This window comes from Cupressus sempervirens, chromosome 7, assembly GCF_028749045.1.
Source record: "Cupressus sempervirens isolate cs-2001-9-10 chromosome 7, ASM2874904v1, whole genome shotgun sequence".
NCBI lineage: Eukaryota > Viridiplantae > Streptophyta > Pinopsida > Cupressales > Cupressaceae > Cupressus > Cupressus sempervirens.
Genome location: NC_143124.1, coordinates 896,188,808 through 896,260,896, shown reverse-complemented (window position 1 = coordinate 896,260,896; position 72,089 = coordinate 896,188,808).

The following is a 72,089-nucleotide window of genomic DNA, read 5'->3' as shown; positions in this document are numbered from 1 at the left end:
CAGTCCACCCCACAATCTCCTCACTATCCATCTTACTATGCTAGATAGGTAAGTTATGTATATGAGCAATGTTAGTATGCTAATAGAAACCAAATTTAAATAAAGCTTCTACAAACTAAACAAAATTCATAAACTTCAAGATAGACTAAGATGAACTCTCAATTGAGAATATGAGCCATTAATGGGCTCTCTCAATAAGAAGCTCTCTTGTTGAGTGGTTTTGTCTAAATAGATAGGATGTATGCTCAAGCTTATGCTTCAAAAAGGGCTTCAAATGGAGTTGGAATTTGGGTGTGAGTGTATGGTTTTGATGTAAAATGGCTTCTTAAAATGGCATTATGACTTTACTTCATGGATTGTGTTGTTTTGCAAAGGGGAAGGATCCAATTTATAGGCAAGAGGCTTGAGGGATTGAGGGCTAAGATGCAAGGATGGGGAAAAGCTCATGGAGGGCTCAGATTGCATGAGAGGAGAGCACATGGATTGTGCTTCCTTACAACCAATCAGGGAGTGACACATGTCACAGGGTGAGAGGATGGAGGAAAGGGGAAAGATGAGTCAACAAAGGAGGCTCAAGGGATAAAATCTTCATAAAGACCCTCATAATGGCTTGTAAGAGCAATGAAAGGGCTTGGAAGAGTCCTTTATGGCCTAGTGGACTTCATAAAGTTTTATGGTTGGGATATTTTGAGGGAGATGAGAGGAATTTTGACTTGGGCTTGATTAGGATTGTGCAAATGATTAGAGGATGGATTATGATGGTTTACGATTAGCTTAGGGATAGGCAAGTGGATGGCATTTAATGAGGGTGGGTGAAGGAGGAGATATTTTTTAACTTTGGCTTGGGTTAGTAAGTCTTAACCCATGTTTAGGGAATGTGACAAGGTTAGGAGGGGATTAGGATTAGGTTTAAAGACATCTTCTAGAAGATTCTAGACTTTGGAAGAGGATAAAGACTTTCTAGAATAGTCTAGAACTTCCTAGGATGAGGATGAAGACTTTCCAGAAGAGTACAACTTCTTAAGATGAGGATAAATTAGATTTTTAGGAAATAAATAAAGTTTTATTTATTTCAAGGGTTTGGGTTCAGGAGATATTTATTAAAACTTTTTTAATAAACATGAGGATTAATATTTAATCTTAATTAAATATTTTGAGTTGGGATTAGGGGTAGGAAATGATGGGATTAGCCTTTAATCAAAATTAAAGAAGGATTAGAAGATTTTGGAAGAGGTTAGTGGTCTTAAGAAAATTGGCCAAGTTTTGGGCAAAAAATAAATTTTTTATTTATTTTGGATTTTTTGGTCAATTTATTAATTAAATAATTAATAAATAAGGAAATAATGTTTAAATAAGATTTAAACATTTTTGGGAGGAATTCCTTAATTAAATATTTTTAATTAAGATAAAGGGATTTAATGGCATAAAAATAAATAAATAAATTAAATAATTAATTAATTAATAAATGATGATGTCATCAGAAATTTTTTCAGAAAATAAAAATACTTTATTTTCTCAAGGATTTAGGTGTCTACAAGTTAAAGGTTGTTTTTTTGCCACCATATTGAACTTATTTAGACAACCTTACCATTATTATCTCATTAGGATAAACTCATCTTCATCCTTTCTATGATTATTCTCCTGTGCTTCAATGTCACCTTTTTATTCTTCACACCCATTCCACTTGGCATTTATTTCCAAGGCTTCCGAAATTGCCAAATGGATTCATTTTCTCTTCTTACTTATCTAAGTTCTCTTTCACTTGAAACTATTGACATTGTATACACTAAAAATTGTCCTGAATGACTATATTAATCTAATTAATACTAGTCACATTCCTCTACTTATTTAATTAAATTATTTTAATTAAATAGGTTCATTTTTATCTAAGTATTTAAATTTAATTTAAATACTCCTAGCTCTAATGTGTTAATTTAAATTAACACATGATCCTCCACATATTCCCTTTTTAAAATAAATTTTATTTATTTAAAATCCTCCATATCCTATTAATTTCTTCTAGACCTAAATTAAATTAAATTTTATTTAATTTAATCTATAAGCCTAAGAGTACGTGTACTCTTATGAGTTGTCATCATAAGAGTTTGCATTTTTTTTTAAGCACATGGTGTCTACAACTTGAGAACTTTCTACACACATGTGCCACCTCATCATTTTATCCTCCCAACCAAAGATATGAGATAAGGAGATAAGGTGCTTAACTGTTAATCCTTATCCTTATCTTTATCTTCTAGACACCCTCTAGATGTTTTCTAAGAGTCTTTAAATAGAAGCCTTGTCTCAAGCATTACATATGGAGGATTATTGGATTGCATTGATACACCGTCGCTTTGAATCTAGAATCACCACATTGAAAGCTTGCATTATAGGTACATTTTCATATGAAGTTCATAGGCTACATCTTAGTGATTTGATAGTTGGTAAGATTTATATTTTGTATTGCATCTTAGTTTTTGTTGTGTATGCATATTTAGTTTACATTCTAGTTTAGCTTTCATTCTAGTTATAGCTTGCATCTTGCATATTTAGTTTACATTCTAGTTTTAGTTTTTATTTAGTTATAGCTTGCATCTCTAGATAGTTATCATAATTTCATGTTCATTCCGTCATAGAATACCTTTGAGTGTGACTTCCTCCATAGTCATATCTTGAAAGTATTCTTCTTTTCATATAGTCTAGGATCATATTGCACATTCATTTTGCACTCACATTCACATTTGCACTTCCACACAAGGGATTTACTTATTGTTGTGTTTGTGAGAGCATACCAAACATACCCTCCAGCAGAGATACACCAACAATGGCTACACATAGCTGCCCTTGTTGAGTATTAGAGGTGGTTGCAATTTTGGTTTGTTGGTCGCTTTTGTAAATTTCTTTTAAATTAGCTTGATTCCTTTGGCTTCCAGCAATTTGCACATTTTTTCAGCACACATTTTGGCACGCCCGGTGGGACCCACATCCTTGATCTCACTTCAGAAGTCTGCTAATACAATTTTTTGCAAATTAGATTAGTGTTTTGTCATCTTTGATAGTCATAGTGTCATCTACGTTGCATGTCTACGTATATCAGCGTCTCCGCATATCAGCATCTTCGAGAACAAGTGTCTGCATCGCTGCCGAAAAAATTAGGTTCTTTTCTTTTTGCATCTGCGTATTACTTATTCTATCGTCTGCATTAGGGTTTTTTCGTCTCTGCTTATTTCTCTGTCATTTTCATTCTGTGATTTGTCGTTTGTAATCTGAAATTGGCGTCTCCAATTTTCATTTTAGCATCTTCGCTTTTCATTTTAGCATCTGCAATTTTCATTTTAGCATCCGCGCTCTGCATTTTGGCATCTACGCTCTGTATTTTGGCATCTACGCTCTGCACTTTGTCGTCTACGCTCTGTGTTTTTTCGTCTTCATGTTTTAGCGTCTCTGATTATTGACGTCTGTGACTGTTAAGATTTAAACAAATGGTTAACGGTTTTCTTGAGCATTTTGTGAGTTTGCAGGTCGAGGATTTGTGTTAGAGGATGAACTAAAGTGCAAAAGAAACTAGGTCACATTTGAAATTGGAACGTTATAAACGGGTACATTTAGTATAGAGAACATTTGGATTTGGGCCTTAAAATGAACTCACATTCAAAGCCTTAGGGAAAATTAACTTCCTTTCAGCATTTTCATTTCAGCATTTTTGTTTCAGCATTTTCATTTTCAGCATTTTCTTTTAGTAATTTATTTTATGCTATTTAAAGTTGGAAAGAACCTTGTATGCTCTAAACATGTGTGTCTTCAATTAGAGTAGCAAACTTAAATTTTTGTGGATAAAGAACAAGTGTCTTTTAAACCCCAAGTCCACTTACGTATTCTCTCCCCTCGCGCCTTTGGGCGACCTTGGGTGCACAAGAAATAAGTGGATTTGTTTTTCATTTTATTAGGAGGCTTGCTTGGGGATTTAATCACCCCTTGGGATGACCTCAACTCCAGCGTTCTGGCAGAGTATAAAAATCAGGAGGTGAATCGAAAGACACCTCTCTTGGAAGTGTAAATATTGTCACTCTTGGCTAAGCCCCAAAGAAATTTATACCTTTGGGAAGTGAAGGAGGAGATTGGGTTACCATTTCCCCCCAGCTGTGTGGTAGTATTTCCTTTCATCTACAAAATTGGGCCTCACGTACCTAGTGTATATCGAGGACGCCCTTTAGCTAAGCCTTGTACAACCTAGTATTAGCCTTATTAGGATTGTGGTTGTGTTTGGTGTGTTTGTTCAAATAATCAAAAAAATAAAAAATAAAACAAAACAAAAACTTCAAACAAGCCAAAAAAAAAAAAACGAGTGAAATTGTGAGGGAACCTTTGCACCAAGATAGGTTAGGTGAGATCTCTTTGACTCACATTCATTTCTTGGAATTTTTTGCATTAGAGTCACGTTTGGCATTTTGGTTGAGTCTATTTTTGATGTCAAAAGGTTTGAGTCTTGTTTTGTTCTTGCCATGACCAAAAAAGTCAACCAAACCAAGCATAAGAAAGTGAAACTGTCCAAACCCCCTATCTACAAAGAAAGGAAGAGACTAAACCACGGTGACAAATAAATCAGCTACGCAATCAGGGACATTCAAAAAGAAGAAGCTAGGAAAGACCGCTATGATAGGATCACCTATAACAAAAACTTTGGAACTGGTCTGCTTTCCTAGGTGTAAACCCAAGGTTCTTATTTCTCGTAAACGAAAATTGAATCAATCGTACAAGTGGCCATCATACATTCATCTTTCTTATTCATTTCCATTTCTTCCACCTTCAAAATTTCTTCCAAGAGAGCTAAAAACCTAAAAACATCTTTTTATAGTGACATTAGACCTTACATCCATAAGCAAACACTTTATCCTAATCACATTCTCTTATTTGGGACCACAAGTTAGTCTCCAAATAGCAAGCAATCTATTTAGTGTCCTATCTTGCCTATAAGACCATATTTGACTATCTTTGGTAAGAGAAAGATACTCAAGTCTTACTTATTTGGGATCACAAGTCAATCTCCAAATAGTAAGCAGTTCACTCAATACCTTACCTTGCTTATTTGGGACCACAAGTCAGTCTCCAAATAGTAAGTGATCCATTTGGTGTCTTATCTTGCCTACAAGATCATATTTGACTATCTTTGGTAAGAAAAGGATACTATTATCTTTCAATATCATTTTGTTTGCTAAACTAAGGTCTATTGTTCAAATTTGGGTAGTTGACCCACTAATCATCTAAGGTTAAGAGCTCTCATTTTTCATTTTCTATTTCTCTCATAAGCCTTCATTCATCATTTGGCCATTCTTGTATGGTAAACACATGATTAGGAAGGTTTACATTCAACCCCAAAACACATTTGTGGGAATCAATAAAGCAATTAGAAATGGAGAATCTTCCTCCCTTAGCTGCAACTTCATTAGGGGATGTGATTCCATCTAATCCGAACCTTGGTATGCCTAATATCCAAGAGCCACAACAACCTTTTCATAATGGCAATCTAGGTGATAATGATGAAGAAGTAGACCAAGATGAAGACCCTATTGATTTTGGTGATATTTCTAGTGAGGTTAAGACCTTCCTTGCAGACCCTTACAATGTAGAGATGATGGAGAAATCCATTAAGGCAAACAAGACCGACATATTCTTAAATCTGATCAAGGATGGTGTTAACATTCCTACAAGTTTTGATGAGAACATCCTATTTACTCAAGTCAAGAAAGGTGGTGCTCCCTTAGCACCTAGTTCAAGTGCAATGCCAACATCAAGCAAAGGAAAAGGACCTACGGTGATAACTAGTGCAATGCCCACATCTAGCACTTTACCACAACCAACGCTTCAAACCAACCCTGATATCTTTCAACAATTCATAAATGCTCTATCAAATTTTTCCACATATGCTAATGCTCCACAAAACATCTCAACAACTTCAAATGTAGGAGGCCTTGGTATTAGTCATGCACCAACTCAACCAATGGTCATTTCTACACAGCCTACACCTTCACCTCAGTTGCATGTGCCTACGACCATGGTAACAACATCGGTGCCAAATGCAACGAGTGCATATCGATAGGGTGGTTCAAATGGAGCAACTCCACCACCCCAGCAGTCACCAGCCCAAACGAACTCTAAAGTAACACATCTCACTCAAATGATTCATGAACTACAAAATGAGGTGTGTAGCACAAACAATAAAGGGGTAAAACACTTGTCTCTTGATGAGATTTGTCCTTTTGATAAATTTGTTCCTGTTACTCCTTTCTCGATTGGTTTTGAGATTCCAAAGTTTGACAAATATATGGGAAAAACATGCCCTGTTGCACATGTAAGGGAGTTCTATATTTTGTGTCAAGAGGTGGCATACAATGATGATTACCTTAAGAGACTATTTCCACGAAGTCTTGGAGGCCCTGCATTTGAGTGGTTCATAAATCTACCTAAGGATTCTCATTCTACCTTCGATGAGTTGGCAAATAAGTTCATAGCACAATACTCTGACAACACAGACAATCAGGTTTCATTAAGTGACTTGTGTAATACTAAGCAAGGAAATGGAGAAACTTTTGCCAATTTCTTGCAGAGATGGAGACATCTTGCTAGTCGTATGTCACACAAAATTGAAGACTCTCATCTTGTAGATATGTTCATCAAAAATTTGATACCTAAAATGTCCTTTCACTTGAAAATGGCGAGTCTTGAGGACTTTCCTAATCTAATCAAAAAGGGTAAAAACATTGAAAGTGGACTTTTAGAAAAAGGCACCATCAAACATTATAGTTCTTCATCTTCCCATAATGAATCGAACAATGATAACAAGCCTAGATCATGGTCTAAGAATAGGGGTGTTACACACGATGGTGTTACAGATGTCAAAAACCTTTGAGGAGGTAGCAACAATATTTACCGCAACCGTAACAACAATAACTCAAATCAAGACAACCAAGGTAATCAACAAACTCGATTCTTTCCGCGTAACAATTACAATCATGATTATGATCGAAATAGGACATTCACCAACTTTTGTGAACCATTGGAAGCCATCTTTCAAAAGGTGGTAGATCATAACTTGATGGTGTTTCCTAATACACATCCTTTTGATGAAAATCAACCAAAACCTGGGTGGTATCAAGAAAATGAATATTGCAAGTACCATCGCATCAAAGGACATGATACCAATAAGTGTTTCAAACTCAAGGTGTTTATCCAAAATCTTGTTGATAATGGAGAAATTGAAGTGGAAGGAGGTCCTTCCTCTAAAAATGCTAAGTTGAAAATATTTCAAAAGCCATTTCCTGATCACAACGATGGTAACAATAATACGAATCAAGCCTCCACATCAAATGTTGTACCTTATGATTACTCTACTAACCACATATCAGGATTTGATTCCTTGTGCGGTAAAATAGATACCAACGATATATGTGGTTTTGACTCCTTGTGTGGTCACATCGAAAGGGTAGACACTCATGTGAATACCCTTGTCTTACAAGCAGCTGATTGTGATGCAACCACTCGACGTGGAAGACTCACTTTGCAAGCAGCTACTCCTAATAACAGTAATTCACCAGCTCTGCATGCACCTTCTGTGCTATCCACTCCACAAAGGCCCGCTTCACGCTATGATGTATTATCCCAACTAGGTAAGACTCCTGCACAAATATCCATCCTTGAGCTTCTTACCACCTCACCTGTACATAAGGAAATCTTGGAAAAGGCCCTTTCAGAGTCCCATGTCCCTGATGATATTAATGGCGCCCAATTCACTGCCATAATTGGAAACCTTGCCGCTCAACAACATTTGGTCTTCACAGATAAAGATTTCCAAGCTCCCAATCCCAACCATAATATGTCGCTCCATATTGAAGTCCTCATACAACGACATAAAATAAAAAGAGTCCTCATAGACAATGGATCCAGTTTAAATCTTTGTACATTAAAGATGATTTGTTTCCTAGGACTTCCAGAGGATCTCCTTGATTCTAGCAAAAGAATTACTATAAAGGCATATGATGAAAGAGAAAGGGAATCAAAAGGAGTTATTATGTTGCCTCTCAAAGTTGGACCAGCCATTATCAATACTGAATGTCATGTCTTAGATTTGGATTTTCCATATAACATCTTGCTTGGTAGACCATGGATACACACTCTCAAAGCCGTGCCTTCCACATACCACCAATGTTTGAAATTCATGCACCAAGGATGAGAAGTTACAATTCCAGGGGATCCCAAACCTTTTGAATTTTGTAGAAGATTGGAAGGTACTCCAGCAAATCTTTGTCCCGTAAGTGAGTTTTCTATAGTCATACCTAAGTCTCTTGTCATTAAAGAAACTACTTCCCATACAGTACCAGAAGTAGCCCATGAGAGTTCAAATTCCCGTAAAGGAAAAGAGAAAGTTGAGGATGCTAAAGTTAGCACTACAGGGAAAAATACTACCTTTACTGACTAGGGAATGGGAGAGTATAAGTTCGAAAATGCCTTGTGTGTGGGACAATTACCACTCTCCCCTCGTTCCCTTGGAAAGCCTTCACAATTTCCATCCTCTACTAATAAGGAAACCATGAAAGTTAACAAAACAACATTTGAACATTGGGGTTCCCTTAGTGATGAAGACATGGAAGATAATATTTTGGATTGGCTATATTATGATGGCAAAGACGAACCTGTGGAGTTTCCTAAGGACAAATATGTCAAAGCACTTCCCATTGTTGAAAACATGGGATATCATGGTACTGGTCTTGGCCCAAATGAAAATGGAATTAGACAACCCTTAGAAGCTAATAGCTATCCTAAAAGATGCGGTTTGGGTTCCCTCAAACCTAAGGTTACCTTTGCTGACAACTATTTGGCCAAACCTGAATCTGAGATTGAAGAGGAGGAATTCTTCGAAGTACCTTTCCAATACACCGAAGATGACCTAAATAATCATGTCCATACCATTACCGTAAATGACCTTTCATCCGTTGATCTACCTCTCACAAACCCTGACATGATAGACTGGGACCTTCAAGATACGCCACCAAGTTTGGACATTTGTAAGTCTGATGAGGCAGTGATGGCACTTTTTGGCCTTAAAGACCTTCGAGATTATCAGCATGAGATCCAATATGATGAAAAAGCCTACTTTGGTACCCAAATCAACTCTCTTAGTCGCAAAAGTGAAAAAAAAAACAAAAATAAAAAAAATCAAAGAAACATCTTCTAGTGAAAACCCTTTTAGGGTGCTTTTGGATGAGGAAAAGGATAAAATAAAGGATGCATCTTCTGGTGAAAACCTCCTAGAGGCACCAAAAGAGGGAGAGTTGAATTTTCCATTCAGATCCTTACCACCAGAAAAGTCATCCATTTTGAATGAAGACACCATTGCAATAAAATTGGGAACATAAGATAATCCACAGATTACCTACATTGCTGCCACCTTGAGTCCTGAAGAACAAAAAGCTATGACAATATTCTTGAAAAAAGGAAAGATAAACTTTGCTTGGACCTATAAAGATATGCCTGGATTGGATATAGATTTAGTGGTACATCATTTGACAGTTGATCCCAAAATTAAGCCAGTAAAACAAAAGTTGCATAAAATGCATCCTAAGGTAGCACTTCTAGTCAAGGCAGAATTACAAAAGATGCTAGAAGCAAAGTTCATTTGACCCATTGACTATCCTAAGTGGGTCTCCAATATTGTTCTAGTAGGAAAAGCGTCTGGGGGCATTCGTGTTTGTTCTAATTTTTGTGATTTGAACCTCGCATGTCCTAAGGATGATTTTCCACTACCCAACATAGACATCATAGTGGATCTGACGGCTGGACATGAGATGTTGTCTTTGATGGATGGATTTTCCGGTTATAACCAAATCAAGATTGTAGAAGAAGATCAACATAAGATGGCATTTATCATGCCTTTGGGAACCTTTTGTTATCAAGTCATTCCCTTTGGTTTGAAAAATGCTGGCACCACATACCAACGCGCAATGACTACCATATTCCATGATCTTCTACACATCATAATGGAGGACTATGTTGATGACATTTTAGGAAAATCCAAGACTAGAGAAGCCCACATTGATGTCCTTACTACTATTTTTGAAAGATTGGAAAAGTACAAAGTGTGCCTTAATCCAAAAAATTGTGTATTTGGGGTCAAATCTGGTAAATTATTAGGTTACATTGTATCCAGAAGAGGAATTGAAGTAGACCCTGCAAAAGTAAAGGCTATCATGGATATGCCTCCTCCTTCCACATTAAGAGAGCTTCACAATTTTCAAGGAAGATTATAATCAATCAAAAGATTTGTGTCACAGTTAGCTGATAAAGTTCATCCCCTTCAATATTTTCTTCGTAAAGGAAATTAGTTTCAATGGGATTGCTTGTGCCAAAAAGCATTTGAACAAATTAAGGCATATTTGACTAATCCTCTAGTCTTAGTCCCTCCGGTAGTAGGACAACCATTGATCTTGTACATTTTAGCTACTTCAGTTGCCTTAGGAGCACTCTTGGTACAATTAGATGATAATGGAAATGAACAAACCATATATTACCTCAGTCGAACACTAGTTGGTTATGAGCTGAATTACACTCCTATTGAAAAAGCATGTTTGGTTGTAGTCTTTTGTACACAGAAACTATGCCATTATATGCTTAATCATACTACATTTCTCGTTGCCAAAATTGATCCACTCAAATACCTATTGTCAAAAGCCGCCCTCACTGGTCAAGCAGCAAAGTGGGTCTTAATCCTAAGTGAATTTGACATTGTGTATAAGGATTGTAAAGCTATTAAGGGACAAGTAATCGCAGATCAGTTAGTTGAAGCACCTCTTCCAGGTAGTCACCCTATTGTGGCAGACTTTCTAGATGATACCATTATGACTATAGCCCCTAGTATATCATGGAAACTATTTTTTGATGGATCCTTTACACAAAAGGGATCGGGGGCAGGAGTTTTGTTTGTAACACCACAAGGGGATTTAATTCCTAAGTCCTACAAAATTTCATTCCCTTGTACAAATAACATAGTTGAGTATGAAGCATTAGTGACAAGAATGCGTCAAGCCATTAAATGGAATATTAAGAATCTTCTTGTCTTTGGAGACTCACAACTGGTTATCAAACAAGTGACTGATGAATATCACACCAAGGATGAGAAATTGCTGCCCTACCGCCGAATAGTTGAGAATCTTAAGCAACACTTTATAGAAATTGTCTTTCAACAAGTTCCAAGGGCTAACAATAAAGTAGCAAATGCCATGGCCACTATTGCTTCTATGATTGCCATGCCAGAATATAGTCCAAAATGTGAGTTTCTCGTTGAGAATCTTGTTACTCCTGCTTATGAACAGAATGATTCTGAAGTGGTGTGTGAGATTGTTGGCCCTGAGTCTCCATGGTATGTTGATATCTTTTCCTATCTACATCATAAAACTATTCCCATAACCCTCACTCCAAACCAAATTAAGACCTTTATTTGCCGAGCCGCTCGCTATACTATTATAGGTGATACCCTTTTTCGGAAACACTTTGATGGAACCCTCCTCCGATGTCTCAATTCAGATGAAACCAAAACAATGTTAGAAGAGGTTCACCAAGGGATTTGTGGTGCCCACTCTAGTGGCTTTATGTTACTAAAAAAGCTTCTTAGGATAGGTTATTATTGGCCCACTATGGAAGCAGATGCACATTATTTTGTGAAGAGATGTATCCCTTGTCAACAGCATGGCAATTTGATACACGTTCCCGCCCAAGACTTGCAACCTACCATCACACCATGGCCCTTTTCCTGCTGGGGATTTGATCTTGTTGGTCAAGTGTATCCTAATTCTTCTAATGGCCACAAGTATATTATTGCCGCAACTGAGTATTTCATGAAATGGGTTGAAGCCATTCCCTTAACCTACATTACCAGCAAGCAAATTTCTAAATTTATCCTAAACTATATTATTTGCCGCTTTGGTATACCTCAAGATATTATCTTTTATAATGGAACCCCATTTAAAAACTAGGAGGTAGCCACATTATGCCAGAAATTTGGAATAACCCATCATTTCTCCACCAGATACTACCCTCAAGGCAATGGCCAAGCTGAAGCCACAAATAAAACCCTCTTGAAAATCCTAAAGAAAACTATTGATGCAGTTGGCCGTAATTGGCATCTCCAGATTGCTCTCACACTTTGGGCCTATCGAACCTCCATTCGCACCCCCACAGGAGCCACTCCATTCTCCCTCATCTATGGTTCTGAAGCCATTTTACCCATTTAGATTGAGTTACCCTCCCTTAGAGTCTCTCTATAAAACCTCATATCCGATGAAGAATACCGAGTTGCTCACTTGCAAGAGTTGGCACTCCTTGATGAGAGACGCCTCTATGCCCTTAACCACCTCCAGGTGTATCAACATTGCCTCCAACTACAATATAATAAGAGGGTCCAACCGAGGGAATTTGAAGTGGGTGATCTAGTGCTACAACATAATATGAGGAATCTCCAGAACCGTGAAAAGAAAGGAAAATTTGAGGCAAATTGGCTAGGTCCATTCGTTGTTATAGCCAAATATGGTTCTGGGGCATATCAGATTGCTACACCTGAGGGGGATCCGCTCCCTGAACCTATAAATATTTAGTATCTCAAGCGCTTTTATGCTTGAGCATTTGTAGATCTTGTACAGTCTTTAAAAGTCTTTAAAAAACCCAAAAAAAAAAAAAAAAAAAAAAAAACCAATCCATTGTCTATCCAAACCCTTTCTTTCATTCCTTCATTGCATTTGTGCAGAGTAGTACTTAGTCTTTTTCTTGTTGCTCAATCCAATAAAAGACCTCTTGTCTGCGAGGCCTCATTTTCATTTCCATTCTTGCATGTTTCCTCTCAAGTGGTTGTTTAATCGCATTCTGTTGCATATTCTTATGATAGTGACCACACTTCGATACACATAAAATCAACTTTTGGAGGCTTGACGATTCGGGAAGTTCATTGATTTCACAACCCCTGCCGGAATCACACAATTATATTATCACAAAACACTTCATTCAACATTTTCCCATAGGTTGAGTCCTTCCTGTAGGCAATATGGAGACTTTCACTTTTCCAAACTTAAGGCTCTTGGCAGGAACTGTGAGATAAATGACTACTTGGTCATGAGGTCTCTTTTGTTTATTTTCTTTATGTCTTTTATGGTTTTTATTATGTGTCTGTCTCGGATATTAATGCCTGCCGCAATGGGGGCAATTACGCGAAGGAGTTTTAACATTTATGCTTCTATAGCATATAATGTATACACTCTTTTGCAAAATTAAAATAATGGTGTGCTCTCCATATAAACACAACATAATCCCTTGATTTCACTTAGTTAGGGTCCATGTAATATAGGGTTTCATTCAAGTTGTGCTTGAGACAAGGTTCTATTTATTTCCTCCTCCTATGCTATGCTCCTGGATCTTTATGGATGATGATTTTGACAGATATTCATTAGATTGCATCTTTAGATGGAGTGTTCATTTTTCATCCTTTTAAGTTACATAAATTGTTCAGTATAGATTGCATTAGTTTACTCATCAAATTACATTTCTTAGTGCTCATTAGATAGTCTAGTTCATTTTAGCATTAACATTACATTTAGGGGCACATACATATCATAATGCATAAGTCTCATAATCACTAGCCAGTCTGCATCACACATGTTAAGCATCATATAGTATATAGAAAAGATACATCACATCCTGCATCATAAACATCAGTCTCATAAGCATCACATAAAATTCATACATATGCATCATAAACACTCATACACATAGAGGATCGTCAACTCATGTCATGTATATATATCACAAAAGAATCAATGTCTGTATAGTCCAAATACATATAGAATCATATAGTACAAATGCATCATCTGCACATATCTATCAAAATATCAGATCTCTATACAAAATCCAAGAGCCATGCTATGAGGGTCCTGCTTCTCCTGTGTCACCCCCTCGAGGTGGTCGACTTTTCCCTACTGACTGCTCTGATCTGGCTCTGCCACTCGTGGTCCAGGAACTAGCCCCTCTCTTAAAATCAGGCTGCCGCTGGTCGGCAGGCATGACATCATGATACAGTGACCTGTAATAGGCTGCCTCTCGTACTGCTCGTGCCTCAGATCGCCTGGCTGAGATAGCCTCCTGCATCACTATCATGCTGGCCCCCGGCATAACCATCTACCTCGCTATGTCTCGCTGCCTATGATACCCATCAACCTAAGCCTGATATGTCGCTCGCTCGGCATGCAAGGTAGCCACCTCTCCCTGTAATCTCGCTAGCTCCTTGGCATCAGCACGCACTGCCATACCTGCAAAATCCCCTGCATCCACTCATGCCTATAAAGCTTCTAGTGCCTCCTATGTGCTCTCTGCTCTGACTCTTTGCAGTTGTACCTCTACCTGTAGCACGGCAACCTCTGCCCGTAGACTATCCCACTCAGCCCTGACTATGTCTGGCTCCTCTCCCGGTACCTGTCTCTGTGGAGGCACCTATGGTGGTACCTATGCCTATGCCTGTACCTGCACCTCAGGTCCCCTCTGTGGTGGTGCATGTGCCTATACTTGCACCTTAGGTCCCCTCTGTGGTGGTACCTGTGCCTGTGCCTGTATCTAAGGTCCCCTATGCGGTGGCACCTGTGCTGCTACGACACCCCTCCTAGCAACTGCCCTGCGACCATGTGGTCCCTGCTGTGCTCCCTGAGCTGGCACTGCTACCATAGCAGCCTGTCCCCCATCTCCTGCACCATCTCCCTCTCCCTGTGCCTGCTCTGCTGGTGGAACTACTCCAGGCACTGTTAGTCTGACTGGTTGGTGTGCTGCCCACCACTGTGCATATGCCAGTGTCATACCAGCATCTCCCCTGTCCTGACCATGAACCCATGGCACTCTATCCAGCGGTAACCATGATGCTCGAGCAAATCGTAGCGTCATCCCTTGACCCCACAGCCAACCACACTCGCGGGTCACTATAGGATACAGGAATCTATCTGGAACCACATCTTGGCTACGCCCAAACTGTCGTCGCACCCAAGAAGGCATATATCACATAATCACGTGTGCAGATCGACCAATAATCTAGCAATCGGTCTGAGTAAATGGGAGATACATCTGATCCTCTGTATCATCCTCACCTCTTGCTGCCTGTACTCTCCTCCAGTGCTCCACTCCATCATAAGGAGTCCACTCAAACATGATGATCTCATCCAGGCACCTGCACTAGAATCCCACTGACTCTGTCGATGTATACTAGATAGGTGGCCGATATCTGCATGCATATGGCTCTCCAGGCTGCCTAGTCTCTCTTTGTGTGATAGATTGAGTAACCCCGATGTGCTCCCAAGACCAGACCATTAGTAGTGTCAGTCCTGGTCCCATAGTGCGTTGTGTCTGGTATGCACACATGTGTAAATCATGGTATAACTCTACTAAGATGGTCTGTCCCCAGTAGTAGACCTCGCCATCCTCCTATAATAGGGTGCTCAACACCTGTGCCCAGCCAATAGGCCACCCATGCCCTGCATGATCTGGTAGCATCTGCCATATCAAAGAGGCTAGATATACCGCCAGTCTCGGTAGTCTCTTCTCCAAGGCTCCCCGCCAGGATAACCAGGATCGTTGTACTGGTAGTCTCTCTCGTCACCTACCAAAACACTCTCTTAGGAAGGGATCAACTCCCTCAACTACATACTTTGGATATGTGCCTTTGATAAGCACTCTCACGATCCACCATACATCCAGAAGAGTGACGGTGGCCTCCCCTATCTGTAGATGGAAGCTCCTTGTGGGTGTATGCCATCGCTCTATGAGAGCCGATAGTTGTGCTGTGTGAGCTCTCAAGTTTGGCCACTCATGGACATGCTCTAGTCCACACAATTGCACATGTCCCCAATCCACATTTGTGAGTCTCTCCTGTATCACCATAGTCGGTGGATAGTGCTCTCGTGACCTAAAGAGCACCGTGTCCTCCTACAGCATGGACATGTAGTAAGTCAGTCTTTTCATCTTTAGAATGGAGCATTTCATGCTTGCCATTTCTCATTTTTGTTGCATTCGGCGAAGACACTGATCAGCAAAGACACTAATCAGCGCAGATGCCAATACGTGAGGACGCTGGTCTGCGCTTACGCAAAATGCGTTATCGTCTCCGCTAGGTTTCGAAGATGACATGGCAAGGTCTGTCATCTTTGAGGCCATTGTACCTATCACGCAGATGATAGACAAAGGTCTATCATCTTCGTTGGTCTTGTCGCAGCCTTGGCATTTGCGCAGATGACAGGATGTTCCTTGTCGTCTCTGCAGGCGCTGGTATCCCTTCTTTTTCGTCTGTGCAAACGACAAGGTGGAGACTATCATCTTCGCTCGGGATCTCTTTTGCCACATTTAGGGCATCATAACTACTTCTAACCTAATCTACCTATCAAATTAATAGGAGGATCAGATGACTCACCGGTGCCCCCATCGCGACTGGTCTCTGGTGCTCCCAAACATGCTCACCAAGCTGCAATCTCTCGATCAGGTCCATAGCTGCTCTAGATGCTCTTCTCGTGGTGTGACAATGACCTTTCTATGGGTCCCTTGGAGGCTTATGTAGGCCCCGTGGACCCCATTTGCGCCCCTCTCCACTCTGAGCCGTGTATGTCTCATGATTTCTCCATATTTTCATCCTATTTTCTCATTTCTTTCTTTCCCTTCTTTCTGTTCTAAGATCTTTTCACGAAAATTGTCCAAATTTATATTTCTTGCGCAATTTCAATGAGGGGGCATCAAGGTTCTCCCTCCTTTTCTGTGGAAACCTGCATTTTATTTTCTTTGATATGATGTCGTGTTGACATCACATCAAAGAGGGGTAAAATGTATACACTAAAAATTGTCCTGAATGACTATATTAATCTAATTAATACTAGTCACATTCCTCTACTTATTTAATTAAATTATTTTAATTAAATAGGTTCATTTTTGTCTAAGTATTTTAATTTAATTTAAATCCTCCTAGCTCTAATGTGTTAATTTAAATTAACACATGATCCTCCGCATATTCCCTTTTTTAAATAAATTTTATTTATTTAAAATCCTCCATATCCTATTAATTTCTTCTAGACCTAAATTAAATTAAATTTTATTTAATTTAATCTATAAGCCTAAGAGTATGTGTACTCTTATGAGTTGTCATCATAAGGGTTTGCATTTCTTTTTAAGCACATGGTGTCTACAACTTGAGAACTTTCTACACACATGTGCCACCTCATCATTTTATCCTCCCAACCAAAGATATGAGATAAGGAGATAAGGTGCTTAATTTTTAATCTTTATCCTTATCTTTATCTTCTAGACACCCTCTAGATGTTTCTTGAGAGTCTTTAAATAGAATCCTTGTCTCAAGCATTGCATATGGAGGATTATTGGATTGCATTGATACGCCGTCGCTTTGAGTCTAGAATCACCACATTGAGAGCTTGCATTATAGGTACATTTTCATATGGAGTTCATAGGTTGCATCTTAGTGATTTGATAGTTGGTAAGATTTACATTTTGTATTGCATCTTAGTTTTTGTTGTGTATGCATATTTAGTTTACATTCTAATTTAGCTTTCATTCTAGTTATAGCTTGCATCTTGCATATTTAGTTTACATTCTAATTTTAGTTTTTATTTAGTTATAGCTTGCATCTCTAGATAGTTATCATAATTTCATGTTCATTCCGTCATAGAATACCTTTGAGTGTGACTTCCTCCATAGTCATATCTTGAAAGTATTCTTCTTTTCATATAGTCTAGGATCATATTGCACATTCATTTTGCACTCACATTCACATTTGCACTTCCACACAAGGGATTTACTTATTGTTGTGTTTGTGAGAGCATACCAAACATACCCTCCAGCAGAGATACACCAACAATGGCTACACATAGCTGCCCTTGTTGAGTATTAGAGGTTGTTGGAATTTTAGTTTGTTGGTTGCTTTTGTGAATTTCTTTTAAATTAGCTTGATTCCTTTGGCTTTCAGCAATTTGCACATTTTTCCAGCACACAGACATTAAGGTCAAATCTTTTATCAATTAGTGACTTAACACTTAGCCATTTTTTCATAGTTTCTATTGATCTCCATATGCAAATAAAAAAGTCTCCTAAGCTTAGCAGAGTCTACCAAGCTCCAAAAGTAGTTATCAATTTCTACCAAGTTCATCAGTTTAATCAATGAAAGTTTTAGTGTTAACCAAGGTCTATAGTGTCTACCAATTTTATCAATGTCTACCATGCTACAGTATGATAATGAAGTAGAATAAAGGTATTGTTGACTAAGCTTCAATTTCAATTGAGTCTACTAAGTTCTTTAGTATTCACCGAGTCACTCAATGCTAACTAGGCTACTACTACTCTAGAGTGATCAATTTGGATCAAACACCAATGTCAAACATATGGCATAGTTTTCCAAGTTGATAATGTTGTAGAGTGTCATAATATCACCCAAGTGGTCTTGAGAACTTGAGTTACAATAGTAAGCTAACTTAGTGAAGATTGTTTGAATTAGGTTTTGTAGCTGACTTGAAAAGGTAATTTATTGGATTGGTATATATGTAATACATCTTATCACATCCAAAGCATTAAATTGAATCAAGCAAGAAGAAATACGAGTACAAATTAAGTAGGCTACATGAAGTATAAGGAAAAGAAGAGTCTTATCTATCACAACAAGGTGATCATTGTATTTCAAAGGAATCTCATTTAGAAAATTGTGTTGAAAATCAAAGATCAACCACTAATTCATCCTAATAGGTGCATTAGTAAAATTCTCTAACAAGGTGGACTTAAGAATATTTTTTAAATCTCCTAACAGAGTGCATACTTCATTGTATGTTGTAAATCCTTTCACAAGGTGGACCTAATAGTCCTTATTGCTCCTAATAGGGAAGATCATCAGAAGTGATCAATTGTAAGCTTTCACGTGATAACTTTATACTATAGTACTAAAGCTTGTGGGTATCATCCCCACCCTAGTTTTACTTTCTATTTGGAAGGTTTCTAGGTTCCCAAATATTGTGTCAATTATTATGAATTTTTTATTGCTTTCAATCTTTCATGCATGCAATTAGATCAATTTATATTGTGAAGGCTTAATTGCTAAACTAAAAGTACAATTTTTAGTGGTTCCTTATTCACTCCCTCCCCCTCTTAGTCACCTAGTCTATATCACATTTCCAATAGCAACATCTTGTTCTACTTTCTCTCTCAACTCCCTATCCTTGGATTATAATTCTTCCCTTAGTTCTTGCATATCTCTTTCTATTTGATTAATAGGAGGAATCTTGTGACTATACCACAACCACACCACTTACAATCTTTATTCTTCCTTCCCAATAGAATCTACTAGTGGCTTTGATATCACCATGATATTAATCTATGGGGTCTTAAGTCAAATTCCAAAATAAGTAAACAAGTTGATTCAACTCTTTGAGGGTTCCTAGTTACCCCAAGCCTTCAAATACCCAAACGTCATCTTAGACTAAATCTATGGTGGAAATATAGATGGAGTAACTGAGAAGGTGGGGGGGGGGGGGGGGGGGGGGTGAATCAAAATTAGCACAAAAACAAATCCACAAATCCCTTAGATATTTTACAAAACTTAGTTACTGCTGTCACTCGGTAGCCACATAGAACAATGCAATAACTCGGTAGATGTTTGTTAACTTATTATTAATCTTTAAGCATTCACAAATATTTAACATGCATGCATAAAAGAAATAACACCAACACAAGAGACACCAAATTTAACATGGAAATCCAATATGGGAAATACCACCAAGTAACTAGCTACCAATTTTCACTATTCTGAAGTGAGCCCAGTTAGGAGCCAACCCTGTTAAAGGTTACAAAACACACTGTTAGGTGTGACCTTGTTAGAGGATTTAAACACTTTTCTAGGAGTGTCCTTGCTAGAGGACCTTAGAAAAATTCAATAGAACTATCCACCTTGTTAGAGGATTTACAAAAATGGTTGTTAAACCAACTCTATTAAGAGATTTAGGAATTACTACTACAATGATGAAAAAGTTAACAATGAAGTGACTTGAATGAGAAGTAACTAATCTTTGCTGTTACAGATCTCTATTTTGCTTTACTAGTTTCTCTCTGATAGAATACACTTTTTTGGCTCCTCAAAGATATATGATCCTTCTTCAAAATTTGCTCATACTTCTTCACACAATCAAATCACTTGCATGCTCATTCATTACAATTTAGATTTCACAATTAGACCTTTTATTTATACCACACAAATTTTCCAGTCAGCTCATTTACAAGTTACAATTACCACTAATTATTACATCAGTTAGCTACAATCTTTACATGAAATAATCAAACTTTATTTTCCAAAAAAATGAAATCCTTCATTTGCCGACCTTGCTCTGTAAATACTACTCCAAAAATGATTTCCAATGTTAACGAATTGATTCTTGGTAAACACTCTGAACACTATAAAATCCTTTGGAGACCAAGTGAACTCAGTAAACACTAACTTTCCTTCATTGACCTTGTGAGCTCGATAGAAACTAACTTCTGTCACATAATCCTTCAATGCTTGAGTGAGCTTGTTAGCGACTGTTTCCACAGTGTAACTTCCAAAAATGCTCAATAGACTCTGTAAATCACTTTGTTGACCAACTGAGCTCATTAGACTCTATCTGATAACTGATATGACATTTGTGTAACATCAAAGACAACACATAATTGAATAATTGTATGCAACAATCTCCCTCTTTGGCATTGATGGCAATACAACATGTCATAGAAAAATGAAATTTGAGAACAAATCTTTTTTTAACAGAATATTTTTCCCTCTTAGATTTTATTCCAAAAACTTCTCAAATATAGTAATCTCCTTCTATGAAGGAATTACATAGCTTCTTTCAAATAGTAGATTCTTCACAAAAAAATTCAAATTTTAGAAGGATATGACAGTATACTCTCCGTATTTGACAACACATGCCAAAAACAACACAAACCAAATGAGTAGCAATGTACCTTGAGTACTAATTCATATGCAATGTCCCCATGATTATGCTACATCACCTGATAGATTTTCAACTTGGCACCTATTGATGCATCACTAAAACTTTATTTTAGTGAGCCTTAGATAGGGGAATGGCCCCTAGCTTACCTATTAGATACAAGAATTCATCCTTAGGTAATGGCTTGGTGAATATGTAAGCAATTTGTTCCTTTGTATGGACATATTCCAATATGATCTCCATATCCTACACCAATTCTTTGACAAAGTGATACTTTATTGTAGTGTGCTTGGTTTTCGAAAGCATCACTAGATTCTTAGATATGTTGATTGCACTTGTATTGTCACAAAATAAAACAATGGGTTCTTTGATTTCCACCTTCACGCCTTCCAATAATTGTTTGAACCAAACAATATTAAAATAGTTTAAAGCTGCTACAATATACTTTGCTTCTGCTATGAATTGGGATATACAATTTTTCTTTTTGCTTGTCTAAGAAACCAACCTCTTTCCAAGAAAGAAAGCTCTCCACTTGTGCTTTTTTTATCATCAATGTTTCCTGCCCAATCTACATTAGTAAACACTTTCAAATCTAGATTACCTCTAAATTGTACCATAATCCATTATCTTTAGTGCCTTTCAAGTATCTCATGATCCTTTTGATTGCCATCATGTGATTTTCACTTGGTTTTTCTGAAAATCTTTCTACAATACCAATTGCAAAAGCAATATCTAGCCTTGCATGAACTAAAAATTGCAACTTTCCAATCATTGATCTATATAATGTTTGATCTACCTCCTTTGATTCACCATCCTTGGTAAGCTTTAGTCCAGTGCACATAGGAGTCTCAATTGGTTTGCAATCTTCCATCCCAAACTTTTTGAGTATCTCCTTGATGTATTTAGACTGAGTGATGTAGATGCCATTCTTACTCTACTAAATTTGAAGACCAACACAGAATTTAATCTCACCAAACATTGACATCTCAAATTCCTTGTTCATTTTCTCTGAAAATTCTTTGCATAATTCATCATTTCCTATAAAAAAAAAAGTATCATCAACAAATATTTCTGCCAAAACAATCTTATTATATAGTCCTTCCTTGATATACAAGCTACTATTATCATTAGTTCTTTGAAAACCAATCTGAATAAAATAGTTATTCAATCTTTCATACCATGCTCTAGGGGATTGTTTTAGACCATACAATGCTTTGTGTAATTTGCAGACCATGTCCTTCTTGTCTAAATTGACAAAACCTTTAGGTTGTTCAATGTAGACTTCTTTATCCAATATACCACCGAGAAATGTTAATTTGACATCCATTTGATATACCTTAAATCCTTTATATGTAGCATATGCAAGTAAGGTCCTAACACCTTCCAATCTTGCAATAGGAGAAAAATTCTCTCTATAGTCTATTCCTTCTTCTTGAGAGTATACCAATCTAGCTTTGTTCCTTGACACCTTACCATCTTCACTCAACTTATTTCTAAATACCTACTTAGTTCCAATCACATTTTTATCTTTTGGCCTAGGTACAAGAGTCTATGTTTTGTTCTTCTTTATTTTCTCTATATCGTCACTCATAGCCTTAATCCAACTTTCATTTTCTAATGCATCTTTGACATTTCTAGGTTTAAAATTAGCAAGTAAAAAAGTACCTTTTAGCTTACTTCTTTTTATAGTACCTTCAAATTTGTCTCCAATAATTTGATTTAGTGCATGATGTCTCCTAACATACTTAGCTAATACAGGTTCCTTGCCTTTTGAATGAATTTCATTGTCATCCTCTTGTATTTCAACTTCAAGTTCTGGCTAATCTGATTGTTTCTCGAGTCCTTCAGACTTAGTAGGCATTGGCTTGGTAGTATCTAAATGTGACTCGCATTCTTGCAGCTCAGTTTGGACTTGCTGCAACTCAATGACTGAAGATTTGGGAGTAGAAGTTTCCTGATTGACAGATGTATCTGGCACTGTATCATGTTTAATGAAAAGAAATCTCCTATAATCTTTTGGTTCCTTTTTGCTTTCTTCTTTAGTCCTTTCTACAAACTCATCAACTTTCACATGTGCACTTTCTATGACTTTGTGAGTAGAAAAATTCAAACATCTATATGCTTTACTCTTGCAAGAATATCCCAAAAATATTCCTTCATCACCCTTCATATCAAATTTTCCTTTTCTAGATTCTTTTAAAATATAACATTTATTTCCAAATACTTTGAGGTAACTTACATTGGGTTTATAGCCATACCATAACTCATAGGGGGTTTTGAATGAGTCCTTATTTAGCTATACTTGTTTCAAGGTATGAACTACAGTGATGATAGCTTCTTTCCAGTATTTGATAGCAATTTTTTTTTCAATCATTAAGGTTCTTGCATAGTCCATGATAGATCTATTCCTCCTTTTAGCTATTCCATTTTGCTCGGGAGTGCCAGGAGTTGATACCTATCATTTGATTCCTCTTTCAATGCAAAAGTTATAGAATTCATGGGAGATGAACTCACCACCTCTATCCAACCTCAAGAATTTCAGTCTTTTCCTTCTTTCCTTCTCTACTCTAGCCAAATACCATTTGAACAACTCAAATGCTTTTGATTTCTCTCTCAGATACATGACAATCATCATTCTAGAGTAATCATCAACAAAAAGAATGAAGAACTTTTCTCTAGTATAGCTTTCAATTCTAATAGGTCCACACAAATTAGTATGCACAATTTTCAAAACTTCCTTAGACTGATAGTTCTTACTTTTAAAGCTAGTCTTTCCCATCTTACCAATCTAACAATTCTTGCATAGACCAACCTTAGGTTTCTTTCTACTAGGAATGCCTCTTACTTTCCTAAATTTTCTTATTTTTACCAGATTATCAAAGTTCACATGACATAACCTTCTGTGCCATAACCAACTTTCTTCAACTTGAGCAATAAAGCATGAACATTTACCAAGTTCAAGATAAATAACTTACCTTTTGTTTGTATGCTTGATCTAATCAGTTTTCCTTTGTCATCCAGCAATCTTTCTTTTCCATGCATAAATTCGATTTTGAATCCATTATTAATTAGTTGTTCCACACTCAAAAAATTGTGTTTTAGACCTTCAACCCAATAGGCATTATCACATACAAGATCTTTGGTTAGTGAGATTCTTCCTCTACCTTTTATGCAACAAGGTTCATTATTACCAAATCTCACACTACCACCATCATAGTCTTCAAATTGTTCAAACTTACCTTTGTCACCAGTCATATGATGGGAACAACCACTATCTATGATCCATGTATCATTTTTTCTCACATGAGAGATAAGTGCCATTTTATCTTCTTCATCATTATTAGATTCATCTTTCACAACAATGTAAATAATTTCATCTTCTTCTTCATTAGAATCATTAGAATCCTTAGCCATGAAACATGTTTTCTTACCTTTGTCCTTGAATGATTTGAAATCTTTGTTGCCATCGCACTTATGACCTTTTTTCTCATCCTTGTTTTTCTTGTTTGGGCACCTAGCAGCAATGTGTCCAATTTCCTCACATGAAAAATAGATTAGAGGAACCTTACCTTTTTATTTTCCTCTACCTCTAGAATATTTTCTTGCTAGTAGAGCTTCAACCACCTCAAGATCACTATTAGAACTTTATTCTAATTCTTGTTCACTTTCTAACTGAGAATCCTTTATCTTCTTGCCTTTCTCCTTGAGTGAAAGCTTGGATTCAAATTCCGACTCAATGTTCTTGGAAGCTAGAACATGGTTATCATAGTTATCTAGCTCAAATGCAGTCAATTTCCCTAGTATGGCCTCTAAATTTATCTTATGATTTGCTTCACATCTTCTTTCTTGAATCACAAAAACTCTAATTGCATAAATGGGAAGTAATGTTCTAAGAACTTTATTAATAATTGTTTCCTCCTCAATGTATCCTCCAAAATCCTTGATTGCACTGACAACTACTTTGACTCTTTCAACATATTTGGCAATGTTTTCATCCTCTCTCATCCTCATTTGATCAAATTGTCCTCTTAGACTTTCTGCTTTGGCTCTTCTCACATTATCATCACCTCCATAGATATCTTTCAGTTTTTTCCACATTTCAAAGGTAGTTTTGTAGTCCTTGACATCATCAAATTCTTCATAGCTTAGGGTAGATGCAATGTCTATCATCATGGTGTTAAGAGTCTTCTTCTCAATAATGTCATTAACAAATAGTGTACTAGAAGGAGTGACATATTCTTCTTCAAGGTATTTCAATCTTGTATCTCTAATAGAAGCCAAATGGAGTCTCATGAGACCTTACCATGCTAAAAAATTATTCTTGTTAAGCCTTGGAATTTCCCGCTTGTATGATCTATAAGCATTCACAAAGATTTAAGATGCATGCATAAAAGAAATAATATCAACACAAGAGACACTAGATTTAATGTGGAAACCCAATATGGGAAAAACCACCAAGTAACTAGCTACCAATTTTCACTCTTTTGAAGTGAGCCCTATTAGGAGCCAACCCTATTAAAGGTTAAAAAACACACTATTAGGTGTGACCTTGTTAGAGGATTTAAACACCCTACTAGGAGTGGCCTTGCTAGAGGACTTTAGAACAATTCAATAGAACTATCCACCTTGTTAGAGAATTTACAAAAATGACTATTAAACCAACTTTATTTAGAGATTTAGGAATCACTACTACAATGCTGAAAAAGTAACAATGAAGTAACCTAAATGAGAAGCAACCAATCTTTGATGTTACAAATCTCTGTTCTGCTTCACTAGATCCTCTCTGATAGAATACACCTTTGCTACTACTCAAGAATATCTAATCCTTCTTCAAAATTTTCTCACACTTCTTCTTCACACAATCAAATCATTGCATGCTTGTTCATTACAATTTAGATTTCAAAACTAGATCTTTTATTTATACCATACAAATTGTCCAGTCAGCTCATTTAAAAGTTACAATTAACACTAATTATTACATCAGTCAACTACAATCTTTACATGAAACAATTAAACTTTATCTCCCAAAATAATGAAATCCTTCATTGGCCGACCTTTCTTGATAAACACTACTCTAGAAATGATTTCCAGTGTTAACCAACTAAAGCTCGGTAAATACTATGAACTCTGTAAAATCCTTTGTAGACTAAGTGAACTTGGTAAACACTAACTTTCCTTCATTGACCTTTGTGAGCTCAGTAGAAACTAACTTCTACCACAAAATCCTACACTGCCCGAGTGAGCTTGGTAGAGATTGTTTCCATGTGTAACTTCCAAAAATTCTTGGCAGACTCTGTAAATCACTTTGTTGACCAACTAAGCTTAGTAGACTCTATCTAATAACTAATATGGCATTTGGGTAACACCAAAGGCAACACACAAATGAACAATTGTATCCAACAATCTATTGTTTTTATCACCTTAGATTGTCTTGGAATATTCAATTGCACTTTATCATCTTTGCATATGAACCCCACACTATCCCTTACCTAGGCCTAAAGCCTCAATTAGGTCTTAAAACCCTATTTTCTTACATTTTTCAAAAAATTATTCTAAAACACAAAATAAACTAAGATTTTATTAGGACACCCTTTTTGACACTTCATAACATGTACCTCAATTCAGGTATGGTTGTTTTGACACATCTATATGGAACAGATCAAATTATCCCCACATTGGGCCTAATTAGGCTACTTTTCCAAAGTAACCCTTAATATTACTTAATAGTGAGTCTCCAAACTCTCAATAGTGTTTAGTTATTATGCTAAACTAACAATTTTTCAACCCTTTTTTTCTTATCACATTGTCTTATATGCTAACCATGAAACCCTCTGTATTTAGGCCCAGAACTAGGGCTTCCTAGAAATGATATTTCAAATCACTTCTTAGACCCAAAAAAAATCCCTAAAACCATGTGGAGGACACTTCCTAGGTCTTTATAACAAAAAATATTCTCACCTTAAGGCCAAACTCCTAGTGCTATACTTGAAGCAACATTTTCATGATGTTTTCATAGTCAAACTATTGTGTACACCTTGCAAATGCTTCTCCTTGAATTGATTTATGTGAGTAGCTTTGAATTAATATTATGAAAGGTCTATTCCCTAGGTAAAAGTGACTAGAAATCCATGGAATGTCCTTTATACTATCAATTCCCTCATTTAACAATTAAGTTTATGACTTGTCCTTGACCTGTTAGTATAGTCAATGGATGTCTGGATCCTTATGAACTCAAAATATTTCAAATAACAATGTAAATGATGATCATAGTCCTATTGTAACATAAGGAAATCTAACCTCAAATGATACATTGAAATCATCCAAGGAAATGCGACAAAATGCAAGAAAAATAGTCTTTACTGATTCTCAAAATTGTTCTTTATACAATTCCTTCATCTTTGCACATGAAATGTCTAATGATTTTTAGATCCTGTCGTAACTTTTCCCAATTGATTCATGTTGGTATGACTTGATAAAATTAATAAAACAACTCATTTTCTCTAATCCCACCTATACTTAACAATTTTTTATGATTTAAATATTCAAATTTGAAAATGTTTAACAAATGGACTCCTAATGATTTATACCCATTACCAAGGCTTATCTTATTACATTATTAATCAATCCTAAAACCCCCTAAAATCCTTGTACATTATAGATCCATTGGTTACATTGATCGATCCTATGGTCCGTTTAGGACCATTAGGACATTTAGTCAATACATTAGGTTTATTACATCTAAAGGATATAATTGCATTTAATGTGTCATACTTTATCTCTCATGGTCTTCTAACATGACCTTGAAACCTAGATTCCTTCATGCTTTTACTTGGTTTTTAAGTTACTCCTACACCAAATGATTGATTAAGGGAGATGTTTCTTGCTACAATTTTTTGTTGGAGGATTTGTACATCTTTGTGGATAATCCTTGGCACTATATATAGGTACACTTTCTATGTGTTGTTATTGGTAGACTTAGCATTCCTTTGATCTTTTAGGTTTGATAATACCCATGCAATGGGAATTTAAGTATGTGTTTTGTCTTCATCGATTGGTTTGCTAATGGAGATTGAGATTTTAGTATATGGATATTAGTTATTTTGGTGGCATAATTTTTCTAATGCTTGATAGCTTCAAGGTATGCATGATTGGATGGGTTAGAATTTTATATGATTTCTATTTTCAGTCTCATGGGTTTATTAGTTAGATTGGAACAATCAAATTGATTACAGTTTCTTTCTAATATTTTTTCTATTTTTTTGAAGTATTACTTCACAATTTTCTTAGGATTTGAAGTTAATGTTTTTGACACTTCATTATAAATCCTAAGCATACTAGATTGTAGCCTTTTTTATCACTATGATTGCATGCTTGTGTTGTTTGGATTAATGTTTAGATGGAGTGCAAGAGCATGTGTTGAGACTTGTGTGGTTTCATGGATGACTGCGATGATGTAGTTTTATTGTTTTAGATTCTTGATAGGTCTTCAGCAACTGATAAAATGTTTAGATTGGGGTGTGTTAACCTTACAGTCTTGACATGTTAAATTATTAACTAATTGATTTATCTTAAAATATTAACTTCCTAAGTTATCATTCACTTTGTGGGATCTCTTGGTGAGGTTACATCCTACATGGTTGGTGATGAGATGGCATATTCCTTATTTTCTAGTAACTTGGAAGCTATTAAGGTATGGTAAGATATTTTCATATATTTCTAGTTTGATGTGGAAATTGAATTGGCAATTTTCTATGTTGACTAAAGAGTCTTGGCTGGAAATTTATTTTGTGCATTGGAATTATATTTTAGAAATTGAAATTTATGATGTAGTCCACTTTGACAAGTGGTGTGAGGTAAGGAAGGTTCCTATTCTTGGTCATGGTAATGTCTATGTTGTACTTGCATTTCATTTGGAAAGATGACTATTATGGATGAAACAAGTGGTGTTGTCTTGGAAGTTGCTCTGAGCATTTTGGGATGGAATTAGAAAGTTCCTTACATTATGAGACAACTTATGTATTATGTGTTGAAGATGGTTTTGGGAACTATGAGAACTTACCTCTTATGTTGAGCTCTATATATATTGGTGCCTTTGTTGATTTACAAAATGTGTGTGAGAAAAGAGATTTTCCCTAATATTCTCTATGACAAAACAAGATGTAAGCCTCCACATGAAATCTTAGAGTTTGAAACATGTTTTAAGTTGCTAAAAAATTCATTGGCTTGATGTTTTTTATTTGGAAGGTTCTTTCCCATGTACATCAATTTATTTAAATTTGTTAATTAATAAATTGAAATTACTTTCCTTTAAGATTTTAATTAGGAATACAATTATATTTTATCCTCTTTTATGACATAGTAATATGTGCTTGTATTGATTTTTTTGAAATAATGGAATTGTTGAATACATGATGTGAATACCAATCTTAAATGGCTTTCTAGTATGCTCTCATTTCCCTTCAAATTCAAACACCACAAAGTATAAAAGATACAATTAGTTGCACAAACTACATCATTTTCTTTAAATCACATTTTTTATGGAATATTCTTTTTACACATCACAAAATTGACCATTATATCCAATGTGCAACAAATGTGGTTGATACCATACTTTCTTAGCTGTGGGATCCTAGCACTTGGGCTCCCATATAAGATTTAAGATCTAGCATAAACCACACTATTAAATGAAAACTATTCCTGGTGGCCTTTTCTCATACATGATCAATAGATTCTTCCATCACCAATTCCATGGAGCTCTTGTGACATAGGATCAAAGATCTCCATGTCATCATCCTCTTCCTATGGGATGTCTAGACTATGGATGCAATCTCTAGAAATCCAATCCATTGATTCTTGAGATTCAATGTGGTTCACTTATTGTTAGAACTTGGTCTCTTGTTTTTTAATAATTGGTGGGCACCTATCATATGCCTCCTATGTACATTCACCCCATTTGATCCTTATGTTTTCTCACTATGAATTCCTAGCCTATAGATCACATATTTTGATGACCTTCACTTTGGCTAAAATGCATGTTAAGATTATGAAGATTTGAGCATCTAGGTTGAATTTTTGGGGTCAATTATAAAGCTCTAGATTTGGTAAAAGTGGAAACAAGAAGAAACTTTTGGTGTCTTCATCTATATAGGACTTTTTTGTTTCTTTTGATGGACCCAAATCATCAAATTTGTGAATACATTTTACTTGCACCGTCATCCTTCTGAAGATTTTGAAACACCCCCACCATTGACATTTTTAGATTTAAAGAGATTTTCAAACTCTTATAGCTTGATCATTTTGAGTTTGATTTTAGTAAAAAAAACATTATTTTTGGGTAAATTTTTAATCTCTTTAGTCTTGTTGAGGTATTTTCTCACTTTGATGGACACATTTTCTAGAATTTATAGTTTTTGATGATTCTTCTTGTTCAATCATTTGATTAAAGTGATATTTTTTGTCTTCTTTTAAGATTTTGGATCATTTTGGAGTCATTGTTAGTATACATTGCACTTCCAGTATATGGACTATTTTGGTCTATTTTCATCAATAGTAATTTTTTGGATCCTTGAGTGATCTTTTACCTTATTTATTTGAGTCTACTATAGTTTTAATTTTGAAGTTGTAGTCACTAAATCTCTTTGGCCAATTTTAGCAAGTGGCAAGTGTTTACACTCTAAGCATAAAGTGCCACAATAACTTATTTGGTTTTTCTTTGATTTTTTACATTATAGGGGTGCAATGATTTTTGAATCTAATTTTGTTTCATGTGAAAGTACATCTAGTGTAGGAGCACCTAGGAGGTAAAGAGGATACATAATGCATTTTTGGTTTTTGAATGGTATAACCAACCATTGAGGGAATAAGGACTAATAATAAAGTCCCAATTTGTGATTAGGAGGCTTGATTAGGTAGGATTTGGAATGTGAGTCAAGTTTTGACAATTAGGCCCTATTAGGTAAAATTGCTTGAAAATTGCTCTAAGAGGAAAAAATATGGGAATTGCCTCAAAAGGGGGAAATAAATATGTAAGGGTGGTCCTTATATCTACTAATCTCATTTTGGGAGGTTTTGTGACATATTGGCCAAGTTTCAAGGCCCAATGTGAAAAATTGCAAAAGTTGTCAAAAAGTTGCATTGACAACTTTGCAATTTTTACAAAATTGCTTAACAACTACAAACTAATTAGGTAGTTATGGTTTGAACTAAAGTCCATAATGGTGGATGAAGTCTATTTAAACCTTCTTTAACTCATTTCCAGGGGTTGGATAGTTGGATAGTTGGATGTACAAACAATACTTGTAATAGAGCAATTTTTTAAATAGGTATGTGGTTTTGGAGGATTGACTGGAGGATTTAGATTGAATAAATTTATGTTATAGATGGAATAGATTCTTGGATTCATGTTCTAAATCTATGTATTTTTTTTGGTTTCAATCTTTCATTTGTTAGGGTTTAGAAAATTAATTAGTTTTGGTGATTCTATTGTCCAATTTTGCATTGCTAGAATGAAAATAGTTGTAGTTTGAGTTTCCTTGGTAAAAGAGCATGGATCTTGGAAACCAAGAAATATCCTTTTTAAATAGTGTACATATGGATTTCATGGTCTGTACAAGTTAGGGAGCAAGTTTTTCAAGTGAGCCCTAGGCAAGCAATGTAAGCTTGGCAAGGTGCAATAAAAGCTTGAATTGGATTTCTAAGAGGAATGATGGATTGGCACAAGATAATATTGATTTGGAAATGAAGGAGTGGAGTTTAAATGGTTCATAACTCAAAGGAGGAGGTTGGGGAAAGGAGTTTAAATTCAATGGTGAAGGATTCTTGGTCATTGCCATTGAAACCCTTAAAATGAGGGTTTTCTAAAACCATAATGTACGGTCATCACATGAGCCTAAGACCTAAAAATTATTCAAGTCTAGATCAATAGGAATCTAAGTACTTAATACACTAGGTGGCCTTGTTAAGTTTTTTCATGAGTCATTGTACATTCCTTATTTCTAGGAGGGCTAATAAGGGCTCTTAGGGCTAACTAGGAAAATTGGAGGTGTATGAGTGTGAAACTTGAAAGAATGATATATAATGGTAGGAAATGGGTCAAGAACCTCAAAATGTTGGTAAAAATTTGATTTTGGCACTTTATGTGTACTTGGTGAAGTTTTGGCATCCTAGGCCAGATAGTGAATAGTTGGTGAACTAAAGGGGATGATGGAAACTTGAATAGTTGAAAGAGTTTCCTAGTGAAAGGGGATTGAGAATGTTGGCTCTTGATTTAATAGTTTTTTAAATAACCAAGAAATCAGACCAATGCATCTAAGGCTAGCAACTTCCTATGATAGATACACTAGACTGCAGTCTTGGGCCAACTATAAGGCATAACTCCTTCTTCACTTCAAGCTCTGCAAGACCTAGGTGAGTTAACCTTGAGGTTCTGAGATATGGTACTAGTGCATTTAAAACATAAATCTAAACCTATTTACTATAGATGAAGACCCCTTATATCTCCTAATAACTCATGCAATAACACAGAAGTTCAATAGCAAATTATAGCTCTATGGAATGCACAAGCTGAGTGAGGGCATCACATTTTAGTTCTTCAACATAAAAGGGAAAGAACATTTGATTAATAATGTTGAATTCAACAAACCCTCAAATATGTAGTAGTAAGACTTTAATGATCTTGTAGTTGACTAGTGCCTAATCCATTGGGAAAATCCATGAATCATTAAAGTCTTACTGCTGCATATCTGAGGATTGGTTGAATTCAACATTATTAATCAAATGTTCTTTCCCTTTTATGTTGAAGAACTAAAATGTGATGCCCTCACTCAGCTTGTGCATTCCATAGAGCTATAGTTTACTACTACACTTTTGTGTTATTGCATGAGTTATTAGGAGATATAAGGGGTCTTCATCTAAAGTAAATAGGTTTAGATTTATGTTTTAAATGCACGGGTACCATATCTTAGAACCTCAAAGTTAGCCCGCTTAGGTCTTGCAAAGCCTTAAGTGAAGGAGTTATGCCTTATAGTTGGCCCAAGACTGCAGTCTAGTGTATCTATCATAGGAAGTTGCTAGCCTTAGATGCATTGGTCTGGTTTCTTGGTTATTTACAAAACTATTAAAGTAGGAGCCAACAAAATGGTGACTCTACTAGGGATGTGCATATAGAAAGAACGAAAATCTCTGGCATGAAATAGATTGGATATGCATATCAATAGCAAGATGTGGTCCTTGTTTTCTTGTTGAAGTTTCATATCCCCCAGTATCTGTATTCATGGACAATAGTAAGTTGTGAAATTGGATGTAAATTGTGTTCTATGACTATTATAGGTCTATCTTCAATCAATTTATTTTGCAAGTGTTGTTGACAAAGTTCAAAGTCAACAATTGATTTATAAAGTCTAGTTTCTTTTCAAGATGGTAATGATCTGCAAGTTTCTCATACATTGAAGGTCTAGTTCAGATTTGTCAAGTGACAAATTATTTTTTATTTCTCACAAAGTGTGAGTGGTGACTCTCAAATCTCTATACCAGTTTGTTCCTAGTTGATTTCATTGCAAAATTTTGAAAGATTTTTAGTTGTATGGGTAGATCTAAAACTGTTGATAGATCTTGGAAAGGAAATGTTAAATTCTTGATAAGTTTTAAAGTGTTGTTTGTAATCTACTATTATAAGAAATTGAAGTGTAAAAAGTAAATCACAATAGTGATCTCTTTATCCTCTTGAAAGGAGGTGGCAACTCTACAAAGTTTTGAACAGTGGTGTGAAAGAATTTTAGTCTTGCACCTATGCCAAACCAGCAGATCAAAGTTTGCATCAGCACTTGAGGTATTTTGGTTTTCATGTTTTCTTTTCATGGAAGTCAAATGTTAGAATCAGTGCCTCTATTTAGTGATTTTCAGCACTAGAAAGAAGAGGTAGAAATTTTTCTTTATAATGGAGTCAGATCTTAGATTTGAGATTAGTTTTCCAAATTCTGAGAGTTTGGAAACTATGAATAATAACATTGCTATGTTGAATAGACTAGTCTACAAAAGGACTGTCAATCTTATAAGAATTGAGGTAGGAAAATACTCAAGGTTTAAGTGTCAAAATATGTTATTTAAGGCTTAAGTCAGTAATCAGTAAGATGCCTTTTCACTGTAGACCTAAGAAATCTTCCCTACCTAGTGTTTTCCTTGATGTTCTAGTACCCGATTCAGTCAATTGGCCAGCACCTATAAGATTATAAAGTTTTTTGCAAATTGAAAGATTCATTGAGGAGATGGAAAATGATGATTATAGATTTTATGTTATGTCTTCTGATGATAATGAGTGTGCTAAAAATCAAGGTAGTAATGAATACAATGAGTCCATAGAGAAAGATAATATGTCTTCCAAATGTGAAGAGGTGGATTCAAATGTTAATGAATTGGGTAATTGAAATCAGCATAAAGAAGATGGATATGAGAGTGAAAGTAAATTTGGGTGCAGTAAATATGAAGTTGAGGAATTATGTAACAGTAGTAAGGGTAGTGATTGTTATGATAATAATGAATGTTATAACAATTTTGATTTTCTAGATTGTTATACTAATGATCTTGCTGTTGTACATTCTTCATGCCATCTGGATGATAATCATAGCGAGGAGAAGATTTGTGAGGTAGTCTTCTTGAGCTTTGATGAAATCTCAGATTTTTTGGCTCATGATTTTGAAAAGCAAGTGTTTCTAAGGATCTTCATATTTTCTGTCATAATGTTTCTTTATTCAGTCAAGTTACTTCCCCAAAGTTTGATGTGGAAAGGGAGGTAGAATCTAAACAACCTTTGTTAGACTTTGGAGCTGTATACAATAGTACCTCAAATATTTTTTCACATGACAATTTGTTGGATGCGAAGAATTTTAATGAAAGAAAGGTTAATGCTATTTCATATTCTTTTTATGTTGATCTTGTTGAACATTGTTTTGATGTTTCATATGATGAATAGCAAAACAATGAATATTGTCAATCAGACTATAGATTTTCTTTATATGCTGATAAGCCTTGTGAAGATAAATTCAAGGTTTATTTCAAAATTTAGTTAGATGAAAAAAATGATAGTGATCAACATAGTTTAGATCAACACTTTCAGAATGAGCTTTCATGTTTTGTAACTAATTAGTTGTTTGAAGAATGTGAAGAGGTTTCAGCAAAGGATAAATCTGATTCGATGAGTAAAATGGTTTCAAGTAGGCAACAATTAGATTTCACATATTCTTCACATCTGGAGATACAAGGTGAGTTGCAAGTTTTTGGTACATGAAACTTGGCGAACGATGTAGATTATGAAGTTTTTGTGTTTCCAATCAGCATGCATGAATCATCATTGGATTTTGATTCTCATTTTAGTTTGTGTAGTCATGAGCATGCTGATGTTTTTTTCTCATAGTGAGCATGAAGATGAAATAGTCTTTGAATTTTATAGACACTATGAGAATGATGATAATTTCATTTTCCCAAGTGATGTGATTCAAGATGCTAATCTAATTGGTAAAATTGAGAAAGATAATTCTAGCTTACCTCAAAGAGATGTAAATGAGAATTAGGTTTTTGACAGAGGTAAGAAGTTTTGAAGACTTTTTCAGTGGCCCGAGGCCATTGTGTGTGCATAGTTAGAGTAGTTTCCCTATTTTCAATAAAGTTGTTCAAGAGAGGAGTTTTTGTTGTTAGGTGTTTGGTTTGCTTCTCCTAGAGATCTAAATCCTTGCCATGCCCACAAGGGACATGCATCCCTAGATAGAGCCATTGTTGGCACTCAAAATTGTGTTCCCATTTTGAGTACCATTGAGAAATTTGAGCCCTATAAACGCTTTTAATGTGCATATGTACCAGGCTATTCCTTTGAGGCCCCTGAGGTGTTTAATTTTTCTAACACCCTCCATTTAGCCCGTCCATCTGTTCCATGAAGTTAGATTGAGATTCTGAGCTATTTCATGAAGTTTCATTTTGAGCATTTGCCAAATCTACATTTAACCCTAAGTGTCAAATAGTGATAGGAGACTATGTTTACATCTGAATATCTTGCACCCAGAAATGTTTTGTAACTCACTACTTTGGGAATGTCTAGTGTCCATACTTAAGAACCTATGTTTTGGATTTTGAGTCATTTTGAGTCCATTTGACTAGGTTTTGAATCCCTCAAAGTTGGTCATTTAATATTGTCATGCTGATGCAATTAGTTCAAAATTTTGGAAAGCCCTATTTGACATGCTATAATTTTGACCCAGTTGACCAAAATGTTAAAATTCTTTTTCCATTGCATTGTAGACATTAGAGACTCATTATGTTTTAAGGTTTAGCCTATGAAAAATCCATTTGATTAGTTTTCAAACGTGATTCCAAATGCAATGTCTAACTTTTTAATCATGTCAACAAATGCAAATTGTTTGGTACCCCTATTTGTGATGTCATATCTTGATATACATGATTGCTTGGATCGAATGGATTGTACCCCTATGTTGTCCTCTTAAAATACTTTAAGTGTGCTAGTTTTTAAGTCATGATAAATCCGTCTGCACACTTTTCCAGGTCAATTCCATTTGCAAAAATCGCTTTTCTATCATTGTTTCAATTTGCAAAATCCAACTAGCCTACTTTGATTGCTCGCCATTCATATCATATTATTTGTCATGAGCCCAAATCATAGATTTATACTCACCTCTTGACAAATAACCAATGCCCCAGTTTTCATTTCCCCAAATGTTAGTTTGCCTAGTTTTCAAAACCAAATTCAAATGCAATTTATTGTTTTCTGACTTGTTTGTTTGCAAGCAATTCTGAGAAGTCAACTTTGACAGTGATTATCTTTTGACCCTAAATTCATCATGAGACAAGATTCAAAAAGGTGAAAGAGTGTGGTATAGAGATTTAGTGTGCCAGATTTTAGAGCCCGATCAGGTGTTTGGGTTAGTTTTTAAGGCCAGTTAAAAAACCTCCTAACACAAAATTCATAGTTTGCAAAAAGTGGGTAAATGAGTTTTTAATGTTGAAATTAATGCTCAAAATCAATTCTAGTGGATATCGAAAGGTTGATGGGCCAGTTTGAGGATTCAATCGCTCATAAACAATTTTTTTTGGGTTGGATCCACTTTGGGACCCGACGCAAAATTCATAGTTTGCAAAAAGTGGGTAAATGAGTTTTTAATGATGAAATTAATGCTCAAAATCAATTCCAATGGATATCGAAAGGTTGATTGGCCAGTTTGAGGATTCAATTACTCATAAACAAATTTTTTTGGGTCGGATCCACTTTGGGACCCGACTGATTCCATCAAGTTGGTAAAACATTGAGTTTCAAATTGTTTCATTTTAATGGAGATCATCATTTGCAACAATTATAAATTCTTAGTAAGCACATTTAGTCATTCTGAATCAACCAGGTATTTTGGTACACATGCACTTAAGGTGCGGAGTTTAATGATAGCTAGCTAAAATTGATTTGAAGTCAGGAAGCCTTCGTGGAGGTGTTTTACATTTGATATAATTTGTGGTGCCACCAACAATTTTCATAGTGACAATTTGGTGGGCAGAGGTGGATATTTGGAGGTTAATTCCATTGAAGGCAGTCTTGGTAAAGAAGAATAATAAATTGATTAACTATAATAATTTTGATAAGGATATGCCATTCTTTTGTGATCACTTGAAGGAGAATTCATCAGCTTCTCCCACCCTTGTGGAAAATGAACCAAAACAAAATGCAAGATTTTTGTTAGTGACTATATAGTTTCAAAAAAGGTGAAGGAGCCACTTAGCATCAATGTTGCAATGTTTGAAAGACCTCTATTGTGCCTTAGCCCAAAAGATATCCTCTCAACAAATAATAATTTTAATAAGAAAAATATAATTGGGGATGGTGGTTTTGGCATTGTCCACAAAGCCTTCATCTAGAAGATAGAGTTGTGGCTATTAAAAAGCTAAAACGTGGGTTTGAACAAGGTAATCATGAATTTATCATAGACATGGAAACTATTGGAAAAATTAAGCATAGAAATTTGGTGCCATTGCATGGTTACTGTGTTTTGGAGAGGACAAGCTTTTGATATACGAGTATATGGAAAATGCTAGTCTTGGTATGTGGCTCCACAATGGAGTGGATGTGCTTGAGGTCCTCAATGGTTCAAAGTGTTTCAAAATTGCCCTTGGTTATGCTAGAGGAACCTTTGGCTATATTCCTCTAGAGTATGGACAAAGATAAAAGAACACCAAACACAAGGAAGAGTATGCACTTTAAATGTGAGAGAGTGCATGCAAAAGGAAGAAAACATTATAAAAGAACTCCACACATGCTGAAAAGGGAGCTCACGCTATATAGGAAGGTGCAGACTGGTAGGCAGGGGAGATGGCCATTTAAAAGGCAACATGGAGTGAAGAGAAACCCTACCACATCATTAAAGATTCTACACATAGAAAAAGATAAGAACCAACACTTTAAAAGAAGGCAGTCAGCATTAAGTAGCGATCATTATACAAGTTCTGCAACATAATGGGAAGAAGCTCAAGATTTGTTTCATCTTGCTCCAAAGGCTGTACCTAGCATTTTCATGATTAAAAGGCATGAGTTTGAAGAATATGAGGAGCCTCCTATGTTGTGCAAAAGGAAAATTTTCATGGTCAATCCATCAGGAGAACAAGATCAATGGGCTTAGTGTGATACATGTGGTAGCTGGCACAGACTTCTTTTAGATGTCAATTTTCTAAAGACATTGGGCATGATCTGATAATTCATGGGATCCCAATAGAGCTTCTTGTTCAATGTCTCAAGAAATAAGCTCTGGGGACATTGAAGATCTTCTCTGGTACAATATAGCCTCCAAGAAATAAAGGAGAGGTAGAGTATTAAAGAGGAGCATCTGCAATAGGGGAGCCATTTGAAGACACAAAACCAAATACATTGCAGGAGAGAGTGACTTGTAAGTTGAATGTGAGCAACACCTTCTTTTTGTGACCCTAGAGTGAAAATCAAACTTGAAGCCATTAGCAGAAGAAAAATGGTATCAATTTGATAGTAGGATAGAAGATAGTAGGAGAGAAGGGAAGCATGAAAATTCCAAGCCAAAGTAGTATGATGAAAGGGGTTTTAGATGGTGCCTACATGACATCTCCCTATAGTAGTAGAATGAAAGAATTTGAACTTTAACTATGGTGACTTAATCCCACATTATCCCTGTTGACACTTTTTATAGTGTTTAAATATAATATCACACACATTGCAAGTGTCTAACAAGATAAGTGCTTTTGGGAAGCTGCAGGCTAGAGGTGGGGCCTGCTGACATCAGCATGACATCGAGTATGATTTTGAACGAAGATGCAAGAAGGATGATGTGGCAACCAAGGCATGAGATGATGTCAACATGGAAGCAGGTTGCTAGAAAGTTAGAAAATCTGGCAAGGCACTATGTCTCCATTGGAAAATAGAAAGGTTTTTCGGTAGCAACATAGCGACCTACCCAAAAACCTTAAAATCCAATAGGAGGAGTTGCAGGGCCCACTTGACAGGATGATTCAGTGATGTGGCAGAGTTAGCGAACCAAAAATTGACAAGTGGTAGTATGTGTAGTAGCAACTATGACAGAGATGCTGACATGGAATCCAAGTGCCAAGATTGTAACATGTGGATGATCCTACGACTATAGCTATGTCACTAAGGGAAGTTGCTCGATTGATATGCATGGAAACATAATGACCTTTCTGATGTGGTGATGATTGGGTGCACAAGTGGTGATGATGTGGCGATGAGAAAGCACAAAGATGGTGATGAGGTGGTGCCACATGGGTGAATATGTGTGAGAGGCCGACCTATCAAGGGCTACCATGTGGCAGCCCAGGTGGCACCCAATGGGCCCGAAGGGGTAAATGAGTTTAAGATTGACATGTGGCATCTTTTAAATGGTTTGAAGTCGAAAAGAAAGATTTTTAAATATAAAAATATCTTCTGCTACACATTCATCCTTAAAATGAAAAGTTTTAATTTCAAAATTTTAATTTCTGTAGTTGAAAACTATAGAATATTTTAAAATTTTCATTTTATTCTTTTAATTGCCAAACCTGTGAATAGAGACCTGAACTTTAGAGGGCCACATCAGGGGTGATTTTTAACCAAAATGGGCACTCCAATATACCACCAAAACTAGAACAAGACAAACTTTCTGAATCTGGAGTCAAGTTTTGCACAAGTCCTCACTGGTTCATACTGTAGGCCAATTTGTAAGATCTAGGGCATTGGTGGAAGAACAAGCAAATTTGATCACTAAGCATCAGAGTTTGTTAGAAGAAAGATTTAATGACTTTTTGGAGCCTGAATGTGGTAAAAATAAGCTGGAAAAGATTATATTGCATTCTAAAGGCCATATTCAACTGATTTTTCATTTTTACCATGAGTTCAACTTTAGCATCCGAAATCAGTAATGGCGGTGAATCAAATATCTAAGATATTTATGCCTTGTAGAGGCCAAACGATGGGATTTGATATGCAGTTGAAGAGAGAGGGTAGAAAGAGGTTTTTTCATCTTCTTGGGAAGGAATTCTGAGTGGACACTTGTCATTTCTTGATCAGATCCAAGATTTTCATCTTCCTATATCTATCTCTTTCTTTCTCATTGTACAGGTTCCAATTTTTTGAAAAAAAAACCACTCACTACTGTGGTACCAGGTTTTGGTTCTAGTTTTTAATGCATACCCATGACCGTGACACCATTTTTTCAGCATATTCTCTCTTGTGTGAACATCAATAGGCAGGAATATATAGATAGTTTAGATCTATTAGGTTGTTTCATTTTTTTCATTTCATGCATATGACTGTATAATTTCAAGGAAATAATACAAAGAGCAGCAGCAAGTTGAGTTTCATCTTGAATCTTGTCTCCTATCTCAGTGAGCTTCAATGTTTTATGATCTTTGAACAAAGAGCCTAGATTGTAGTTGTAGTCCCTTAAGGCTGTATGTTGTCTTATTGTTGCTTGTAACTCAAGGGGTTATGTAAATGCTTCAGTGAATCAACAGGGTTGCAGGTTTATTGAGAAGGATATCATGTAAGAATGAGGTTTGGATTGAGCACATCTATTTATTTACAAAGTAAATAGATAGATCATATATTTGAATATATACACAAGTATCAGATATCCATATGTATGCATTTGATTCATGGATTTTCTCGATGGATTAGGCACTGGTCAGCTATAGGATCATTAAAGTCTTACTGCTGCATATCTAAGGGTTTGTTGAATTCAACATTATTAATCAAACGTTCTTTCCCTTTTATGTTGAAGAACTAAAATGTGATGCCCTCACTCAGCTTGTGCATTCCATAGAGTTGTAATTTTCTATTGCACTTCTGTGTTATTGCATGAGTTATTAGGAGATATAAGGGGTCTTCATCTGTAGTAAATAGGTTCAAATTTATGTTTTAAATGCACTGGTACCATATCTCAAAACCTCAAGGTTAACTTGCCTAGGTCTTGCAGAGCCTGAAGTGAAGGAGTTATGCCTTATAGTTGGCCCAAGACTACAATCTAGCATATCTATCATAGGAAGTTGCTAGCCTTAGATGCATTGGTTTGGTTTCTTGGTTATTTACAAAACTGTTAAATCAAGAGCCAACAGGGAAAAAGTCCCTTAGGTTAGGGTTTAGGATAGAAACAATCAGTGGGATAGGAAAAGCCTTAGAAGAGAAAGAAAGCTCTAGAGTAAGGAAGCTCCCCATCAACATCATGGGTTTTTAAATCTTAGAAAAACAAAACTGTAAGCAATGGAATGATCTAGTTCTCACTCATATTAGTGAGCATAATCTATTTCCCTATTTGTAAATAGAAAAATTCCTAGTACCAATGGTCCTTCCAATTGGAGCTCTTGGACAAGATTTATCCAAGTTATTTATTTCAATATCAAGTTAGACTATCTCATTTCACTTGATGATAAGAAGATATATACTAGTTGTGATATTTGGACCATTTAATGAGATATGTCTAGAGATCCACATATTCATCCATTCTTAAAGAATCCATAACATCCAAATGCACCTCCTACTTCTCCTATTGATATTGTTCATAGTATTTCTCTTGATAATGCATGTATTCCTTCAACCATATATTCTTGAGATCAATACAACAATGTATTCCTTGTCTTCAAGTTATAGTTCCTTAGGATGACTACTTGACATACGTTTTAGGTTTATTTGTGGAGTCCTAAATTGAGGATCTAAGAGACATCACATATGATATTCATCTTCTCTCTAAAATGAGGATGACCATTCTTAATTTTTTGTGAGGGGATACTTAGGCCCTCATACTCATTGTCTGCTTGATCCTTCTTCAAAGTTTGGCATGATTGTGTATCCTTTGATACAACATTTTGAGGATGTTTCTTTATCTTTAGAGAATATAGTTGAATCTTTTCAGATTGGTATCCACGAGTCTCAAACTTGCTTGAAATAAAACATTGCATGGTTCACATTGATAAATTCCTATTCAGTTTCCTGAGATATCATACACTTTAGGAATTCTTCCACACATGGTATTGTTTCTTCCTAAGGAGATAAACATGATTTAGTTTTCTTGGTGTAGTTTCCAGATTGGTCCATGAGCATCTACCATGAGTATACCTTCTACAATGAGGTGAGGATACTTTGTCTCTCTTCCTACTTAATATTTTGAGGAGGCATATTTTCCTTTAGAGATTGATCATAATTAGTTACCATTGCCTCCTCACTTGTCACCTTCTATTAGATATGTTATTGATTAGTTAGTGGATTTTTTTAATCAAACAAGGACCCTAGGATACATACAAACACTTCAAATCCATCACACTTAATTTTGATTCCATTTTATTGTTCCTACACATAATGGGAAGAATTCTTGCATCAATACTTTCTTTATCTTCTTCTTAAATGGAGAAATATCATTTGTAGATATTGGATTGTGTTTTTCCTTTAAGTAAGCACCATCCTCATAGGAAATTGTTAATTTTGGGGTGGATATCATGTTTGTTTGTTTCCTTCCTATGGGCAGCTACTTGATTTTACATTTGTGATATATATCATAGTTTGGGGTCTTAATTAGTCTATCCATCCACACATCTTTTTTTTTATAATCTCTCTTTTGGGATGAAATTTTTTCCTATGAGGTTTTCCCTATCTCTTCTCTTTCTGAGATATATAATTTCTTTTGTAGTTACATATTGTACATAGATACCTAGCATGGCTCAATAGCTAGGGCCTATCATGTATTATCATCTAGCATTGTGATCTTAAGTGTATTCCCCTAAGTTTCACTTCAGGCAAGGGTGTTGGTGTAATTAATACTCATTAATTATACTTTAATTAAGTTTAATTAGGATAATATATTTACATAGATTATTTGACATGTACACACATAGGAATTTTCATTTCATTTCAATATGCTATGTAGGATAAATCCATTTGAGGTGGAGCTATCTTTATCTCATACCTCTTCATGTCTGAGATCCACATGTAGTGCTCCTATCACTTTATTATCCTCTCATCATTGCACATGTTGCACATACTTTTTTGTATAATGAAGGATAATCCACCATGGTGGACATTTGATTCTACCTTGTCCAATTGATATGTTATCTTAGACAACACTCCAAGTTATCATACATTGCCTATATATTCAGGTACATCTAGTTTGTATCCATTATTATTTGATCAATATTCAATAATTCATTTGATAATGTTATTTTTTCCATCTCACTTATTATATAAATTAAGCTTAGATAGATCTTGAAACTTTCAATTCATTTCCTTAGTTCAATTAAAATAGTTTTAAAAGTCACGGTGAAACAAATATTTTCATCCTAGATCATAGCTCTAATACCACTTGTTATGATATTTCTTCATTATATTTATGAAAAATAGAAATATGGTATAAAAAATTCAGGGGGTGACCTCCAATTATCACAATGATAGACTATGACGGTATTATGCTTTTGAGTAAAAATATACACCTTTATTTGTAAGCTTAAATTCTCCCATTTGAATAATTTGAGAAATCAATTAATTAAAATTATAGTTAAGAATACCATAATTTCACAATTTAATATATTTAGGAATATATAACATATACTTAGGAATATGTGACATTATAGTGATACCACTAGATATAATTTTTAGCTATAATGAAAGACCTAGTTTAGATATACAGTGCCTTTGTTGTCAAAAGTATGTGGAGAGCCTAGGGAGTTATCAAGCCTTGGCTTCAATGGGTTGGAGATGGGTTTCATGATGGCTTATCCATGAACTAACATAATATATGGGGTTCATCTTTATTTTATTCTCAAGGGCTCCATCTTTATAAGATCCAAGGTATTTGTGCTCTCTAATTTCCCAAATGAGGCATTATTCTCATAAATTTTGGAGACTTCAATTTATTGTTATTTAGTTTGCTACTACAAAACCCAAGACTTTCTAATTTTCTTGGTGCATTATTTTCTAGTGGAACTACCTTTGGGTTCTAGACTCAAACTCTTAAGGGTATCAGACCCTATATACTCTCATTATGGAAAACCAAAGACTTTTCTCCATATCTTATGTTTTTATAGATGAGCTCAATAGTGTTGGAGTTGGATTCATGAACATTTTAGGTCCTTTAGGTCAAAAACTTTTCCTTGGAATATGGCCTTGATGGATGATTCACTTAAGAATACCTTCAAGTTCTCACATATTTGTCATTCTTTGAGGATGGAGATCTTATTTATATTATGAGAATATAGAAATGTTATTTTATTTACTCACAACTTTCTTGATATAAATGTTTCTATGTACACTAAATCATATATTTCTAATAATTTGATAACAAAAATTTAAGTGAAAGCCAATAAATTATCTTTGGGGGCACAATATCTACAAAGGATACTTTATCATTGGGGAACCACCCCTTGTATGGTGGCTAGAGTGCTTCCATTCTAGAACAGTCTATCTCATAGTTTCTATTGTGGCTAGAATTCTTAAGATCGCCACTCTCAAACCCCATGGTATCAAGCCCCTTTCCACTCTTTTATTCAGGGAGGTGATGTGTGGAGGAACCACTCCATGTGTCTACATTACCGTCGGTATATGTTAGGTTGTCCTACTTCTACTCCTTCCATTTTAGTACTAGGTGGATCTAGTTGGCCTAATGCTAGAGGTGATACTTCCTAGCTTGTGACCACTCCTCCAAGTGGTTCATCACCTTTCTAAAGGACTTAAGCAATACAAATCCACAAAGCTCAAAGAATACCTACATGCAAAAACCTATCACAAAGAAGAAATAGACAAGAGGAGACAAGGGTTTTTCTCTAAAAATATGCAAATTGTATTCACAAAAATGAAATAGATATAAGATAATTACAAATGATCTATCCTTATAGAAGGATATCAAAACCCATAAAGGGTAACCTAAAAGGTAAATGCTAATTAATAATTACTAATTAATTATTAAATGAGAATTCAAAAGGTGCATAAAGTAAAATCTTAAGAAGGGAGTAAAGCACATTTAATAAATTAAATTAAATCAACACTTTACTCTAACCCCCCCCCTTAAGATGAGTAACTATGCAACTACAAACAATGAAGAAAGAGAAAGGAAACTACAAGGCAATGCAAAAAGAAACCTTGGGTCCTAGAAACAAGGCCTGATGAGGTATCCAATCATAATTAAATCTCTATGAAATAGAGGAATAGAGAAAACCCACTGGGAAACACCCTACTCCAAAAAGAGATAGCATGTGAAAGAGGGAAGGAAGGACTCATCACTAAGACCCCTTAAGGAAAAATTCCTTCACTCTAAGGATAGAACACATTTCAAGATACCACGGGGATGCAAAAGGTTTATTGAAGATGTTTATAACTTACTGAGTAGTAGGAATGTAATCCAAGCTCAAAGCACCATCCTAAGTTAGGTGCTTGATGAAGTTCATGTGAAGCTTGATATGCTTGATCCACTAATTCTCAACTAGGTTGTTTGAAATGTGTATAGCACTTTGATTATCATACCATAGAAAGGTGGGACTATTAGGAGGAAATCCAAACTCTATCACAAATTGTCAAAGCTACAAAACCTCTTGACTAGCCAGTATAACTACCTTGTACTCTTCCTTTGTAGATGATAATGCATGAGCATTATGTTTCTTGGAAGACCATGTAATAGGAACATAACAAAGGTAGAAGAAAAATCTAGAAGTAGACTTACAATCATCAATATCACCAGCACAATCCGAGTCTATGAAACCAACAATGTGAGGACCCCCTAATGTGTAGTGAATTCCATAACATGTTTTACCTCAAGATACATTTGGAAGCTTTCCAATGACTCTGATGAGGATCATGAGAGAATCGAGGGACAAGTCCAATTGTAAAGGAAATATTAGGACAAGTGTGTGTCATGTACAATAAACTACCCACAAGTTGCCTGCATAGAGTAGAATATATCATAGAAGTAGAGAAAGTGGTAGATAAAACAACACTTGATTGAAAGGTGTGGGAGAAAGCTTGCAATCAAGCATGTTGAATCTCTGAATCATATGAAGAGCATACTTCTATTGGAGTATAGCTATCCCATCAAAAGACTAGACAAATAGTAGGCCCAAAAAATAGTGTAGAAGTCCAAGATCTATCATCTCAAACCTCTCTCTCAATGCTTGTTGAAAACTATATCATGAAGACTAAGCTTCCTATGATGATAAGGTCATCAACATAAATCACAAGTATCAATAAGTCAACCCTATGATGCTAAATGTAAGATTTATGATCAGAATGATATCGAGTGAACTATAAAGCAAGCAAGAAGCAATCCATATTCTCATACAAAGCCCTAGGGGCCTATTTGAGACCTTCTAAAGACCTCTAAAGCCAACATACTAATGAAGGATCCTGCACAAAACCATGAGGTTGTTCCATGTAGATCTCCTCATGAAGGTATGCATGCAAAAAGACACTCTTCAAATCCATTTAAAAAAATGTCCATCCCTGTGAAGTTGCAAGAGGGAGTACAAGGCAAATAGAATTCATCTTGGAAAAAGGGGAAAAGGTCTTGGAGTAATCAATACCATCAACTTGTGAAAAACCCTTTGCAACAAGACATGCCTTATACCTATCAATAGAACCATCTATAACATAGTTGGTATGGTAGACCCACTGAAACAAAACCAACTTTCTTCCTTTTAGAAGAGTACAAAGATCACATGGGTGGTTCTTCATCAAAGAAGAGTAATCCTCATTCATAGCCCTATCCCACTCTAAGTTTCCTATCACCTATGAAAAAATATGTGGATCATTTGAAATGGAGTGACTCAAGAGGCCTCTACCTATAGTCTGAGCATGCCTATGATGAGCATTAGTAGGATCACCTACCAGAGGTTCGGCTACATCAACAGTATCACAAGCTCACTTGGGCACTCATAGAACATTTGGTAGAGGTGGTGAATGGGGATCAATATCTAGATCTTCCTCATAGGATGCATAATCTTGTAGAGGAGTAGAGGAAGTATTGGGTAGTGACGATGTAGTTAGAGATGGAGGATCCATTAGAGGATAACACACATCAAAATAAACATCTCACTAAAAGAAGACATCTTTGGAATTAGGATCAAACAACCTATATGCATTCACATCCTCATAGTAGCCAAAACAAAGCATGGTCAACCCTTCTTCTCCATGGCTTTTTGTAGAGCATTTGGAATTAATGTCGAAGCCTCAATACCAAAAATGAAAAAAGTGGAAACATCAGGCTTGACATGAGTCCAAGCCTCATCAAGAATCATGTGTCATAATACCTTACAAGGCATCTGATTCTAAATATAGTTGGTACAATTGATAGCTTCAACTTATAATGAAGAACTCATATATCTAGAGTGAATCATACAATTGGTCATCTCCTATAATATTCTATTCTTTCTCTTGGGAACCCCATTCTATTAAGGTGTATAGGGAACAAAGAATTGATGTTGGAAACCGTGCTTAGTGAAAAAATATCTATAAGATTGATTTACATATTCCCCCCATTTTTAGTGCATATACACTTGATAGAAAGACCAGATTACTTCTTTACAAATGTCTTAAAGATTTGAAAGGAAGAAAAGACATCAAACTTGTACTTCAAAAAGTACACCTGTGAGTGTCTAGAGAAGTCATCTATGAAGGTGAGCACATATTGAGCACTTGAAAAAAGATGGAGTGAGAAATGACATAAGATCACTATGTATGAACTCCAATGGTGCCTTAGCATGTACGGATCTACCTATTAGAAAATGGATCTTTGTGATGTTTTCCAAGTACAGAACCTTGACACACACCATCAGTACAAGAGATCTAAGGCAACCTAATCACTAGCTCCTATGTACTCATCTTCTATAGATATCTATAATTGACATGGAAAAAATGCTCATGACAAAGCTTTCTCACTATGTTTGCATGAGAAATGAGAGAAAAACCTATAGAATTAGAGCTCTCAAAGCCTTCAAATGGATATAAGTGAGACTAAAGATGAACACTCCCTATAGCAATAACCAAAGTAGGATCATAGAAGTCTTGAGTAACCACATAATGTGGTGAGAAATCAACTATCTTTTCATCATCTGAATGAAAAATCTAAAAGACAGACAAGAGGTTCGTAGAAATGGTTGGAACCAAGAGAAACTCTTGTAGTGAACCACATTCTAAAGAGATAGTTTTTGAACCTATGATTGAAGGTTGAGAAGAATCATGAACTACAATCTATATAGTAACACTTTGAGAAAGTGAGGTAACCAAATTAGGTGAGTGTGTCATATGATGCAAAGCTTGAAAATCAAGAATCCAAGAAGATGTAGAAGACAATGCTTGTTCAGAAAGAGCATGTCTTTTTCCTATACGAGGAGGTGTAGGCTTTAGAGAAGTAATACTAGAATGTTGCATGGCCTCCTCTAATGCCTCAAGACATTTCCAACACTTTGAAAATGGATATCCTTCCTTGCCAAAAAAATTGGAAGGTTCCCCTATGTACTTCTTAGTCTTGGAGGAAGACTCACCAGACTTAGAAGAATTACCCTTCTAAGAGGGCTTTTGATAATCTCATTTGGGAGTAGGCTTGGAAGAACTCTCACTGCCCATTGAATCTAACTTATGCTTTAGTTTATGCTTTGTCACAATAGTGAATGTAGAGAAATTATAGCAATTCTTCATAGCTCCTCCTTGGTAGCGGTTGTGTCTCTTGGTACCATTATGACTTCTTCTACTCCACTGCGGCTAAACCTTAACATTGTAATGATTAGTTTAGGTAAACATAAGTTCACAAATATCTTTGTGGTATTAAAATAGAGTATTAAAATTATCATAAAATAGAGTTAATAATTAGCCTCATCATCTGCCCCCTTGTAAACTAATTCTTGTCCTCAAGCATATCATTTCCTAGTTAGTGATCTAAATTCTCCAACATTATTCCTTCCTCTCCTACTACTTTTGAAGGTGTAGCAAAATCCTCATGTTCTCTCCCAAACTTCCCTTCTATTTTCCTCTTGCAGCTTTTCAAGTCTATCAACATTAATATAATATAGGGGCCACATGAGAATTGGAGGTTTCATTGTGAGTGGGCATCACAGTTCTAGCCTAGCCTATTTCTCCAACTGTATATACTTTGGAACTTGGTGAAGGGCAGCCTTTAAATTCATAAGAATCTATGGCTCTAATCTTTTGAGTGTCTCAAGTAATCTAGCCCACCTACTTTTAGCACCAACCATGGCTCTCTAAAAGGTAAAGTAAGGTAGGTTCTCATATTTTTCATAGACCTTGGTTCTAGCAGTGAATATTGTATCCCTTACTCCCTTGTTCTTATCCCCATAAGTCAATCTAAACCAATCCCTAAGAATTTTTTCTGGTTTATTGCTCTTAACTCTCAATAATAGGGGCTCTATTTTTTCCTTGTCCCTATAATTATTCAATTGTCTATCATAACTAGCTTCATTATGCATCTAGGAAATCAAAGCCCTCAGATGTATATCTCCTATGTAGAGTAAAGAATTCCATTAAGTTTATGCAAGAATGATAAAATTGTGTACATATAACTCACAAAGCAAGTGCTCTTGCCATGATTGCAGAGTCTGGTATAAACCATAGAATTCCTAAGCTGATTTGAATTTTGAATTTATGTTCTTGACGGTTAGCATAATTTGGAATAAAAGAAATTATTCCTTTAAACACATAGTATAAATATGAGGTGGTGGTCTGCAAGCAAGTGCTTGATCAGCCAATTTGAGGGCATGATCCATCCTTTGTTTTTGGTTTTCCAATTGCTCTTTCAATTCTATAATTTCGTGATCTTGGCACATTATGAATTTCTTCATCTTCTTCCTCTCATCTTCCCATAGGGCTACAACAAGCATATGTTTTCCATACAACTGGAAAAGAATTTTTTGTAGGGTAATGAGACCACTGTCTTTTTCATAGTTATTTTTCTTTTTCCTTTGTTCCCTCCATGACTACTCTAAGAAATGTGTGGGCCATGTAGGCTTATGGAGAACTAGGCCAGTGTCTTTACATTTTGGAGTACCTTGTTGGATTGTTGGGGAATTATTTTTATTTTTATTTACTTCAACCTACATTCTTGATTAGGGTTTTTAGGAATGTTTGAAGTTTCAGGGTGAGGAGGAGAGTCATCCAAAAAAAATTGTATTAGCGATTTTTTAGTGGATGGTTTGGATGAAGTAGACTAAGCTTCTACTGACACTTTAGAAGTTTTTCCCTTCATTCTAGGACTTCTTCTCACAGAGGTCTCCTCAGGTATCATAGTCTTCTACCTATTACTTCCTTTTAGTGTCTCTGTTATAGGAGTGATTGTTGCAGGACCTGTCTTAGTTGTCTTTTGCTTTGCAACTATAGGGTTTGGTTTTTCTACTACTAGAGTTGAGGTCTCTTCTTGTAATTTATGTTTTCTCTTTTCTTGGGCATAGGTAGGCATTTTAGACTCTTTATTAGGTAAGGGCACATTTTCTTGCACATTGCCTTGCACATTGTTAGCTTTAGCACCTTAAGAGCTTTGCTTAGTAGGTTCATCAATGGGAGCTACATTTTCTTCACTAGGCTATTTATTAAGGATAGCCTGGGGTTGTAGGGTTTTAGCTTTGACAAATTTTGATGATGACATGGGAGAGGCATCCCTAAGTGATCTCTCTATACAAAATTTGATTAGGGCATGACGAGTGACAAAGTTATCATTCCCCTTTTGGGTTTCTTTAGCATTAATGCATAACATGTTATACAAGAAATTGGAAAAATTTACTATATAATTGTACCTTATGTAACTGAGCAATTTAAAATGATGTGCATGCAAATATGAAAATATTCCTTCACAGGTGAGGTACTTGATAATGTGCATAACTAGCTCATTGTATGGTGGTAGAAGAGACATCCTTTTGCAACCTTGCTTGGTTATATCTAGCTAAGGATCAGTTGGTGTGATAAAATGAGCTTTGACTGATCTTGCATCATGTGTATGAGGGTGATTTTCTCCTGCTATTGGTATCATCAAATGTTGTTAGACTTAAGAAATACCCTAACCAGCCACACACATTAAATCTTCTCACTGCCTCTACATTTGAGAGTAAAATAGTATGCTCCTCTAGTTCTCGTTGCTGCAATTGTCCACCCATTCCTACTTGACAATTTCACTCTCTACTTTTCTTGCACTATTTTCCTCTTCCCTCCTATGAATTTAGGCTTTCTTTTATTTTTCTTTTTACAAACCCATTTTCACATTTCACACTCTTTTCTATTAATTAATGTCATAACAATTCGTTATGAGCAATAATAATGTAATTTAATGAGAGTAAATCATAGATATGTGAAAATCATCTAAGAATTGAATTCAGATCACTAGAAAATTAAATTTAGGTCACATCATAGCTTGATAGTAAGGAATCATTCAGGAATAAGTATATGATGCTTAGAAACTTACATACTTATAGAAATTGAGTTTTAATCAATAATGGGAGTACAAAGATTTGAAAACTCTTAATGAATAAATAGGAATGCCATTGGGTTTTAGTAACCTTCCCTACCCCCTAAAAAACATGGACAAGTGTCCACACTTCTCATACTTAACATGAGGTATAGAACTGGCATAATGCCACAATAAATAAATAATGCAGTACTAGATATAAGCAACAAAATCTATGTACTGTAAATGAATAAATATTTGAAAAGCTTATACCTATTAGTTGATCATTGCATGCGCCAAAAGGTGGTATAAAATACATTCGTAGTGACAACATATGTCAACAAATTGGTAATGTTTATTGAAAGAATTGTAAAATGATGACGTGGAAGGTGGGTGGGTGGTAGGTAAAGAAATGAGATGAGTTGGAAAAGAAGAAATTATAAAGTGAATGCAGAATTTTGAACTTTATGTGGGCATAAAGTTTTTATTATGGGCATGCAAAAATAAATTAGTATTGAAGAGCTCTGGGTAGGAGGTCAACACCTTCTACTACAGGAAGTGTTACTTGTTCATTTGAAGCTAGCCATTGAAATTGTTGTAGGAAGTCCTCTTTTGTTTGAGGCCATTTATATAACTTGAGTCTATGGCCATTGACTAGAAATGTAAAAAGCACTAGATCAATGGTACTTATCTAGCTCCATTTGCAAATACATGGTTTATTTCATAGGGACCCAAGCATCATGTCTATAGCTTGCCTGGCATATCTTTGAATCTGGAATCATATAGAAATGCCCAGCCACCAATTTGAAATTGTTTATTCTTAATATGAGAGTCATTCCATTGTTTCCTTTTATTTTGTATGATTTCAGTGTGTTCCAGAGCAGCCTTGCACATTTCATCCAAAGATTTAAGATGCAAAAGATGTTCTCTTTATGTTGCAGGAAGTTCAATGTTCAACTCCAATGTTGTTCTTAAAGTTTTATGTTCAAATTCAATGGGGAGCATTGCTACTTTCCCATACAATAACTCAAATGGTGCAAACTCTATAGTAGTCTTCCATGTTCTTTTGTAGGCCCAAACAACTTCTAGTAGTCTATTATTTCAATCCCTTCGATGCAAATGAATTGTTTTTATTAAGATGGCCTCTATCTCCCAATTTGGGACTTCTACTTATCCATTATCTTGAGGGTGATAGGGGCTTGATTTATGGTGTTTGATATTATATTATTTCATAAGTTTTGTGATCAGGTTAGAAGTGAATTGAGCACCTTGGTTAGTGACAAGTTCTTTGGGTACATCATAGCAAGTAAAGATTCTCTCATATAGAAATTTTTCAACTTTGTGATCACAAGCATGCTTCATTCCTTTGACTTCAACCCATTTTTTCAGGTAGTCAGTACACACAAGGATATATGATTTCCCATCAGATGTAGTATCAATTTGACCAATGAAGTCCATGCCCATTTATCATTTCATCTATTCTTGTTGGTATATCCATCCTTTGACATTTATCACACTTTCGTGTATAGTTAGCTGCATCTTTGTGAAGTGTAGGCCAATAGTACCCAGTTGTTAAAATTTTCAATTTTGTTCTTTTTGTTGCAAAGTGTCCTCCACATGGTTCATTATGACATGCATGTAGAACATCATATGTTTCAACTTCTCTCACACATCTCCTCATAACTTGATCAGGTCTAGTGTAAAATAAGATATTATCAATCTAAGAGAAATGGAAAATTTTATCTACAAGGAGCTTCTTTTCCTTGTAAGAGAAATGTGCTAGCATTTTATTAGCTACAACATAGTTAACAATGTCTACATACCATGGAGTTTGGACAGCAATATGAAATAAATGCTCATTTGGAAATATATCATCTATCAGAGTAGTGTCATTCTCATCATGGTGGATTCTTGATAGATAATCAAGTACCACATTGGCTCTCCCAGGCTTATCAATGATGGTGATATCAAATTCCTACAACAATGGTAGCCATCTTGTTAACTTGCCTATAATAGCCAGTTTGTTAATGATGTATTTAATTGCTACATGATTACTATGAAAAAATATGGTATAGCTAGTTATGTAATGCTAGAATTTTTTCAGAGCATAAACTACTACTAACAATTCTTTTTCAATCACTATCTAGTTTAATTCTGGTCCATGAAGGCTCTTGCTAATGTAGTAGATTGCATTTTCAAGATGTTTGGATTTTTGTCCTAGAACTACACCTATGGCATAGTCAGAAGCATCTATATGTATGTCAAAAGGAAAAGTGCAATCAAGATCCCTAAGTATTGGTGCACTGGTCAACAATGATTTAAGCTTTTGAAAGGAGTTCTCACATTCCTTTTTTAAGGTAAATTCAGCCTCTTTGGTAAGTAGGGTATAAAGAGGGCTACCTATCTGACTAAAATCCTTAATGAATCTTCTATAATAAATAATTTCCTTAAAAATATCTAACTTCTTTCTATTTTGTAGGAGTGGGGAATGTGAGAATTACCTCTACTTTTGAAGGGTCTACTTGGATTCCACCTTTAGAGATAAAATGTCCCAATACTATTCCTTCCTGCATCATCAAGAAGCATTTCTCACTATTGAGAGATAGATTGTGCTCTTCACATCAAATCAGTACCTTCTCCAAGTTCTTCAAAGCTTTCTCAAATGTGACACCAAATGTAGTTAATTCATCCATGTATATCTGCATGCAGTCATGTGATATATCAGCAAAGATGTTGACTACAACTCTTTAGAAAGTAGTTGGTGCATTACATAAACTAAATGGTAATATAGAATAAGAATAAGTACCCCAAAGACATATAAATGTGGTATTCTCTTGATCTTCTAGAGAAATTCTTATTTGGTTGTATTCATTGTATCCATGTAAAAATGAAAAGTATTTCTTAACAGCCAAAGTATGCAAAACTTGATCAATAAAAGGTAAAGGAAAGTGATCCTTCTTTGTGGCATTATTTAATTCTCTATAGTCTACATAGATCCATCACTTCCCTCCCCTCCTTTCCTAGGTACAATAACTAAGGGTGATTCCCATTTACTATCAAATATTGGATAGATAAATCCATCATCTAACAATTTCTACAACTTTGTCTTAACTATTTCACATAATGTTGGGTTTATTCTCCTTTGAGGTTGTCAAAGTGGCAAGCTTTCTTCATTGATATATATCCTATGGGTGCAAAGTTTAGGAATCAATCCTACCATATCCTTATAATCCAAAGCAAAGGATTTTTCATGTTGATTAAGGAGTTGGGTTAATAGTTCCATTTGGGACATATATAACTTATTGTTTACATGAAGATTATGACCAGGGGAAAGTTCTACAATAGTTGTTAATTCTACCATTGACACTTCTGGCACTAGTCGTGTAGATACTTCTCTTGGTAATAGCTGGTCAATTATTTTAGGAGTTGCTACGTAAACACAATCTTCATAGGTGCATAGTTGTAGGATAGAACTTTCATCAATATCTTTGGCTACTATACACTCATTAGTGAGACTGCTTTGTACTATATCATCTTCTTCCTATATTTTCAAAAAAGATTGTTTATGCAACATCATGAGTTGGGCTATAGAATTTAGTTCTTCCTCTTCATCTCCTAAATCTAGCCAAATAGGTTCTCCCAAATCTAGTTGGGGGTCGGTAGGTGCATATAGCTCTAGCTTCCTTATGCTTTGACCATTTGAGATTGTCATATTGCCTAATCTACAACTAATTTTGGCATCAGTAGTAGCTAACTAGGGTCTTCCTAATATGATAGGATAGCCAGCAAGTTTGACTTTGGGTGATAGGATAAGAAAATTAGTAGGGTACTCTTATGAATCTAAAGTCACTATCACATCTTCTATGAAACCATCTGGAGTGACAATTGAACTGTCTGTAAGTTGTAACATTATGGGAGTTGTCCTTAAGCCCTCCATGCATAACCTATGGATTGTATATTTTCTCATTACATTGATTGCTACTCCAAGATCAACCAAGTCATTTTTCATAGCCTATCCGTTTATGATCAAGTTAACCACTAGACTACCAGTGTCTAAATACTTTGGTGTTACTACCTTCTCTAACATGATATCTACTAGTTGCTCGACAACATTAACTATTTTAGGGTCTTTTTGCTTCCACCTTGGCTTTTTAGAATATGCTTCTTTAATAACTTTTCCATAAAGAGGGACATCCTCAATAGCTTGAAATAGAGGAATTTGAACATGCATGTTTTTCAGCTACTCAATAATGTCAAATGTCTCTTCCTTTTGGGGTATATATTTCTCTTTATCTAACCTATGTGGAAAATGAGGATTCACTAATGTATGCTCAATAGTCTTGCTAAATACATCAGTTGGTAGGTTGATATCTAGTAGTATCACTTCCAGAAGGGTGTTGCAGGAGTATCTGCACCTTTCGTTATAATAGGGTATTCTGGTGAAGAAAAAATTTTACCCAAAATTAAATGTATATCAGATACATCTAAGGAATATGTAGGGGATTTTTGAGTATTTGTAGTGTAAATTTGCTATTGTGGTTGCTTGTTGTTTGGATTTGGCTGAGGCTGAGTAGGCAACTAAGTTGGCTTAGGGTTAACATTAGTTGCTATAGGAGGTGGCATTATTACAGGAGGTGGAACTAGAGGCAGTAGTTGTGGGTTGCCAAGATTTTGGTTAGGCCATTGTGAAGGTCCCCTCCATTTATTATTAGGTTGCCAATTTCCTTGCAGTGGTTGCTAGTTGTTCTATTGGTTTTTCCATTGATTGTTTTGCTAGTTTTGCCACTGATGGTTGTACTAGTTTTGCCACTGGTTATTATACTAGTTTGGCCAAGAAGGTTGGGTACATTGGGAGGGATTATGATAGCTTTGGTTCCAACATTGATTATTATAAGGATTTGAAAATTGTAGAGGATCTTGAGGCATACCTTGTCTTGAGGCCCATGGTTGACATTAAGCAACAAAGAAAACTTGATCATTGTCACCCTCTATCTTCACGTACTCATTCAGTTAATGTTGGTTCTCCAAGTTGGCTACTAGTTTACATGTGTAGTCTTGCTTCTATTTGTGGCAATGAGGACAACACTCAGCCAATTATGATTCAACTTTTGCATGCTCCTTCTTTTTAGTCATTATACTGAGATGTGTAGTGACATCATTTATGATGTCTTTCTTGAATTTGATAGTAGGTTAGATATCTCAAGCTTTGAAATACCCTAACTAATTTCTTTGGTGATAGTAGACCAAGGTCCTTAGCCTTTCTTCATAGTTGACCTTGAATAGTTTTGACAAATTTTCTTGAGGTCATCCTAGGAACATTAATATACATCATCACCATCCATTAGGTCTAGTGCTTCTAGAAAATTATCGTGCACACCTCTCAAAAGGACTAGCTTTTGTGAATCCTTAGACAACACATGTTGAGGGTTCTTCTGTAGTGTATACAAGAAATGTAAAACATATTCTTCCAATGTTTCTTTCTCCTTTTGTGATATCTTGAAGATGTCATCTCCTCTTGTACCAAATGCTTTGTAATACTCTTTGTATTTATCCAAGAACATAGTTTGCATTTTATCCCAAGTTCCTTTTGCATTAGCTCCTAAGCCCATGAACCATCATAGAGCCAATTCTTTTAGTGTTACTGGAAACAACTTGAGCTTATGGCCATTAGTCTTCTAGTCAAAGCTATAACAAAGTATGTCAAATTCAAGCAAGAAAGTATTAGGGTCTTGATTTGCAAGGACATAGAACTTTGGAAGAGTAGTTGTGAGTATATTCTTTAGATTAGCATTATTTATGAGGCTTGGAAGAGGAAATGGGAAATTCGATTGGTTGGGTAGATGCTGCCCTTTGAATCAACTCACAAAGGTGAACTAAATTGGTTATTCAAGTAACAAACACTACCAAGATTAGCAAAATAGACCCACAATTCTTTATGGTGAAGTGGTTTGGGGATTTGCTCTTCTCGACTTAGATTGGGCCTCAATCGAGTAGGGGGAGACCCTTCTCCTCTGTTGGATTATCCATTGCCACTGTTACACTCCACACAGTATTTCCTTGGTCGAGTTCGAGACCCACCCTTTCATGCTTAGTGCCATTTTTGACTTGGTAGGTTGTACCATTACTTGAGGTATTAGATTATGAGGTTTCTACTAAAAAGGAACATTGGGTACTAGATTGTTAACAACTAGTGGATTTGGATCAATACGATCAAGGAAATTGGCCAAAATTTCAGAAAAAGGTTGAAGACTACTCGCATTTATAAGTTCTGTTCTTGAGGATGATTCTGTAGGAAAAACAAGGCTTGCATCCTCAAAAGGCAACTCAACTTCTTGTTCTTCAATTTCTTTGTTCAAATTAACAGATTCCCATGGAAGAAATCTACCATATTCATCTCATCTTCTTCCTCTTTGATGCATGCAATTGAATTCTTCACATTGGTGAAGAATGTTTTAGGACTACAAATTCATAAAAAAAATTGAACTAAGAACTATGACTCAAAAATTATCCTAGCTTGACACCATCCCCAGCAACGACACCAAAAATGATCTGCCTCACAATAGGTGTATAATAATCATGCCCAAGGCCATACTTAGGAATAGTACATTTAATCTAAGGACTATTTTCCCCACCATGAGGTGCATTTAATTTTTCAACCTATGGATGTATACTTGAAATGGTCGGCATGATATGTGCACTAGGTTTCTTAATGAGTCATTATTCTTATGTTGTAGGAAACCAAAATGAAAGGAAAGAACTTACACTAGTGCTATAGGAAACTAACACACTTAAATCTTCACTAAAAAGAATACTGGAAATACAATTAAATACTAACTTATATTCTAACTCAGTTCATCTACTATAACTATTCTTACAAATGCTATAGGAAGGAACTTATAACTTCTACTTGCAATACTAGAAATACTGAAAAAAAAAATCTATACTACTCTAATATAATCCACCTCCCAAGTGGGCCCTCTTGGTCATCTTCTACTAATCTACTAAGATAGAGTGTAAACCAAGAGCTATTTTATTATGTTCCAAAAATTCCTTACATGAGACGATACATAAAACTATAAAAACAACTCACTACAAGAGTCAATAGTTTCTTTCCATAAAATTTCTTCTAACCTCCTAACACCATTAATCTGATCCCTATAAATAGAGGATCGACACTTTTCAAAAAATAGGAAAGCAAACTAACTAACTATAAATCTATTAGAGAGAAAGAAGGAAATAGTTCATGATATGAGTAATAAAGTTTTGGCAGCTGCTTTGACACAATAGTGAATGAAAAGAAAATATAGCAATTCTTCATAGCTCCTCCTTGGTAGTGGTTGTGTCTCTTGGTACCATTATGACCTCTTCCACTCCACTGCAAGTGAACCTTAACATTTTCTTCTTCAATGCAGTCAGCCATCTTCAATGTTCCCCTTGAATGCTTTCGACCATCTTCAGCTTCCTTTGCTAACAAGTTAGTTATAATGCAAAGATAATTGCAAATAAACATAATCAAATTAAATCTAAATATTAGAACACACATTCTAAAGGTTATATGAAATATTGCATTATATATAATACTGAAAAATTATGACATACTATCTACCCATAGGTTAATTGTTCTATTCTAGATTTTAATCATTAGTTTAGGTAAACATAAGTTCACAAATGTCTTGGTGGTATTAAAATAGAGTATTAAAATTATCATAAAATAGAGGCAATAATTAGCCTCATCAAAATGTCTTATACTTCTATAAACCATTGTTAGAATAAATAATTATTTATTAATTATTTATTCTTTTACTTAAGTTTACTTAGGTTAATGCATTTATTCATTAGTTGTAGTTTAGGAGTTGTTGAAAACACAAGAGTTTGTTCCTATCTATTCATACTTATCCTCTCACCTTGATCGAGGATATTCCTCCTTTTGTGGATATTTTAGTTGTCAACCTTATCTTTTAGCACTTTCCAACTTGTTCTACAAGCTTCCTTGAGGCCTTTATATTTAGGCTCTTTCATTGTATTTCTCAACTCATAACTCATTTTCAAGACATATTGTATAGAAATAGATTTTTGTTTGTTTGCAATATCTTCTCTCTCTTAGTTCATTTAGTTTCTCCAAGCTCCACCTCTTCCTTCTTTGGTTTCCCTTCAACAGGTTATTTGTATGCCGATGATCTTGGCAAGCTATGAAGTTGGCATTCATCAACTTCTACATGGTGTCAGAGCCTCCCTACTACTTCTTGGCTGAAGGTTTTTTTGAAGTCACGATTCAGAGACACAAACCCTAGTTTATTTGTGATTTATTCTTCAATCTGGGGAAGAGCATTTTTTAGAGTACTTTGGGCCTAAATAGACACTACCATTGGGTTCAAAAGGCTTGTTATAGTTAGGATCCATATAAAAATTTTCCATTTTGGACATAGTTGATTTGAGAGGTAAAAAAAATTTGTCTAGGAGGCCACATGGACCCACACGGACAAATTTTTGGTGAAAAAATTATTTTAAAAAAAATGCAGGGCCACTTAGTGGCCACCGCTGTACTAGCATGACCTTGCCTACACACCACCGAGGTGCTGACAGTAGCATCATGGAGTTGTCATAGTACCACCTACCTGTGGCCACCGTTGTGCCGCTGACCCTCCACCTTCCAAGAAGTACCACCAAAGCTTGCTACCCCTATGGACACTTTCATTGGATATAGCCTCCCTTCCTCTACTCCACTATCACCTGTACCTACACACTTGGCATTTTTCATGGTTGGCACAATATGCGAGTACCACTTGGCATGGGTGCCACATTAACACTTACCATGTGGCCCCTGCCATGTCATCGACCACAATAGCATCTTTGCATGTGGATTCCATGTGGCACTACCATGTGGCATGCAACATGGCCTCTTTTTTTCTATGACAACCCTGTGACCATCAATTTTAAGCTAGTAGAATGTTGACATCCTGCATTAGCACCCCTACCAACACTCTAGGTCCCTTTTTGACCTACTTGCAATTGTTTCACCATAACATGAGCATACAAAGGTATTTTTCCAATCTAAATGAAGTGCCAAAGAGCTAGTTTCAAGATGGAGATATTGGTGTAGGTATTTGTCAGTTTTGGTGTAGTTTAATTGCCTATTTTTGTAGTTGAAGTTGGATTTTTTTTTTCACTCCAGCAAGCATATCTTGTGCGTCCCATCTCCATTTTGTGAAAATGTTATATTTTTGAAAAGCTCATTCTATCTAATTTTCAAAAATATTATCATTTCCTTTAGATTTTGCCTCATGTTCTTTCTATCATGCTTTTGGTGTTTTTGTTCTATGGTGGATATCTTGGGTGTTCCAGATCTGAGGATCATTTTATGGAATGGGATCTTTTGTTTTGGGCTGTACTATCTTTTGTATCATCTTTTTTTGTTTTCCAATAATTGTTGATATCATTTATAAGAATCTTTATGAAAACACACTGAGATAAAGTGCCACTCTTGCATTTCAAGTTCATGAACATTGTTTTGAGACAGTTGTACTTGCACTATTTTATAAAGCACCATGGGGGGATAGTTGTTTGCCACTTTTGTTCCCTCTTCATTTTTTTGCCCCATGTAGTGTTGATGACCGTGCCTTTATAGGTATTTCTACCTCTTTAGCTCTCTCGTCATTCGTAGTTCTTTCTGCAAAGGATTTTTGCCCACCTTTTCAGTTGCCTTTCATGTCACACCATCTACATTAAGGGGGGGTTATTCTATTGTTCTAATGCTTCCTTGGATTGATATTTTGATAGTTTGACCTATGTATTCAATAATTGGTCCTATATACTAGGTGATTGCAGTGGCTGGCTACCTATGCATTTTGGTGATATGGATCATATACCATATATACATGCTTAGTTTGTGCCTTCTTTTTGCCATGGAGGTTCTTCAGATCAGCAGTTTATTTCTAATAGAGTTTGCGGCTTCTTCATTCTTTAGTGATGTTCTTCATGATCTTCTCTTGTTCCTATTTTCTGGGACATTCCTCTAGTTGGAGGCTTCTTCGATCCTTCACTAGGTTTCTTATCTCTTTTTGGGGTGGGGTTTTTCCTATGTGGTTTTCTCTCTTTCCCCATTTTTAGAGGTTGCATTTCTTTGCATTGTACATGGGTACCTAACATGACCTTGTTGCTAGGACCCATTTTGCATTTCATCTTAGTTTTTATGAGCTTAAAGCATTCCCCTATGTGGGTGTTAGAGTAAATAATTATTTATTAATTATTTATTCTTTTACTTAAGTTTACTTAGGTTAATGTATTTATGTATTAGTTGTGGTTTAGGAGTTGTTGACAACACAAGAGTTTGTTCCTATCTAGTCATACTTATCATCTCACCTTGATCGAGGATATTCCACCTTTTTGTGGACATATGCTTAGTTGTCAACCTTATCTTCTAGTACTTTCCAACTTTTTCTACAAGCTTCCTTGAGGCCTTTATATTCATAATCTCTCATTGTATTTCTCAACTCATAACTCATTTTCAAGGCATATTTTATAGCAATACATTTTTATTTCTTTGCAATATCTTCTCTCTCCCAGTCTATTTAGTTTCTCCAAGCTCCACCTTTTCCTTCTTTGATTTTCCTTCAATGGGATATTTCCATGCAGGTGATCTTGGTGAGCTGTGAAGTTGACTTTCATCAACTTCTATAATCATTATACTTGAGAATGCCAATGAAAGAGAGCATCTCAAGAGGTATCTTATAGCTCTCTATCTATGACATGAAAATGTGCAAAATAATAGTATAGTGACTCTCAAATGAACCAAGCTATGCAACCTTGCAAGGTGCACTGTAAAATGAGACATTCAAAGAGTAGAGGAAAGAATGTAATATCCAAGAGTCTAGAATCAATGTAATTCAAATGAATGCTAAATGAGAGAAAGTATAAACTAAAAAATAAGTATTAAAACCCCTATTTAGACTATATGATTTAAGATATAAGCATGGAGAGAAACTAGAATGAATGAGAAGCATAATGAATGAAGAATAGAAGATAGAAGAAAAGGAGCTCCACAAGTATGGGATCTTCAATCCTGGAGCATAACATTAGTAAAAGAATGGAGTTGTGAAGTAAGGAGAGAGCTCTCCCTTTTAAAAAGAAATGGATGATAGAGATCATGAGGCAAGATGCATGTTATCAAGGGAGGAGTTTGAAAGTAGGAGTAATATAAGTGCACAAGTACTTCCACCAATTGTGATGAAGAGTTTAACTTTGTCCCCCATGTGGGACAAAAATATCTTTTATTTTATTTTTAAATAAGGGAAATGCTTTTGTGTGTGCAATTTAGGATAAAATATGAGTGGAGAATTTTATTTAATTAAAAGGGGGACATGTTCTTTTAATTAAATATGAACTTAGGATAAAGAGATCAAACTATAGGATAAAATCAAATAAATGGATTTTTGAAGATTTGATCAAGGATAAGAATTAGATAAATTATTTTAAAAATGCTAGAAAGGGGGCTCATATTCTAGATGACTATTTTTTTATGATTACATTTGCCCCTCTTTAACTAATGTGTTATTGATCTAGGAACACATTATGTCGAAGAATGAAGATGCCAAGATGATAGAGAGATCTAACTTTAAAGGAAAAAGCACAAAGAGATAGAAAATTCTAAATACATAGTCTATTAATAGTAATATTACAAATTTGGAGAGAGAAGAGATAATATCAATACCTGAGATGAGCACTGATATCTTGAGAAAAGAAAGCACATAGATCAAGATAAAATAGATAGGTGTAGCAGAAAGAAATTTGTAACAATGATAGAATATTCTTACCCCCTTGGGATTGAAATCAAAATGAGATAGAGGAGATGCATAATTAAGATAGATTTGATGAAATCAAAACAAAGAAATTTTTATGAAGATAGATAAGAGATTAAGATAAAAGAGTGACCACCAAGAAATGAAGATATGCCCCAGTTTGACTAAGTTTGACCAAGAAAGATAAATCATAAGAATTAGGTAAAAGAAAGAAGAAAGATGAAATGAGATGAAAAATAAATGAAAGCAAAGAGTGGAATAGAGTAGAAATGATGAATGCCCCAACAAGATTCAAATATTAAGCCTCAATAAGTTAGCTAGCTACATAGAAGAAGGAAGAAATTTTCACTAGCAAGATGAACCTTAATTTGGATTTCAATCCCAAAAATAGATCCAAGATGTCAAGATTAGAAAAGATAGGTCAAAAGAATAGACAAGATGGTAAGATAGAAAATAAGCAAGAAATAGGAACTAATAGATAAGATAAGATTGAGAATATAAGGCAAGAGAAGGATGAATGTGGTTAGCTAACATGTCCATGAAAGATAAAGAAGAGAGCTCTCTCAACATGCAAAATACAAAGCTAAGGTATAATAACCCTAGAATTCAATCTACTATGACAAGATGCAATTGCAAGGGTTATATAGATGGGTCCTAGTTTTTATAATTGAGATTTATTAGGGACATCAGAAGATCATACAATCATCACTATTATAACTATGATGATATGAATATGATCTATATTGGATAGAATGTGGCAACCAACCTATGCATTAAAGACATATAGGTCAATATAGTTAGATTCCCTAAGTTTAGTATAGAAAGATTACACTTGTATCAAAGCATAAGCATCAGGATAACCCATGAGTGTGGTCTTGCAAAAATAGACAAGGATGATACACTATAGGCCCAAAGTGTCTAGTAGGACAAGCATGAACACTTTCAACACCTTAGACTAACAATGTATACCCACATGTAGGAAACAAGTAAAACATGCCCCATGCCCCTAGTCTTCTAGTCCATGACATCCTTGAAATACTAATAGGGAGGGAACACTCAACAAAAAAATCATTATAGACAACATATAAAGAAGATAAAGTTCATCAAAGCTTAAAAAGTTTGATGTTAAGTGCATGTGTGTAAGTCACATGGCCATTTCTTTAGAACTTGAATTTGCTAGTGAGAAATATCACAACATCCTAGATTGGGAAAAGTATTTGATAAGTATTGAGAAACACTTGATGTTAAGGGCAAGTGTTTAAAAATACTATTTAGCAAGATACTATAGAAACACCAATGCAACATGGAGACCTTGATGACCTATGTTGTTTGTGTCCCCTAGACCTAGAAAAGAGTCAATTCCAAACTAAAAAAGGGAAACCAAGATGAGATGAATGGTTTAGAGATAAAAGAAAAATGTTGATTGACATAGGTGCAAGGGTTTCAAGTAGCACATATTTTGAGGTTTTCACCACTTGGAATTTTTTTCAAGACTTTTTATGATTTTTTTGGGTTTTTGAGATATTTGATTTTTTTTGGCGATACATCAAAGTGCCTATGGCTAGGTTTTCACTAAGATGATCATTTTTTTAAGGATCATATATATGATTTTTTAGGATTTTTTAGAATGAGTTAGAGATTACTTGCTATCAATAAAAATCACATCAATTTGTCCCAATGTCTAGCAAGATGCAGAATATGATGGAGCAGAAACCAAGTGGGTAAGATAGATAAGAAAGAAAGAACAAAGTAAGTGAAAGAAATCATCAAGGAATAGCTCCTCAAGAGTACCCAAGCTAGGGAAAATAGCCATATAAAGTAGGTTTTGGATAAGCAATAGAAGCAATGAGCAAGATAGAATGGAAGCATGTATTCTAAAAGAGTAGACACGTCAAGAGGCCCATGCAAACCAATGTTTTCTTTGTTTGATCAAGACCAAGGGGTCAAATAGATAGGATAGCTATGGGATAGAGAAATAATAATGAAGCAAGATATGAAGGCTATGAATGAATGAGCAAGCACAATAGGGAAGTTGATAGATAACATAGCCAATATTCAAGAATAACTCAACATTATCAACATCAAAGAGGAAAGATATAATAGATGGATTATGGAATAATTATGCATGACACATATTTGATAGCTTTTCTTCATGGTACTTAACCAAGGTCCCACAAGAAGTGGTTTTCACCATAGGATGAATTTATTTCTCTTTACTTTTGCTAACAAGGTGCCACAAGAAGTGGTTTTCACCAAGGTACATTTTTTTCTCTTATTTTTTATTTTCTTTTATTTTCATTTTTTAGAAATAGGTCAAGGTTTTTCAAGTTAGATAGTGCTCCTATTGAAAGGATAAGTCATGATAAGCCAAGACCATAGAAATTGATGTAGTGCAAGGTAGGAGAATCCCCAAAGGAGATGTTCTAGCTCCCAACAAATAACCACACAATGGAAAAAAGCTGCAATGATGCAAGATATGAAGTCAAGTCACAACTCCTTATTCATAAAATAACTGATTACATGCAATGTGTTAGGATGTAAGGCCTTCATGATTACGACCAAATATAAAGCAAGTAATAGTTTTGCAAGATCCCTCAAGATCTAATCCAAACCCTAGCTAGTCTAGATCCACAATTGGATAATAACACTAAGAAGAATCCACACTCATACTCTTAGGTCCACTAAGAAATCCTCTAGTTTCTCAAGCTGTAGCCCGAGCTCTTCAAAATTCACATCTAAACTTCATCCCCTTCTCCTAGCTAGATGATCACAACCCCCCTAAAGACTCTACAAAACCTCTTACTTATACCAACTAAGCCACAAGCCAGCCTAGAAATTACAAATTAAATAAACCCCTTACATTAAATATATGTTGAGCCACAAGTTGGCCACAACACAAATTAAACTACCATACATAAATTAAATACCAAAAGTCAACTCACAAACAACTTGGCATCCACAAGGACCAAGACCAAACTGAGTGTCAACAAAACCAACCTAAGCACTAGTAAATTCCTAAACATCACCGAGCTCACAATGCAAACCAAGCACCATAGACCATACTTATCTCCTAGACCATGCCAAGCTCCATAGACCATGCCAAGTTGCAAAAGCATGCCAAGCTCCCTAACCATGCCAAGTTCCATAGACCATGTCGAGCTCCTAGACCATTCTAAGCACAAGTCCTTCTTTGACTAAATACTAGTCCAATCACCCTCCAAAGGAACTACCAAGCCTCCTCCCATGAACTCCAAAGTAGTCACCAAGAAAATCCAAGATGCTCCTACATTAGAAATTTATGCTCAAAGATAGACATAGGGTGATGAAAAGGAGATGATAGTAGGAAGAGCTTATGGAGGATAAGATTTCATGCCTTGGAAAGCTAGGAGTATGGATAGAACATAAGTGTAGTCTTAAACGGATTTCATAAGGGTACATGAAAAAGTGGGCAAGATCAACATCGACACACACCTTAAAGGGTGATGGAATGATGAAGAGATCATTGAGGAAATAGATTGAGGTTTAGATGTATGAAATAGTAGAGTAATATTGGAGAAAGATGGAACTAAAGACTTTGAAAGTTTTTGAAGAAGATGTTTAGAAGAATTTGGAGTGGAAGCCTTTGGAAGCTTGAATACCAACTTTGATTTTTTTTTTAATTTTTAAGTCTTTCAAAGAGACTTGGGAATCCATATAGATTTTAAGTTTTCTTTTCCTTTGGATTCTTTACAATGCATTTCCTCAATGATGGATTTAGGAAACCATATTTTCTTTAATTTCACTTTTTGAATAGTGGACCTTTCTGGTCTCTTGAATAATTTTTCTTTCTTTATATTCACATGTTGATTAGATAGGACATAGTGATCTTCACTTGAAAATGGATTTTTGTGTTTTTTATTAAGTTGATCATTTAAATTTCTTCCAAAAGACTTCGGACTTGTGGATGAATAACATTGATATGACCAGTTTAGATGGATAGGTTGATGTGAAGTGTTCTAGGATGTGTATCTTTGTTGATCTTGAGGTATGATAGGGTAATTAGGTGATGAGATATAAGTTGAAACTATAGGAGATGGAAGATCATAAGGTCTCAATATAGATGGAAGGTTTGAAGGTTTTAGCTTTGATGGATAATGACCATGGATAGATTTAGGAGATGTAAAGGGATAATGAATAGGGATATAAACATCTTTAGAGAAAGAAACATAAACTCATGAGTATCTTTGATAGGAGCAACATTTTTAGTAGGGGAATTTGAAGCTTGATCATAGTTTTGAAGTGAGTATGGAGAAGTAGAGAAAGAAGGGATAATTAGATCTTGACAAGTTTCTTTAGATAGAATAGGCACATAGCTTTTCTCATGATTTTTAGTAAGTTCAATGGAAATAGTGGAAGTTATGTCTTCATCATACTTAGGAGGAAGGTAAGACATAGGATATGGAAAGCTGGAATTTTTAAGGAGAGGGAAGGGTGCTTAATCTTGATATTTATATTGTTTAGTCCTCTTGACATGGAGCCACTTCTAAGGAGAAGGGAGTATGTGGGGTTGGCATGGTAGGATCTTGAAGAGTTAATGAAGGATTAGTTGAAGTGGACATAGTAGGCATAGTGTCACTTGAAGATTGAGGATCTTGAGTCTTAGTAGCATGGAACATATTAGCAGCCAACTATATATCAGCTTTAGTCTCTCTTAGAGGCAGCCCTTGAGGTTATGCATAGTCAATGCAAAAAGCATTAGGCTCTTTTTTTGGTAGAGGCATGTTGGACAACTTTGAAGTTTTAGGAAGTTCACACATGTTGGAAGAAGAAAATTTGTCAAGGGAACCATCACTAGACATAGGTTCATCAATATGATCTTGCTCAAGAAAACTATTCTTATCACATGTGTCATTAGATGTATCAAAAATCCCATCATCAATAAGATCTTGGACTTTATATTTCAACTCAATGCAATTTGAAGTACTATGCTCATTATGTCAATGATAAGAATAATAGATATCCAAGAATGGATTTCCATATGAGATTGACTTAGGCAATGTGATGACCTTAGTGCTAAGAAGTATTTGCAAAATGTCATCATAAGAATCTTCCAAGGGAGTAAAACTTATCTCAAAAGTATGCCTAGGATCTTCTTGATGTTCATCAAGTGCATAGGATGCATCAATATCTTCATCAAAAATAGGTTTATCATGAAAGTTTAGAATAGACTTCAAGGAGGTTTCATTTTCTTGTTCTCTAAAGTGGTTTTTGGATATAGAAGATGAAAACAATTGATGTCTTTGGGTAGAGCATGTAGACCTAGAAGAAGAGAATGACCTTAAAGAAGGTGACCTATGTAACCTATGTGATGGCGTCATTTGTTCCTCTACCATTTTCTCAAGCCTAGAGTATGTTTTTATCATGCCCTTAGTGAGACTAGTGTAAGTAAGGATAGGGTCTCTTCAATTTATGATGTAGGAGCATCCTAGGTTGCCTTGTTATCCTACTCACTTTTGTTCATTCTACCAGTTGCTACCAAGTTGTTAGTGGATGTTGAGTGCTTAGTTGATGCTGAGTGATTCTTTGGTTGTAGAGTTATCCCTTTGGTTGTTGAGTTCCTTTGGCTGTTGAGTGATTCCTTTGATTGTTGAGTTCCTATGGATGCCAAGTCATTCCTTTGGTTTCCAAGTGTTGGAGGATGCCAAGTTTGCAGTAGTTGTTGATTGATTCCTTTGGACGTTGAGTGCTAGTTTTAAAAAGATTTTGTTTGTTGAGTTATCTATGTTTGGTTCCTATTTGGGCTTACCTTGATTGTATTTCATATTGGTATAGGTAGTTAATATTTTTTGAGAGATTACTTATGGCTTTTCTATGTTCTAGAATCTTCTATAAGCCATTTTGGCAAGTATATATAGAGTGTTTAGGCTTAGAGTTAGAGGAGTTTTAAGGGAGGATTGGAGAGCAGAACTAGAAAGTGTGAATTTGAAGCTAGATCTTGGATTTGAATGTATTTGTATCTCATTCTAACCCAAAAGGCCTTATAGCTAGGCATGTAGGATGATATTTTCATGAATCAATAAAGAATCGTGTTCTCTCTCTATGGTGTTACTCTCTCTTGTGTTAACTCTTGCATGGTGGTTTGGGTAGCTGAGTGTTCCTATTGGCCTTAGTTACTCCTAACCTACCCTACATTAGTTGGTATTGGAGCTTGAGGTTCATCCTTGTGGTGATTGGATCATGTAGAACCCTAAGTGAATTGGGTTGTAAGATTTCAAATCTGCGGATTTGACCTATAACTTGCAGAGGGTTATGATCCTACAAGAACCTAATTTGTAAAGATGGTTCAAGGTAGAGGAAATGTTGATAATGAAATATTGGATACATTGAGACAAATTCCAACTAGATTAGATGTTGTGGAGACAACCCAAAGAAGAGGAGCACATCTAGATGATGTAAGTGATGATGAAGCAGTAGCACCAAACCCTAATCCAAAACTTGAAGAAGGCCAAGATGAAGAAAGGTTTTTGAGAGTGTTGTCTAGGGAAAATTCAAAACCTATTTTAGAATTTGTTCCTTTTGATGGAAAATTGGATATTAATGTTGTGTTGGATTGGATCTCTAATATGGAGAAGTTCTTTGAGTATGAAAACACTTCTGATAATAAGATGGTGAAAATTGTTGTTACAAGGTTAAAGGGTCATGCCTCACTATGGTGGGAGAATCTGCAAACTGATAGACAAAGGAGAGGAAAAAAAAAGATCAAAACCTGGCCAAAGATTGGAAACAAAGTAAAACAAAAAATTCCTTCTTGTTGATTACCAAGTTGGCTTGCTGAGAAAGATGCAAAATTTGAGACAAAGAGATATGAGCATTAAGGAGTATATTAAGGAATTCTATAGATTTGACATCAAATCTAGACATGAGGATGATGATGTTGAGAAAATTACAAGGTACATAAATGGATTGAGATCTAGAATTCAAGATAAAATAAGTTTTGTGAAGCTGGAAAATGTAGAAGAAGCATATCAATATGCCTTGAAAGCTGAGGAGCTCTTAAAAAACAAGCATGAACAAAGAAAAAGAGGTAAAGGTGGTAAATTCCAAAGAGGCTGAGGTAGATCTTATGGTGAAGGTGTTAGATCTGACAATTCTATGAATGATAAAGGCAAATCAAAATGGAAGAATGATGATAAAGACAAGATAAAATAGAAAGGTGGTAGTTCATATCGAGCTAGATCTTACCAAGGAAGAGGTAATTCTTATCCTAGAGGTAGTTTCCATGGTAATTATTTTAGATGTGGTAAAGAAGGACATATATCTTTTGAATTTAGATCCTCTAAAAGTGGGCAAGGTAACATAAATGTTATGATTCAAGGAGATGATGAGGGTTCACCAAGTGGACCTGAGGCTAGAGAAAATCTGATGGTAAGAAGAACCTTATGTAATAAGGAGAGTGATGAGGAAGCTATTTTAAAGAGAAGTCTTTTTAAGACAAGATGTAAGATGGCTGGAAAATGTTGCAAAGTGATCATTGATAGTGGAAGTTCTACAAATTTGGCATCAGAAGAGATGGTTACAAAGTTTCAGTTGCAAAAGCTGAAACATCCTAAACTCTATCATGTTCCATGGATAAAAGATGAGCATAAGATGTTGGTAAGTGAGCAATGCCTTGTGAAGTTCAAGATTGGACATTAATTTGATAAATTTTTGTGTGATATTATGCCCACGGACTATTGTCATATTTTTTTGGGTAGACCTTAGCAATATGATAGATATGTTGTACATGATGGATATTGTTGCCTTTAATTGAAAGTCTAGATGAGGTTAATGGTACTACTAGGAAAAATTGCATGATTAATGGGAAAAAATTTGAAAAGGAAATGAAAAATAATCAAGTTTGTTTTGCTATAATTCCAAAGAAACTAAGTTGTGTCAATAGTAACCAAGTTCCAAAAAAATAGTATTAAGTGCCAGTTAGTGGTGATCGAGTGATAGCTGGTAGTATTGACCAAGTACCAAAAGAAATTTTGAAATTGTTGAATGAGTATAAAGATATTGTTTCAAAGGATATACCTAATGGTTTACCTCCAATGAGAATTATAATTCATTGTATGGATATGATTCTTGGAGCTAGTTTTATGAACAAACCACCATATAGATTGAAACATATAGAGAATGAAGAACTTAATAGACAAGTGCATGAGTTGTTGTAGAAAGGTTTGATTAGAGAAAGCTTGAGTCCATTTGATGTACCTAATATATTAGCACCTAAAAAGAATGGAGAATGGAGAATGTGTACTAATTCTAGAGCTATTAACAAGATCACAGTAAAATATAGGTTTCCTATTCTGAGGATGGATGAC